This window comes from Garra rufa, chromosome 25, assembly GCF_049309525.1.
Source record: "Garra rufa chromosome 25, GarRuf1.0, whole genome shotgun sequence".
Lineage (NCBI taxonomy): Eukaryota > Metazoa > Chordata > Actinopteri > Cypriniformes > Cyprinidae > Garra > Garra rufa.
Genome location: NC_133385.1, coordinates 1,328,421 through 1,400,509, shown reverse-complemented (window position 1 = coordinate 1,400,509; position 72,089 = coordinate 1,328,421). Strand labels below are relative to the sequence as shown.

At 38.1% G+C, this 72,089-nt stretch overlaps 2 protein-coding genes across 2 annotated transcripts; both read left to right on the top strand.

The window, feature by feature from the left end:
- The first annotated feature begins 40,974 nt into the window (after positions 1-40,974).
- Positions 40,975-48,335, top strand: LOC141301948 (interferon-induced GTP-binding protein Mx2-like). Its single transcript, XM_073832150.1, has 13 exons — positions 40,975-41,166; positions 42,002-42,087; positions 42,310-42,358; positions 42,537-42,691; positions 42,778-42,916; positions 43,020-43,218; positions 43,447-43,525; positions 45,877-45,999; positions 46,858-46,990; positions 47,083-47,226; positions 47,344-47,420; positions 47,532-47,741; positions 47,822-48,335. Exons 1-13 carry the CDS (start codon positions 40,977-40,979, stop codon positions 48,050-48,052), a joined length of 1,815 nt encoding a protein of 604 aa, XP_073688251.1. The 5' UTR covers positions 40,975-40,976; the 3' UTR covers positions 48,053-48,335.
- A 2,641-nt stretch (positions 48,336-50,976) lies between these two features.
- Positions 50,977-71,422, top strand: LOC141302206 (interferon-induced GTP-binding protein Mx2-like). The gene is made up of 17 exons (XM_073832387.1): positions 50,977-51,004; positions 52,180-52,292; positions 53,929-54,007; positions 54,634-54,811; positions 62,375-62,571; positions 63,211-63,285; positions 63,479-63,538; positions 63,844-63,998; positions 64,085-64,223; positions 64,335-64,533; positions 64,792-64,870; positions 64,963-65,085; positions 70,021-70,153; positions 70,445-70,588; positions 70,719-70,795; positions 70,902-71,111; positions 71,192-71,422. Exons 1-17 carry the CDS (start codon positions 50,977-50,979, stop codon positions 71,420-71,422), a joined length of 2,220 nt encoding a protein of 739 aa, XP_073688488.1.
- The last annotated feature ends 667 nt before the right edge of the window (positions 71,423-72,089 follow it).

Genomic DNA, 72,089 nt, shown 5'->3' with positions numbered 1-72,089 from the left:
AAGGCATGTAGCCTACAACTATGAACTCAGTGTTTCCCATCTCAGGGTAAGTCAATTCAGAGTTCAGGTTTAAACTTTAAAGAATTGGTTGAACCCCAGGAGGTTGTTAAAGTGAATCAGAGAAAAATCACCAAAGACTGAATATGATCTGACTCAGCTCCAGGGCTGTCTTTAGGCCCATTTTAGGAAAGGAAAGGAAAGGAGGTGAAGTGAGGAATTTGTGCTCTGCATTTAACCCATCCAAGTGCACACACACAGTAGTGAACACACACACACCGTGAACACACACCCGGAGCAGTGGGCAGCCATTGCTGCGGCGCCCGGGGAGCAGTTGGGGGATCGGTGCCTTGCTCAAGGGACACACCTCAGTCGTGGTATTGAGGGTGGAGAGAGCGCTGTACATTCACAATCTCCACCTACAATCCCTGCCGGACCTGGGACTCAAACCTGCAACCTTTGGGTTACAAGTCCGACTCTCTAACCATTAGGCCACGGCTGCCCCGTATTTTAAGGGGTTTTATCCCTTTAATATTATTTCTGCTGAGCTCCCCTAAAAAATGTGATTAGCTCTGTAATCTGTTCATAAATGTTGTGATCACCTCAGTCCCTTTTAAAACTGGTTAGTGTTATTCAGTGCGTTCTTCAGTCCGCAGCGCTAGCATCAGATGCAGAGGACAATGTGTGTGCATTTATTAATAGATTGCTATGATATCTGCACCTGTGTAGGTCTTTGTCATAAATACAATTTATGCATTAATGTGATGCAGGAGCATCCACTGTAAAGTTTTTGCTGCGTTTAGCCCTTACTGGTTTTCTGAAGTGAAAACAGAATTGAAATGGGCATACATTTCTAATATATTTTGTTTATATCATTTAAATATTTTATTTGGATGTTGCATTAAATTGAAATCATGCCCAGAAATGGATTACATACACAATCACACTGTAAAATCGATTTTCTTGGCTTAACCTAAATTAAATAGCCTAACATTTAAATTTACAAATCATACTAACTAAAAATATGATTAGATACAAAGATCTGGTGGTGGGCTTTCTGAGAGAGTCAAATTGTTTTCTTCATTTGCATTTCTCCACCCTGGTGACGATGAATTCTTGTGAACCATAGAGTGTTTTGTTGAACTCTACGAAAGTGTTACGATATATTTCTCAGGGTGGTGAGGTACTCTAGTTTTTGTGTCTAGTTTCACTTCTGCATCAGTTCCAAATTTGATCCAAAGAGGGAAGAACTACAAGAGCTTGAAGCATTTCGCAATTTTGTATCAGTTTTAAATGTCTTTTGTTTGGCTTTTTACTTTCGGGTCTGGTGGACTACATTAATAAATGGAATAATTTCCCTGGGCTGAATCAGTAAAACATGTACTCAGATTCGTCACTAGTAAGAATCCTGGCTTACTACATCGAGGTCTTAATGCATTACAGTCCTTCACATCTGCTGCAATCTCATAATACCTAAAATATTAAAATCATCTGCGGGTGGAAACCATGTCAACTAGATGAGCCCCAGAGAAGACCTCGTCTCCTAGACGGCCATCGGGCCAAAGACCACAGGAACCCGATGAGTCCTCTGCACAATCTGACTTTGCTGCAAGTGGGTTTCGATCATAAACTGCATTAAGGTGTTTATCAATTGTGTAAATCTCATCAGAGATGAGGATGAGGAAGAGCGATATCCAGACTTTAGAGATTGTGTCATGTCTGAAGAAAGTTCTCTGAATGCTCAGGGACATCTGGGAGGAGATTGAGATCTCTGAGGACCAGAGGCTGCAGCAAACAGACTGTGATCACATGCACATCAAGAAGCTTTTGGACATGATGATCATAAAAGCTGAAGCAGCAGATGTGATTTAATTCATGGCTTCTTGGTCAACAGTTCTGGCCACTGAAATGGGAATTCACTACGCTCAACTGGGGAGAAAAACAATGGATGGGGAAAATGCCATGCCTTTTTTTGTTTTGTTTTTTGCTTGTTTTACCCCCTTTCTGGCCAATTTGATGCTCAGTGTGAATAGAAACAACAGCTAAAGTGCAAACACATGCACTGAATCCTTGTTGAGTCATGAAGCACCCATGGATGGTGAAGAACTCCAAGAAACCAACCACTCATAGTCTTTCTGTCTGAAGAAAAAAAAAAAAAAACATTATTTTTAACATTTGTTTTTGCGTAAACATTTTAAAAAATATATATTAAAATGTGAGTATCTCTCCTTTCTGTGTTTGGGAATAAAAAGATCAGATAAAATTATACTGTTAACTATCCTGTGGTAACGTTAAATAAAACATGATAGAGCCTCACCTTGCTGGTTTTACTTTCATTCATACAATACAATATGCAAATGTAACATGAATCGCCATAACCATTCATAAACACTCTAATTTGTATAATAATAACAACATTTATTGCAACCGCTCCATTGCAGAGCCTTTAAAAAACTTCAACGGCTCTGCTGCATCGTTAGTTCTAACTAGTGACGCGGTGCGCAATGACAGTTGGGTAGTTTTCCCCGTCCACTTCCTGTGAAGTGATGTACCGATGTTCCCTTATTCCCTATGCCGTTCGCAGTGCCCTTTGAACTGAACATGTTCGCTCCCTTCGGTTTGGAATCTCACTTAAGATGGCGGAATACCCTGTGAAGTCCACTTCGCAGTCCACTTACGGTCGAATGGAATGCACCTCGAGTGCCTTTGTTAATGCAACCAAAATTGCTTCGCAACCTCCATTTTCTTCCGACAAGAATTAAAAAAAAATATCGAACGTTTAATCGAACACATTTTTTATTGATATCGATCACGTGTCTATCACGATACATATCGTTATCGTTTTATCGCCCAGCCCTAATTTGAAATACTGCCCATCCCTGCGGGAAATCTTACACTTGATAAGATAGGTTGAAAGTACTTTATGTATTTTTTTAAAGGTATTTGAAATACTGCCCATCCCTGCATATGAGAAGTTTAATACCAAAGAAAAAGTAAAATATGCCTTTTTTGAAGCTGCTGCATATAAAAAAACTGATAGCTGAAGTTTATAAATAAAATTGCTATAAATGTATCATCTCATACATAAGAACGATAGTTAAAAAAAAAAAAAAAAAAAAAAAAAAAAAAACCATCAGGGGGAAGCACTGATAACGACTGACACAAGTTCGCCATCACGAAAAAGCAGAGGAATCTTTATTAGATCTCTTTCATCTTTCTCTCTCTTAGATTCAGAGTCCGTGTCCAAATCGAGGAGGAGCTGTTTCCGAAGGGTGAGGGGCGAACAAAAAAATGGGCGAAGGACAAAGCGGCCCAGGCAGCTCTAGAGGAGCTAAAAAAACGAGGACTGCTGCCGGAGAAGGTAAGAGAAGGACTAAACCACAGAAAGAGCGTGATGACAGAAATAAACCAGAATAAGAGGAGAAACCAGACACACTAGAAAAACGGAAAACACTGTAGAGATGAGAATTAGGATCGTTTTAGTATTTTTGCCTTGTTTTAGTCAAAATGTATCCAAAAATGTTTAAATCAAGATGCAATTACTATATAAAAAAAATGAATTGCATTTTTTTTTTTTACATAAGTAAAATTATCTGCCAGTGGGGGTAAGAAAAAAACCTTGTTTTTGAGTATTTTTTTTTTACCAGATAATTTTGGCAGATAATGTTACTTTAAAGGGGTCGTCAGATGCAAATCTCACTTTTCCATGTAGTTTGAATGTTAATGTGTGTTGTCAGTTTGTGAACACAACAATGATAAAAATCCACCCAGTGGTATTTTTTAATCTTTAAAAGTAATATTCCCTTTTTTAAAATCAGGTCAGTCTCAGCTTCTTGTGGGTGTGACGACACACAGACAGAGGCCCCTCCCACAATAGTTGATTGACATGAGCGTCTTACCTTAGCCCCGCCCTCACTGAGCTGAAACAGTCCGACTCCGATCTCCATTGTGTGACTCAGGTGCAGAGGAAGACTATAATTGAGCGATTGAGGTGTTCTGTTGTTGGATGTAATAATGAACACAGCAGTCCTCATTTACTCCTGACATCTGAGCCGCTGAAGACACAGAGGATAACGTTACTTCTACATATGTGTCTATGTTCGCACGAATCATTCCTGATGCAGCTTCACCCACAGCAGAAGTGAGTGGAAGGGTTTTTTATGCATCTTTGCGAACAGCCTATCTTAAAGGGGTCATCGGATGCCCATTTTCCAAAAGCTCATATAATTCTTTAGGGTCTTAATGAAAAGTCTCTAATATACTTTGGTTAAAAATTCTCCATAGTAGTGTAAAAAAACCACCTTTTTACCTTGTCAAAATCAGCTCTGCAAAAAAACAACTAATTTTATCACATGGACCCTTTAAATGCAAATGAGCTCTGACGGGTGATAAGGAATTATGACGGAATTTTTACGACCCTGTCCGTCAAAATGGTGGGCAATGTAACAATCTAATGTCATGATCTGGGCTGTGGGGCTCCCCTCAGCCACCTGAGGTCGCTGTTTTCCCTTCCCTGCACACACATCCCTAATTGTACACTCCTGTCTAGTCGTTATCACTGATTACACGCACACCTGTTCACAATCACATCTGGTCTATAAGAACACTCATTTCCCACTACTCATCCTGGCTGCATTGTCTTCGTATGTGTGTCTCTGTGTTTCTGGTTCCCCTGATCGTGTTTTCGGTTCTGTTACTTTCTTTTGGTTCTAGTCGTGTCTGTGCCGTGTTGGCCTTTGGTTTTGATTTGTTTGTGTTCTTTTGTGTTTTGTTTAGTGGTGGGCCGTTATCGGCGTTAACGTGCTGCGTTAACGTGAAACTCTTATCGCGCGATAAAAAAAATATCGCCGTTAATCTATTCTCAAATTTGGGTTGGGAGCTGGGTCTAAACTACGCAAACTATGATGACTTTCACCTTGATAGTTTAACGCGGATGTATACCGAAGACGCGTCTCCTCCGCCAAAACACAGACGGGATCACGTCGTCCTCCATTCATAAAAAACGAATCTACTATAGCGAAATGCCACGTAAATTCGTCGTTTTTTGGATTCATAAATCAAATGTTGGTCAGTCACTTAATTCAAATCGCGATATGGACTAGTGTATGTGAAAACTGAAATGCAAAAAGACCGTTTTAATATGAATCCGATATGTTCCGTTTGTCTAGCTGTATGTATGCATTGCGGAGACGAGCTTTTACTACACGCATACTGAAACACACGTGACGCTCCCGGTAATTTTTGGCATTTTCATCTCACATGAACAGATAAACTTAATCTCCCAAACTGCTGTGAGTGTCACTTTTACCGTTTCATTTGAGAAAACTAGCATCATATCATACTGTATGACACAGAAACTTCAAGGCAACCTGTCAAAATAAAAGTACGGTGTAACATGTAATGGGCTGGGTAGGTGTTGACGTTAAAAAAAACACAATCTAATAGGGAGAAAAAATAATTTCATTGTTAGTTAGTTAGTAAACACAAGTACATCTAATTGAACATAATTTATTTTCATCAACAAATTATCATAGAACAGCTTTATGAGCTTTATGATCCATTCTCAAAGACTTTAAGTCATTATTTGGGTAGCACACATATTCTAAATGCCTTCAGCAGAATTCAAATTAACCATTTTAATCTAGATTAATTCCAAAATTTAATCTAGATTAATCTAGATTAAAAAAATTAATCTATGCCCACCCCTAGTTTTGTTTAAATTAAAAATACTTCCCTGCATTTTGGACCCTGACCTTCCTTGCTCAACGTGACAGTCTCTGTCTCTCAGACTGGGTGGACATTCGTTCCTCCCCATGAGCTCCTCCAGCAGATCACAGGCCAGAGAGGAGGCAGCCCTGGCTATCATTATTATTATAGAGGAGAGAGAGCAGAGGACCAACCCTCAGGTACACAAACACTGAATCTCTGAATCTGCTGTCAGAAACACATTTCACACTTAAACTCCATTCCTTTCTCCATTAACACCTGATCTGTGATGTTCACAGCCATCAACCAGCGGCTCCTCACCAAATAAAGACACAGTAAGATTATTATTGTCATTTCATTCAGCAGACTCTTGTTTGCTAAAGTAGAAACAGTGAGTCTGTCTGTAGTTTAGAGTTTGTCCTGTCATATGATTCACTTTCAGATCTGCTGCTGTGCAAATGATTCACTCCAGTTTCTGTCTGTTTAATTTTCAGGAGGAGGTAACACAGGAAAGCCTGTCTTCTCCAGTACGTGATGTAAACGCAGGGGATTTTTCTAGCGGTCATTGGCTATGTGGCTTGTACAGTGCCTACTGTATTTACGTCATCGGGTTGCCCTTTTAAGCATTATTAATGAGCAGTGTAACATTATATATGACAAAAGACTCGTCTAATCCAATCTCCAATCTGAAGCTTCATTCCTTTCCACATTAACACGTCATCTCTGATGTTCACAGCCGTCCTCCACTCCAGACGCTTGTTAGATTCCTAGAGGTAAGATTCCTATTATCATGTTGTCTGCATTGGATTAATAAAGTGCGAGCACATATTGTAACAACACCACAAACAACATACAGTGGTGTGAAAAAGTCTTGGCCCCCTTCCTAATTTTTTTGCATGTTTGTCACACTTTAATGTTTCAGATCATCAAACAAATTTAAATATTAATCAAAGATAACACAACATGCAGTTTTTGAATTAAGTTTTTTTATTATGAAGGGAAAACAAAATCCAAACCCACATGGCCCTGTGTGAAAAAGTGTTTCCCCCTGTAAATGTAATAACTGGTTGGGCCACCCTTAGCAGCAACAACTGCAATCAGGCGTTTGCCATAACTTGCGATGAGTCTGTAACAGCGCTGTACAGGAGATTTGGCCAGTCATCTTGGCAGAATTGTTGTAATTCAGCCACATTGGAGGGTTTTCCAGCATGAACCACCTTTTTAAGGTCATGCCACAGCGTCTCAATAGGATTCAGGTCAGGACTTTGACTAGGACACTCCACAGTCTTCATTTGGTTTTTCTTCAGCCATTCAGAGGTGGATTTGCTGGTGTGTTTTGGATCATTGTCCGGCTGCAGAACCCAAGTTTGCTTCAGCTTGAGGTCACAAACAGATGGCCGGACATTGTCCTTCAGGATTTTTTGGTAGACAGCAGAATTCATGGTTCCAGGTCCAGAAGCAGCGAAAATCTGAAATGCTGTGTTACTTTTACGCCAGATGTAATGGGACACACACACACCTTCCAAAAAGTTCAACTTTTGCCTTGTCAGTCCACAGAGTATTTTCCCAAAAGGTTTGGGGATCATCAAGATGTTTCCTGGCAAAACTGAGACGAGCCTTTATGTTCTTTTTGCTCAGCAACAGTTTTAGTCTTGGAACTCTGCAGGCCAATTTTGCCCAGTCTCTTTCTTATGGTGGAGTCATGAACACCTTAACTGAGGCAAGAGAGGTCTGCAGTTCTTTAGATGTTGTTGTGGGGTCTTTCAATTTTTTTTCTATTTAGTGTAAAATAGATTTATTAAAGGAAATGAGGGTGAAATATTAAAATACCAACAAGAATACACACTACGCTCAATACTGAGCCAAAATGTATGCAGTTAGAGTAAATACAGGAAAAATTATAAGAAACAAAACAAATGGCCAAAAATATCCATAAGATTGCACAAGGTTTAAAAGAGGACAAACACTGCAATCAGCTTCATTTTCTCATGATCTAATCTAGAGTTTCTCTCTCTGTACTAGAGACACGACAGAGGACGACCGAAAATTTTAAAACATTTGTGCAGGTACTCAATGCCTGCACTGAAATCTTTTGCCGTAGAGATGGGGAAAGGTCCCGCTGGTGGGCTAGATGAAATCCAGGGAGGCAGCGGCCCAGATCGCCCTGGATTCAATCCGGAGAATGGAGGAAGAACAGGTGAGAGACGCACTAAAAGCACAGACAGAATCCTAGCATTAAAAATCACAGTTGTAATGGGTTTCAATGAGGACATATTTGTCCTTAAGGTCCTGAGAGGAACACATTTTTTTTGCACCTAGTGTAAAATAGATTAAAGGAAATGAGGGTGAAATATTAAAATTCCAACAAAATGTATGCAGTTAGAGTTAATACAGGCAAAATTATTTTTAAAAAATGGCCAAAAATATGGATAAAGATTGCACAAGGTTTAAAAGAGGACAAACACTGCAATCAGCTTTATTTTCTCATGATCTAATCTAGAGTTTCTCTCTCTGTACTAGAGACACAGAGGACGACCAAAAATTATAAATCATTTGTGCAGGTACTCAAACTAAAATCGTTTGCCGCAGAGATGGGGAAAGGTCCCGCTGGTGGGCGAGATGAAATCCAGGGAGGCAGCGGCCCAGGTTGCCCTGGATTCAATCCGGAGAATGGAGGAAGAACAGGTGAGAGACGCAGTAAAAGCACAGCCAGAGTCTGATGACAGAGAGAGAAACAGGAAGCTCTAGCAACATGGAGATTGAGAATCAGTCGTAGAATTCGAAGAGTCTCCACTCAGACAGAAACTCAGTTTGAGCTCCGCGTTTCTCTCTGCTCCTGTGATGTTCAGCTGATATGATCCCCAGAGTTTGTTTGTTTTGTAGAGCGCTTTTCACAATACAAACCAAAATCACAATACTAATTAGACTTTCAACAAAGTGTGTTGAACAATTTTTTTAAACTCTTGTTTTCTTTCCTCAGGTCTCCGCTCCTGAATGTTTTTAAATCAATGGATTTTTTTTTTTTTTTTTACTTCCCTCCCCTCATGTCCTAATTTATTACCCCTCCTTTACCCTGATTTTAATGCAATTCTATGAATTTTTTTTTTTTATCTCCCTGCCCTGTTTATGTACTGATCTTAATAAAATCATTTAACATCAGATCATACCTCTGTATGTGTGTGTATAAGTAAAGTAAAGAGTGAAATAAGTGTGTGTCCATCATGGAAGAGATGCATGACTACAATCATTCCAGCAGATCTGATAAAGTCCTCAATCACAGCACTGCAATAAATCACTCACATCCATTCATTCATACAGTAAACACACAGATCAAAGACAATTAAAGGCTGAGTTCAGACAAAAATGAAGATAAATTCTCAAAGGATTGTTTCTCCTCAAACGAATGAAAGCTGAGTTGTGTTTTCTGAGTAACAGTGAGAATCTCTCTATTGTTGGTGTTTCTAACAGTAGCCTGGACTCATTCAGACCCATAGAGTCATTGGCTTTAAGACAGAGAACATCAGAACTATTATCTGTGATCAGAGGATGGGGTTTTTACACAGAGATCATGTTCCAGAGATGAATCTGCTGTCAGAAACATTTCACACTAAAACTCCATTCCTTTCCTCATTAACACGTCGTCTGATTTCCACTCTGTTTCTTATTCTTGTTTAAATACTTAACGTGCTGAAAGAAACTACTGTATGGTTTTCTACTTTGGTGCTTTAAAGGCCATTTCACAAACAGACGCTGACAGACAGTGTGTCAGTGTAGTGGTAAGTCATGAGTGCTAAAGTAGCCTTTTTTATTGATTGATTGTTTTTTTTTTTTCCCCTCAAGGCAGACATAATCAAAGCAGCTGCTGAGAAACAGATTATGGATTCGTCGGGGAACCAAGAAACTTCAGGTCTACCCAACAGAAAGAACTGAAACCAGCTTAAAGAGAAAAAGGGCAAAGATGAAGAGCTGAACGCGGTCTTGAGCGAGTCACGATCTCAGCGGGTGAAGCTACTGTCTAAGAAGACCAAAGACCTGCGAGAAAATCATTAATGTCCAATCCCATTGAATGTGAATGCTTTTAATTTAATAAACTTGTTTTCGTAGGTCCGCCTGGTTCTGGTGTTTTTTTTTTCAGTTTTAGTCTTGTTTGACTGAGTGCTTCTGTAGTCCCACATGAAGTCTAAACTAGCCGCAACTTGGTCTCATCTGTCTCTTTTAGGTCATTTTATGCTTGTGGTCTTCAAAGATTAACTGTGAACAGACACACAACCAGCTTTCCTTGATATGGTTTCAAGAGCACAGGGAAACCTTAATTGTAAAATCTCCAGTGTTTTAAATAAAGGCCTCGTAATGATTGTGAAATGATGCAGAAATGTGAGGAGAGCTGCTCAATGATCCGGATCAGTGTTGATCACAGTCACTCTGGAGTCTCTTCTGTTGGAAAATGAGTGTGATGAAAGTCTGAACTTCATCCTAACATCAAGAGACACATCTCTACTGAATCTACAAAAGAAACAAACTCAAGCCCTCAAAAGAAGGGCATCTTTCTGACTCTTTTCTTTCATTAATCTTGTCTTTCTTCAAACACACATTGACTCAATATTGACTCTCATTCCTCATCACACTCTCAGACCCCTTTCTCTTCCAGTCAGAAACAAATGGAGCTTTTCTAACGTCTCTCATTGATGTCAAACACCTGCTGACACTAATTAAACCTCGTTAAGATCAACTCTTTAACTAGCACTTCATTAAGTGATGGAGAAACAGAGCTTTTCCAAAACCTTCAATCAAATGAACCCAAATGATTGAGTGTTTGGAATCGCTTGCAATATCTTCTGATCAAAACACTGGAAATCCAGTAAAAATTTAGACCCAACATTAATATAAATAAATATAAACAACACCACAAACCAATTGGACATGTTTACATGAAATATATTAAATGAAATATTCAAATAAAAATAAATAAGAAGGTTGTAAAAATTCTTGTTTTGTAGTGCTGAACTAAATATCAGTGTTGTATTTGGTAAATGTTTGAAGTTTAATGAATCTGTGTTTGGAAAGCGTCCATCACTAACTTCACTAAAGAGTCAGCAAACCAATCATAAGAACACAAAATCAATCTGCCATAAAGCAGGATTTGGGCCACATATTGATTGACTCACATGTTCAAAAAGCCTCATCAATGGTAAATTACACTAATAGACCATTAAACTAATAGAGTTTAATTTCAAACCTGAGAAGGATACCTAAAAGTGTAACACTGTGATAAACTCCAAGAAGTGTTTTTAATGGAGGAGAGACTTCAGTTCACTGAATCAACTGCTTATTTAATGACTCCACATCCTATAGGCTCATCTTCAACATGTTTGCAAAAGAACACAGTTTCTGAAGAGATGTCATGGTCAATTTTGCGGAAGGAAGGATTCAGTTTCTGGCACTGATTCATTTCCCCACAAATAGAGATTGTGGTCAAAGTCAGAAAGTGTTTGAGTGAGTTCGAGACTGTAATGTGATTGGTTTACAAGACTCAGCTGATCCACGTTGGACCTTGATGGAAACCTCATAGTCTGGGACACTGTACTTGGTCACACCCTTATCTTCTCTGCTTTTTGTCATCTGCATAAATAGCTTGGATTCATATCTGCCTCCTTCAGTAATACCAGTGAATATGCAGAAGCTTATCAGTGGTGACTATGTCAGACTATATCAGACAAACGGTGAACACCGTATCATACACAGCCATATCACCCTGCAGCCCAAGACTGTTTGCTCACTGAAGCTAAGCAGGGCTGAGCCTGGTCAGTACCTGGATGGGAGACCTCCTGGGAAAACTAGGTTGCTGCCAGAAGAGGTGTTAGTGAGGCCAGCAGGGGGTGCTCACCCTGTGGTCTGTGTGAGTCCTAATGCCCCAGTATAGTGATGGGGACACTATACTGTAAAAAGGCACCGTCCTTCGGATGAGACGTTAAACAGAGGTCCTGACTCTCTGTGGTCATTAAAAATCCCATGGCACTTCTCGTAAAGAGTAGGGTTGTAACCCTGGTGTCCTGGCCAAATTCCCTCCACTGGCCCTAGTCAATCATGGCCTCCTAATAATCCCCATTCATTCATTGAATTGGCTCCATAACTCTCTCCTCTCCACCTGTAGCTGGTGTGTGGTGAGCGCACCGGCGCCGTTGTACTGTGGCTGCCGACGCATCATCCAAGTGGATGCTGCACACTGGTAATGGTTGAGGAGAGATCCCCCATATGATTGTAAAGCGCTTTGGGTGTACGGCAATACACAATGAAAGCGCTATATAAATGCTTCATTCATTCATTCATTCATTCAACACTATAAACATCAATGTAGCGATCAGACTTAAAAGAAAATCTCTTCTCACCAAGCAAGATAACGATAATGTGTGTTTGATCAGGTAGAGCTGAAGCGCAAGGTTATGAGATATCGGACAGGGAATTCCTGATATATTTGCATAAATGCAAAAGGCCCACATTCATCTGTGCAGGTTGGGCTTTTTCAGTTTGTAGTTATGGGCTTATTCTTGTGTTTTAGAAGAATCTTTCTGATTTTATCATTCCACGTTGTCTGGTGCAGTCTAGAAAGCTCATCTCTGCAGCATCTGCTTCAACTGTTTGGTGTGGCAATGAAGTCTCTTCTGTCCTCTGAGACACAAGTTTCCTCTGCTGCCGCTGAGACTTTGAAGGTTGGTCTCAGAATGTCTCTCAGCAATGTCATGACTTGTTTGTGAGAAATAACCATCAATTGTGGGATTTTTTTTCTCTCCCTCCACAGCATCATTGATTGCTGAATTTCTGTTTATTTTTAAGAGAATGCCTCAGCAGGGGAAGAACGTCTCATTCCAGAGATGTTTGGGTGAGCTTCTGTGACTATTCATCCTGATTAGAGTTGAAAAATGGTAATGGATTTCATAATGCACTGTACTTTAAATCAGTTGAATCACCTGAAAATATGACTATTGTTGGCTAAAGTGATCTGATAATTGTGATTTGAGGCTTAGAAGATTGCTTTGTTTAGTTGGGACCAATTGTTAATTGCACAATTAATTTTAGGCAGCATCTGATAAGGCAGAGAGATCTGGGTCGGTCATCCATAGGCTGCAAGCTGACCTCTGTGACAGAAATCTTGGTCTTTTCTGCACCATCAAGTTGGATGGCAAAGGAGGGACAGTGGCCCTGGACCAGAAAACCTGAAATCCATCTGGGTGCAAACAGCCTGTCTTGAGAGCAGAAACAGACAGGATTTCCTTTGGGAAATGAAGGCTGACCTGACCAGGGTCTTTCAGATGTTCCCCAGGTCCAGGCTCTTGTTTTCAGACATTCTTCCCCATGTGAGCTGGAGAGATCAGACCAGCAGGAACATCTACGGCATCGAGAGGAGCCAACGGTGGTGAAGGGTTTCCTGTCAGAGAGAAACATGCGCTGCTCATCTTTCTCCTCCCTTTTCTTTCACTCTGTCAGATTCAGCGTGAGGGCCAAAGTGGGAGAGGAAGTGTACCCACCGGGAGTCGGTAACAGTAAAAAAAAAAAAGCCAGGGAGGCAGCAGCCCAGAACGCCCTGGATGCCATCAAGAGGATGGAAGAATAAGAACAGGTGAGAGACGCACTAAAAGCACAGCCAGAGTCTGATGACAGAGAGAGAAACAGGAAGCTCTAGCAACATAGAGATTGAGAATCAGTCGTAGAATTCTCTGCTCCTGTGATGTTCAGCTGATATGATCCCCAGAGTTTGTTTGTTTTGTAGAGCGCTTTTCACAAAACAAACCAAAAATCACAATACTAAAGTTTCTACATTATATTTAGGAGTAGATTATCAGTGCTGACTATGTCAAGGTGATGTCCATATGGCAGATACATACAGTAAAAATCAAGCCGTTAGTTAAAGACTAGTAGAACACTATAAACAGCAATGATGTAGCGATCAAACTTAAAGTAAATCTCTTCTCAGGGGTTCAGTCATCTCAGATCTAGTTGGCAGAAACAGAAAAGCAAATAGAGAGAAATTAAATGTTAAAATAATGCCAATATGTGTTTGATCAGATATAGATGAAGGTTATGAGATATATTATATGAAAGCTTGGCTAAAGAGATGTCTTTAATCAGGATCTAAACAGATGTAGTTGTTCATATGTTCACTGCACATCCTGATGAATGAGACTATAAAACAGAAGTTATGATACAGTTGTTGGGTTTCATTGTCGCTCATTTGAAGATTAAATTCTTTATTTTTAAATCAGACAATACTTGAACTGTCAAATTCACATCATAAGTGTTCAGGTGTGAGATGAAGAGAATTAGCCGTTGAGGAGCATTTCTGATGCTCATGAAGCAGAAACTGGAGGTGAGAGTCGTTACATGAGCCGTACCTGTTCAACAAAGTCTGCAGAAGAAACCGTTTATAAGAATTTGTTCTTTTCTTTCCCCAGGTCTCTCCTCTTGTACTACCTTTAAATCAATGCATTTGAACATGTTTACAGTTTAAATCCCCTTCCCCTCATGTCTTAATTTATTACACCTCCTTTCCCCCTCCATTACCATGATTTTAAATGTTTTATCTCCATATCCTATTTATTGATCTTAATAAAATCATTTTACATCAGATCATATCTCTGTATGTGTGTGCATAAGTGAAGTAAAGAGTGAAATAAGTGTGTGTCCATCATGGAAGAGATGGCTGACTACAATCATTCCAGCAGATCTCAAAAAATCCTCACTCACAGCACTGCAATAAATCACTCACATCCATTCATTCATACAGTAAACACACAGATCAAAGACAATTAAAGGCTTAGTTCAGACAAAAATAAAAAAAATATTTTTCCTCTGTGTGAAAGTGTAGCTTCAAATAAATGAAAGCAAAGAGTGCAGCAAGTATAAAAACACAGAGACACTTACTTTACCCAAATAGATCAATTTGCGCCTGATTTCCAGCAAGCAAGCCACATAGACAAACTCCGTTATATGTATCCACTTAGGAGCGCAGTGTTTCCCCCTGCCATATTATGAGGAACAAAGGCTGAACCCCCTTTTCCTTATCACTGCTCTCTGTAGATATTTACCTTGTATTTGCTATTGTTTTTGTTTTAATTTTTATGCATTATATATATATATATTCATTTATGTATTTATTGTGTATATGTTATACTATATATGATGTATAACTTGTTCACTGTTTATTGCTTTGGCAACATTTGCTATTCCATAGTCATGCCAACAAAGCAATTGAATTAAAAGCATTTTGTGTTCCTAACAGTAACCTGGAATTATTCAGAGCCACAATCACAGACTGGATCTCAGCGGGTGAAGCCACTGCCCAAGAAGACCAAAGACCCACAGGAACATCAGCAACTGAGACTGATATATGAGAGAGCATCAGTGTAATGTTACGTCCTCGGACGTATATTATTCTTTGTATTAATTTTTGAAACGTGGCAGGCGCGTTACGCATTCCGAAGGCCATCACAGTATATTGCATGAACGTGTCAGGTGTAACGAATGCAGAGATCCCGGAAGCGCGTGGTGTCAACGGCACCTGCCAGTAACCTTTAAGGAGGTCAAGCTTGGTTACGTAGCGTGAAGAACCAAGTCGGTCGACACAGTCCTTGACTCTGGGAAGGGGAAAGGAGTCAGCTTTTGTTACACTATTCACCTTACGGAAATCGGTACAAAACCGAAAAGAGCCGTCAGATTTGGGCACAAGAATGCATGGTGAACTCCAAGGGCTTTGACTGGCAACAGCAAAACCATTACGTACCAAGTACTCCACTTAATCTCTCATAACTTGCTGCTTACACGGGTTAACTCTATAAGCATATTGTTTTATAGGCATGCTTTGCCCTACATCGATGTCATGTACAACCATGTTAGTCTGGGAAAGAACGTCGCTGAACAGTGTTGGATACTTATTAATTAAATTAATAATATCACTGCGGTGGTCCTCAGACATATAGTAGAGGTGCATTGGCAGTGTGGCTAAGATAACAGAGTTTGAAAATGTCCCACAAGAGGTATGAGCATCTTGGTCGTTTAACCCATCCACCACTGGTATGTAACCAGAGGGCAGACCAACAGTATTTACAGCAGCCACACTATTAGCTAAAGGGTTAACTTCAGGTTTATTTCTTTCCACATATGCTTTAAGCATATTTACATGGCAAACCCTGCTTTTACGCCATCGATCAGGCGTGAGAATAGTGTAATTAGTGTCACTCAGTTTCTTCTCTATTACGTATGGACCGGCAAATCGAGCATGCATAGGAGAACTGGGCACAGGCAACAACACAAGTATGGACTCTCCAGGCTGAAAGGTATGAGCAACACTCTTTCTGTTGCATCTAGCTTTCATCTTGACTTGGGAGTCGGAAAGATGCTGTTGAGCAACATCCCAATCTCTATGGAGATGCTCAATGAACGTACTCACATACTCCAGGACTGGCACACGGGGAGAGTCTTTGGCAAGGAACTGGTCATGAATTAACTCTAAGGGTCCCCGAACGGTGTGTCCAAACACAAGTTCGGCAGGGCTGAACCCTAGTGACTCCTGTACAGTGCTTCTGACAGCCAATATCAAGAGAGGCAATCCATCCACCCAGCCTTTGCCGGTTTCTACGCAGTAAGTGCACAGCATTGACTTGAGCGTTTGATGGAAGCACTCCAACGCTACTTGCGATTCTGGATGATGGGCAGTTGATAGTTCATGTTGTACCTGTAGTTCTTTCGCTAGCTGTCCAAATAAATTAGAGGTGAAGTTTGTTCCACGATCAGTTTGGATTACTTTTGGCAATCCGAACACGGAGCAGAATTTAACTAGCTTTTTAACACTGCTCTGTTTCCGGGAATTCAACGCTTCCATTTGCCACGCACTCTCCTGCAGCTGGTCCCAATCAAGCTCTGCCAGAAGGAGAGAGAGAGAAAGAGAGCAGGACAGAGAGAGAGACTGCGCACAGTGTAAAGCATGCAATGCAATTAAAAACCTGTTATGAACACAAAAAAATACAAAGAATAATATACATCTGAGGAAGTAACAGTAAATTAGCCTTCAGTAAAGTCTGTCAGCACGTTCTCACTTCTCTGGTTTGTAGTGACTGAAACTCATATGTTCCGATTCAAGTTCATTTTTAATTACAATTAGAACATTTCATTCTGAGAGCAGAGATATATTGATTGAGATTCTTCAAACAATGAAGAATTCAGTAGGAGTAAAAGGAAATGAGTTGGCAGACGAAAATGGAAAGGAAGCAACAAATAAAATAGACATTGATGTGCAGATAAAGAATAGCAAGACTGAAATTAAGTGTTTAATCAAATATGTAAAGAAGAGTTGGCAGAAGTAACGGGAAGAAAGAAAGAACATGGATATTGTTTGATAGCATTCAAAGAGCTGTTGGTGAATATAGAGGAAGAGGAAGAAACAGACATGAGGAAACTATAGTCTCAAGGCTTTGATTTGGTCATACTGCTCTTAATAACAGTTTGAAGAGAATGGGTAGACATGAGACTGGAAAGAGTGAATATTGCAATCAGGAGGAAAATGTAGAACATATTATAGTGAAATGTCCAGGATACAACCAAGAAAGAAAAATACTGATTGCTGATCAAGACAAATACAGAGGAATTTGAAGAAGCAACTAAAGTTTTTTAATGCAGCATTTTAAAGGACACTGGTTTATAGAATTAATAGAATACAGTAAACTCATAGTTTATGATCCTGACACACTCCTAATCACTAGGTGGCAGTAATGCACGTAAAAGTTGTGTCATCTGACAACAGAACATCAATAAAAGAACTACGAGCTAAATCGGAGGGAAAAGGAAAAAAATGGACGCCCACATTATCGCCCAATTGTTTGCACACGGCCAGAAAAAAAAGGATTTGTGGAGCAGATGAAGGATGGTCCGGAGCACAACCCCAGGTAACACATCTAGCTCTGGACAGCTGCTGTTTCTGTAAACTGTTGATCATCAGTAAAGTCAATCTGGCGTTGAGGCTCTTGACTGCACTGCTAGTGTGAGCATCACATCTTTAGTCCTGCGGGATTGATCAGATCACATTGATGTTTATCATTCTCATTTGATCTTCACATCATTTGTTTTCCAGTCAGATAAATGAAGAAACCGTTCATTTGTCACATTATCGACCCCGTTCAACTCCTGTGGTTTTTCATATTTTATTGTTTCCATCACACGTTGTCATAATTGATCAAATGGAAGTAAAGCAGAATGAAGATCAGCCTCTTTTCCACACGAATACTCAATATTAATGACAAACTCAGCGTTTATTGCCTAAAACCATAGTTCTGACTGCTGCTGGGGTAAATGTGTTTATTTAAGAGTAGACTAATGCTATGAGCTCACTCATATTTCTGAAATAAACACATATAATAGTCTGTTTGTTTGGCAAGAGTCTATTAGCAGCAGTGAACCTGGTAATGGTATTTTATTGTTTTTCTTGCATTTGGTGAATTACAGGTCCAATAAAACATTTGCAGTGGGTTTTTATGCATGATTAAGTCGCATTTACACTTGTCCAGCAGGTCACTAGTTTGTGTTGTTTGGAGCTCTTCGAAACCGTGAATAGATTGGAAGCTTTGACCCATCATTAGAACCAATGGGCGTCTCTAGATCCTTTTTACTTTTGTGCATCAATGTAAAACAGTTACAGTATCATATAGGTTCATAGAGGACAAAAAATACATAAACATTTCAAGCTTGGGACTACATAAGGTTGGTCTCATTCTAAAGAACACCCTTGGCAGGTTATTGTAAATAGCTGTTTAAAAAAAAAAAAAAAAAATCTATAAAATTCCTCATAAATGATATTTATAAACTTAAACCTCAATAACTTTTTTGTTTTATTTTTTATATATTATTATAGCTGCATAACTGGTCCAATTGACTCCATATTGAATCCAATAGAATAAAAGCCTATTAACAAATGTTGCATCATGTTATAGTTCAATGGTCCTAGGATAAAAAAGCGAACTTTTAATGGGTTTCACTTTCAATGAGGACATTTTTGTCCGTAAGGTCCTGAGAGGAAATTTTTTTTTTAGTGTAAAATAGATTTATTAAAGGAAATGAGGGTGAAATATTAAAATTCCAACAAAAATACACACCCGAGCCAAAATGTATGCCGTTAAATACAGGCAAAATTATAAGACAAAAATATCCATAAGATTGCAAAAGGTTTAAAAGAGGACAAACACTGTAATCAGCTTCATTTTCTCATGATCTAATCTAGAGTTTCTCTCTCTGTACTAGAGACACAACAGAGAATGACCTCTGCGAATGAGAGAACAAGAGAATGAGTCCAATGCTCCGGAAATGGGGACAGAATTAAATTGTCCCGCTGGTGGACGAGACATTGGTCAGATGGGGCCATGTACACACACACTCTCACACACACACACACACACACACACACACACACACACATACATACATACATACATACATACATGTTGGGTTTACATGTTTTATGGGGACATTCCATGGGCGTAATGGTTTTCATACTGTAAAAACCGTATTTTCTATGGCCCTACACCTAAACCTCACAGGAGATTGTGTATACTTTTACTTCCTCAAAAAAAAACTAATTGTGCATGATTTATAAGCCTGTTTCCTCATGGGGACATAAGAAATGTCCCCACAAGGTCAAAATTTACTGGTATTACTATTCTTGTGGGGACATTTGGTCCCCATAACATGATGAAAACCAGGTACACACACACACACACACACACACACACACACACACACACACACACACACACACACCACAGAATCATCTGGACTCCATCTCATCTGCAGTCTTTTTACTGTCGGCTCAAAGTGGTTTTGCTGGTGTTTGTCGGCTCTGGCCATGTTTCCACTTTCAGGTTTGATCAGGTCTCCAGCAAGCAGCCAGGTTTTTTGGCCTGAAGAAGCATTTAAATCAAATTTTGTTGATGGCTCATCCCGACTCCCTCTCAGTCAAACAAGAGTTTTTACTGACAATAGAGACGTCAGCCAAATGTGGAAAGGGTCAAATATGGTCAAGTGTGTGAAAGCTTGTGCTGTTCCTGTCTGACTCACATCTTTCTCCTCCCTTTTCTTTCTCTCTGTCAGATTCAGCGTGAGGGTACGTGTGAGAGAGGAGATGTACCCACCGGGAGTGGGTAATAGTTAAAAAAAAAAAATGCAAGGGAGGCAGCAGCCCAGGTCGCCCTGGATTCAATCCGGATGTTGGAGGAAGAACAGGTGAGAGACGGCAGACATCTGAGAATGGCTTGATTTGAGCGGAGGCTAATTATTTGACTAAATTAAAAGAAAAAGTGGATCTTTGTCATTCTAGGCTGGTTGTGTACACACAGAAATGGGGAAAGATGTTAAGGTCCCGCTGGTGGGTGAGATGTGGTTTTGTGTCTTTAACTGCAGGCAGAAAGCAAGGGAGAAACAGTTTTCTTATAGTCTTATTGTTATAAATGGATAAAGCCAGTGTTTAAATGTTCAAGGAAACGTGAGCTAAAGGGTTTACAAATAAAACTATAGGATAAAAGGAACTAACTGGATTTGTAAACGTATGTTTTTTGATTAAACTCATATTTGTTTATGGATTGTTGACTGCTTTCTCTGACGAGTATGAACCGATCTTTTTTTCTGCCCACAAAGTAAATTCAGGACTTTGCAGCTACATTTATAATAATAATATAAAAATAAAAATAAAAAGTCTCTCAATACTTGGGTCTCAATAGTTGGCCACAACTCGCCTCCTTTCCTTTCCTTAGAGTTAATTGTGTTTCAAATAGGAATTTTATCCCCACTAGCCCTAACTGTTAGTCCTGCTCACACAGGCCTGACGCTGGAAAAGCAGCTCGTGTCCTCACTGTCATCAAGATCTGGGCTCTCATCTCATGTGTCCCTGTCTCTCAGCTTTACCTTCCAAGTGGTGATGGGGGAGCGGACCTTCACATCAGCTACTGCCTCCAGCATTAAGGAGGCGAAAGACAATGCTGCAGAGATGGCAGTGGCAATCCTCTTAGGGGAGCAGGAGAGGGAGGAGAGAGAGAGGGGAAAGAGAAGAGAGGAGAGAGAGAGGAGCGATAGGAGAGAGAGAGAGAGGGGAGAGGAGAGAGAGAGAGAGACGAGGAGGAGAGGCCTCTGGTACACTCACACACACACAAAAAAAACCTGATCCTGAAGCTTTATATTTACTTTCAGAAACATGTTTAACACTGAAGCTCCATTCCATTTCTGTTTACTTCAGAGAGAAGAAAAACAGAAGAAAGAATAGAGACGAGGAGAGGCCTCTGTTACACTCACACACACACACTCTCTCTCACACATCTCATGGGTCACTGTCTCTCAGGATTACCTTCCAGGTGGCAATTGGGGAGCAGACCTTCCCCCCCGGCTACTGCCTCCTCCATAAAAGAGGCAAAAGAGGATGCCGCTGAGATGACAGTGGCCATGATATTAGGAGAGCAGGAGCGAGAGGAGAGAGAGAGATGAGGAGGACAGGCCTCTGGTACGAGCGCGCGCACACACACACACACACACACACAAACAAAACCCTGATCCTGAAGCTTTATATCTGCTGTCAGAAACATGTTTAACATTGAAACTCCATTCCATTTCTGTTTACAGCAGAAAAACAGAAGGCTAGAGACGAGGAGATTATTTTCAATTATTTGTTCATTGGGGGACCTAATGTCTCATTTCAGTTTGGTGCTGATCTCATGGTTTTACTCAGAGGTTGTAGGTGACTAATATCCTCTTTGTCAGACGCTTACTGCTTGCTCTAAACAAAAAGCATAGTTTACTTAGTCTTTTCCCCCACAATTTGTTAACATCATCAATAGACAGGAATCAGGAGGTCTCAGAAGACTTTCTTACTGCTCCGTTCATTCATGAGCCTCCAGTTTGCTCTACTTTGGCGGTATATTTGTGGTAACAAAAAGTCTCCTCACAATTTACTAGTCATAATGATTTCCGGAGATATCAGAATAAATGAAATGTAACATTTTAATTGTCAGGTAAAAATGTATAATTTTTCACACAATTAGAATCCAATTCAGTTTCAATTTAGACAAATATATAACATAATTCGCTCAAAGATGAATCGTAAGAGTGAGAGATGCATGACAGAGAGAGAAACATGAAGCTCTAGCAACATGGAGATTGAGAATCAGTCGTAGAATTCAAAGAGTCTCCACTCAGACAGAAACTCAGTTTGAGCTCCGCGTTTCTCTCTGCTCCTGTGATGTTCAGCTGATATGATCCCCAGAGTTTGTGTAAGTGAAGTAAAGAGTGAAATAAGTGTGTGTCCATCATGGAAGAGATGGGTGACTACAATCATTCCAGTAGATCTCATAAAGTCCTCAATCACAGCACTGCAATAAATCACTCACATCCATTCATTCATTCATACAGTAAACACACAGATCAAAGACAATTAAAGGCTGAGTTCAGACAAAAATGAAGAAATTCTCAAAAGGATTGTTTCTCCTCAAATGAATGAAAGCTGAGTTGTGTTTTCTGAGTAACAGTGAGAATCTCTCTATTGTTGGTGTTTCTAACAGTAGCCTGGACTCATTCAGACCCATAGAGTCATTGGCTTTAAGACAGAGAACATCAGAACTATTATCTGTGATCAGAGGATGGGGTTTTTACACAGAGATCATGTTCCAGAGATGAATCTGCTGTCAGAAACATTTCACACTAAAACTCCATTCCTTTCCTCATTAACACGTCGTCTGATTTCCACTCTGTTTCTTATTTTTGTTTACATACTTAACGTGCTGAAAGAAACTACTGTATGGTTTTCTACTTTGGTGCTTTAAAGGCCATTTCACAAACAGACGCTGACAGACAGTGTGTCAGTGTAGTGGTAAGTCATGAGTGCTAAAGTAGCCTTTTTTATTGATTGATTGTTTTGTTTTTTTCCTCAAGGCAGACACAATCAAAGCAGCTGCTGAGAAACAGATTATGGAGTCATTGGGGAACCAAGAAACTTCAGGTCTACCCAACAGAAAGAACTGAAACCAGCTTAAAGAGAAAAAAGGGCAAAGATGAAGAGCTGAACGCGGTCTTGAGCGAGTCACGATCTCAGCGGGTGAAGCTACTGTCTAAGAAGACCAAAGACCTGCGAGAACATCATCAATGTCCAATCCCATTGAATGTGAATGCTTTTAATTTAATAAACTTGTTTTCTTAGGTCTGCCTGGTTCTGGTGTTTTTTCAGTTTTAGTCTTGTTTGACTGAGTGCTTCTGTAGTCCCACATGAAGTCTAAACTAGCCTCAACTTGGTCTCATCTGTGTCTTTTAGGTCCTTTATGCCTGTGGTCTTCAAAGATTAACTGTGAACAGATACTCTGACCTCAAGCTTGTGAAACTTTCTATGAACTTTTGAACCCACTGGTTGCTCCTATATGGCATTTATCTTAAGTCTGTTAAACTTTATTTCTGTCATTTGGTGCTTTAAAATGACAACACAGACCAGCTTTCCTTGATATGGTTTCCAGAGCACAGGGAAACCTTAATTGTAAAATCTCCAGTGTTTTAAATAAAGGCCTAATTGTTCAGTAATGATTGTGAAATGATGCTGAAATGTGAGGAGAGCTGCTCAATGATCCGGATCAGTGTTGATCACAGTCACGCTGGAGTCTCTTCTGTTGGAAAATGAGTGATGAAAGTCTGAACTTCATCCAAACATCAAGAGACACATCTCTACTGAATCTACAAAAGAAACAAACTCAAGCCCTCAAAAGAAGAGCATCTTTCTGACTCTTTTCTTTCATTCATCTTGTCTTTCTTCAAACACACATTGACTCAATATTGACTCTCATTCCTCATCACACTCTCAGACTTCTTTCTCTTCCAGTCAGAAACAAATGGAGCTTTTCTAACTTCTCTGATTGATGTCAAACACCTGCTGACACTAATTAAATCTCGTTAAGATCAACTCATTAACTAGCACTTCACTTAGTGACCTCTTCGAAAACCTTCAGTCAATTGAACCCAAATAAATCATTGATTGGAATCGCTGTCGATGCAGTAAAAATGTATCACATACATAAATATAAATAATAACACAAATCAACTGTACATGTACATTAAATATTTTGAATACTTTATAAATAAAAAATTACAAATAAAAATAATAAATATGAAGGTGGTAAAAAGTTTTTTTTTTTTTTTTTTGTAGTGCTGGTCAGTTAAAAACAATTAAATGTCTTTTTTGTTTTTTCTATTCTACACAAAGTATTAAATTCATCAAATCAATTAAACACATCAGTTTAAATCATCAGACACTTGTTCATGTTTCAGCAGATCAACATTTCTCATTCTGAAATGTTTGGAAAGTAAAGGTTGGAAACAGTGTGACGTAACAAAGCTTCGTTTGCTGGAATCATGTGACTTGGCGAGTTTGAAATGAGGAAAGTATAAATTGTTAAATGTTTGAGGTTTCATGAATCTGCATTTGGAAAGCGTCCATCACTAACTTCACTAAAGAGTCAACAAACCAATCATAAGAACACAAAATCAGCAGTGTTTATTCCAAAGGTCGGTGCTTTTTAAACTAGTTTTTTTTTTAAGTCTCGAAGAGACTGTACAACATTCACGTTACATGATTTGACAGATTTTAACGTAGAAAGGGCAACAGCGCATCACATTAAAAGACAGGAACATTAATGTTTTCATAACTGCTGGCTAAATTCCAGAACAAAATCAAAAATAAATCATCTTTGAGAGCAAAGGGGCCCTCTGGTGTTACAAGGGCCCTACGCAGCTGGTGTATGTTGCGTATAGAGAGGAATTGGCTCTAGATGTGATTCACAATATAGTTGAAATCACTTTCACTTTTTTTTTTTAACTGATGAATGATCAAAACTCTAGCTGCATTTCCATTACCCCTTAAATTGTACAAAATGAAATTGTGCATTTACAATACGGCTAATGGAAATGCGTCAATTGCACAAAAACTACCATTTATTGCACAGAAGTTTTTAAGCTTGCATGAGGTGGTTTTTCAGGCAATAGCCCAAAAATCTGTTGCCATTACTTGTTGCAAGAGGAAAACAACTAAATTTTAGTCGCATAACATTGGTTAATGGAAATGCCATCATTTCGCAAGACATTTATAAAATATCACCAAAGTTTTAGGCAAATCTGTGATGGAAACACAGCAAGAACCCCATCAGATACAGACACTGATGAATTTTCATTAGATCTGGAGCATCTGCAGGGACTCAAGCCATTCTCTTTCTCCCTCAGAATATTTTCCGGACCACAACTCGTGTTTTTTTAATCTTCTGAAACGTGATTTATATTCCAAAGTGACTTAATGCTTAATGTGAAATAAGCAAAACGTAAACACCTAAAAGTGGGCACTTCAAGGTCTCTGTAAATATTGTATTCTGTCTGTGTGAGGAGTACGCAGTTTTTCTTCATTTTAGGAGGAGGTTTACTGAGACCGAGATGACAAGCGCATTGTGTTTGATTTCTTTATTTTACAAAAGCACAACATTTTACTGTTATTTGAAGGTGCACGAATTTAAACAGACCGTTTTGAATGATGTCTTGCTTTTATCATATCTAAAGGATCTAAATCACATCTTTCTGATGATATATGTAATCCTCCCATGTGCACGCAACATCAGTTCCAGCAATGCAAACCTGACAATGCTATCTCATCATCTTCACCATCAAACTAAACGAGTCAGTTAAACATTCAAAAAGTATTTGGTGACTCAATTTAACTTGTCTGTTGTGCAATATGTAGGTTTTCCCTGTCAGTGTGAGCATCGCCATGCCATGACTTATTTTATGCTGTTAGTAGATGTTCAGACACGAGAAAGTACAACGCCTTCTTTACTTAATAAATAATAGTTTTACAAACAAATGTAACCATGTCTAACGAGTCTCTCATGGAAACAATTAATGCTGAATCAAAGGTTTGTGAGCCCACTACGAGTTTGTTTTGCTTTAAATTTTCAAGTTTGTTACAACAAGCCTTTAAAATAAATGTTGTTTGTAATGAATGGCACTATCATTTATTTTCATTTTATACATGCACGTCCTGATGAATGAGACAATAAAACAAAAGTTATGATACAGTTGTGGGTTTAATTGTTACTTATTTTAAAATAATTGTAGAAATCATCAAATCTAAATTTTATCAGACAATCATTTGACTGTCAAATTCACATCATGAGTTGTTTTTAATCCATCTTCTAACCTTTGTAATTTTCTGACACGTTCTGAGGAGATGAGGAGCATTTCTGACATTAATGAAGCAGAAATACAAGATGCGAGCAGTTACATTGTGTTCCCCACACAAACGAATCCATAAGTTTACTTGGGTTTCACCAGACCATCTTACCCAAAATCAGATTGATCGTTCCATGCAGGATGTCCGCACAAGAAGAGGAGCCGATGTGGGATCAGACCACCATCTGGTGATTGGAAAGTTTCAACAAAAATTGAGACGATACCAGCAACAAGTCAGGAGACATGGAGTGAGATAAAACTCTTTAAAAAATCTGCGCACCAATTTGATTTACAGAAGAATACAGAGGCTGGTTTGGACTGCTGAGAGTATTATTGGTGCTCCCCTGCTCACTCCATACATCCAGAGTGAGGAAAATGGCTCAGAAAATCACTCTGGATCCCTCACATCCAAGTCATCCCCTTTTTGAACTACAGAGCCCCAAATACCAGGACAACCAGGCACAAGAACAGTTTCTTCCCCCAGGCAATCCACCTTATGAACTGTTAAATGTTGAGGGCTTGATGGCTTGACTTTGACGCATTATAGGCCACAGATTTGATGGGTTAGCCGTACGGTTTGAGAAGGCCTTACACTTTCTATCGCATGATAAAACAGAAATAGGGAAAGCTACAGGTGCACTGGGTTCCCACTTGTTCTATAAACATTTGTGAATGTTGCTGTTATTATACCCGACACATATCACTGAGAGCATGTAGTATTGCGAACATAAATGTGACCCTGGACCACAAAACCAGTCTTAAGTCGCTGGGGTATATTTGTAGCAATAGCCAAAAATACATTGCATGGGTTAAAATTTTAGATTTTTTTTTTTTATGCCAAAAATCATTAAGAAATTAAGTAAAGTTCATGTTCCATGAAGATTTTGTGTCAAATTCCTACTGTAAACATATCAAAATGTAATTTTAGATTAGTAATATGCATTGTTAAGAACCTAATTTGGACAACTTTAAAAGTGATTTTCTCAGTCTTTTAGATTTTTTTGCATCCCCAGATTTCTGATTTCAAATAGATGTATCTCAGACAAATATTGTCATATCCTAACAAACCATACATCAATTTCATATGAGGTATATATCTCATTTTTGTCAAATTTAACCTTATGACTGGTTTTGTGGTCCAGGGTCATAAATCACAGAGGTAACTTGACTCTTGTTGACAGATGAGCACACATATGTACTTATCTGGTGCTGTCTTCTCTTATCAGAGGAATGCTGCTATCAAAGTCTTTGAGTGAGTGCAGTACAGAAATCAATAAAACATCTTTCAAATCTTAAGTTTGTTCTGCCGCCAATGGAGCCTGACTTTCAGAAGCTTTAAAAGCATCAAATTATGCCATGAAGCGTCTGAAAGTGAGGTTCCATTGACTGATGTTGTATTAACAGAAAAACAGAAACCAGCAAGAAAATCTTGACCAAAATCATTTTCGTGTTTTGCAACTTCAAAAAAAAAAAAAAAAAAAAAAAAAAAACAGCCTTGTTGAAGCATGCACCTGTGGTGAAGGTTGCAGAGATCAAAGCCACAACTTTTTGCTTGCCATTTAAGTGGGGTTTTTTTTTTTTTTTTGGTCAGCGGCTTCATCGGAATATAGCAGCAGAATTGGCACAGCTATGTTCAGATGGCAGGATGTGGGTTCACTGCCTGTAAATACATGATTGTTAGAACAAGAAGTTTGAATAAAACTTTGTTTTATGTGTCTTGTATTTATTCATTGCCATCTGTTTCCCTGTTGTTGTCAGTAAATAGAATATGATTGTTTCATTAACTTATGCATTCATTCATTACTTGACTGAAAATTTTGATTTATTCACCTTGGGTGCATTTGGCTAGTGTGTAGCATATAGCATATGACAAAACAAATTGCATTTAGCATGTTTTACAAGAAAATAAAGATGATTTATATATATACACTGTGATTGCTCTTTTAGTGCTCTTAAAGTAAATACTTAATTGAAAAAAGGACCTACTCATTGAGTATGCCATTTCAGACACAGCCAATGTAACACACAAAAGCCTAACAGGAAGTATCAATTTCCTTTTTCAAACACAACCAGTCAAAATGCCACACTTATTCATCAGTGCCTCACATGAACTCCTCACAAAAAACTAATACCAACCAAACATGGTTGTAGAATAGGCCTATAAATACACATCTACACAAGTACAGATGGTTGATGTACTTATTTTCTTTGGTACTGTGTAATACTGTATTCACAACCACAAATGCTTACGAAAAAAAAAAAAAAAAAAAAAAAAAACAGTTTGGTTTAAATCTCACTTTGGTGTTTACCGTGAATTTTCTAAAATCTCTCTGCCAATTAATTTCAATCTTGTATGCAAATGTACATAGGAGCTCATAAAAAAGAACTTTAGGTTTTGAATAACGGTGTGTATATGATTTATCTCAAAATATAATATTGAGGCAAATGTTTGCTTTTGAGATGTGCTTGTGATATTTTGAATGCAGTGCTTTATTTTGCAAGAAATGTGAGACATTTTGCATTTTATGTGTGCAATTATTGGATTTGTTTGTAAAGTTTTGATGATACGATATACCAAATCTCCTAAATAAAGATCCCATGGGTAACACATACAATGAGAACAATATTGGTGCCAAGGTTGAACCCTGGGGAAGACCACATGTAGAATGCTCTACAGACGAGGAGTACTTGCCAATGCGGACTGAAAACCTTCTGTTAGACAGAAAAGTTTGAAACCAGTTAAGTACAGTGCCCCTAATGCCAATGCAATGCTCCAACCGAGACAAAAGGATAACATGATCAACAAAATCAAATGCTGATCTAAGGTATAAAAGCATTAAAGCCATTATATTTTCTGCATCAGTAGTAATTAAAATATTGTTAAAAACTTTTAGAAGGGCAGACTTTGAATTTTAAAACCAGAATGAAACATATCAGAAATACCACTAATGTTCAAATAGTTTTGCAATTGCAAAAGAACTATTTTTTTCAAAAATGTTCGATAAAAACACCTGTTTAAGTACATCAGGTGTTACGGGAAGTGTTCCCGGTTCCGGTTGACCTAATTAATGCAGCCTAACAATCCTTTAACGGATTTGAATTATAGGAATGTGTTAATGATTTTATGTGTAAGCCAGGTTAAAGAGATGTGTCTTTAATCTAGATTTAAACTGACAGAGTGTGTCTGCCTCCCGAACAGTGTTAGGTAGATTGTTCCAGAGTTTAGGCGCTAGATAAGAAAATGATCTGCCGCCCGCAGTTGATTTTGATATTCTAGGTATTATCAAATTGCCAGAATCTTGAGAACACAGCGGACGTGAGGGACTATAATGTGACAAGAGTTCGCACAAGTACTGAGGAGCTGAACCATTGAGGGCTTTATAAGTAATAAGTAACATTTTAAAAACTATACAATGTTTTATAGGGAGCCAGTGCAGTGCTGACAGAACCGGGCTAATATGGTCATACTTTCTGGTTCTAGTAAGAACTCTAGCTGCTGCATTTTGGACCAGCTGGAGTTTGTTTATTAAGCGTGCAGAACAACCACCCAATAAAGCATTACAATAATCTATCCTTGAGGTCATGAACGCATGAATTAATGTTTCTGTATTTTTTCATTGAGAGCTAGGTCATAATTTTGATATATTTTTTAGATGAAAAAAAAAATTGATTTTGAAAATTCTAGAAATGTGGATTTCAAACAAAAGATTGCTATCAAATAGCACACCGGTTCCTGACTGATGACGAAGAATTGACAGAGCAGTCATCTAGTATTAGACAGTGTTTTAGGTTATTACATGCAGAGGTTTTAGGTCCAATAAATGACATCTCTGTTTTCCCAGAATTTAACAGTAAGAAATTACTCACCATACAGTATTTTATATCAGCTATGCATTTCGTTAGTTTTTCAAATTGGTATGTTTCGTCGGGCCACAAAGAAATATAGATTTGAGTATCATCAGCATAACAATGAAAGCTAACACCATGTTTCCTGATGATATCTCCCAAGGGTAACATGTAAAGTGTAAAAAGTAATGGCCCTAGTACTGAGCCTTGAGGTACTCCATACTGCACTTGCGATTGATATGATACCTCGTCATTCACTGCCACGAACTGATGGCGGTCAGATGAGTATGATTTGAACCATGCCAGTGCACTACCATTAATGCCTACATACTTTTCAAGTCTATTTAAAAGAATGTTGTGGTCAATAGTGTCAAACACAGCGCTAAAAATATTATAGGAAACACAGAGAATAGACGGCCTGCCTCACACGCCAGAGCCATCTTGTAGAATAAACACAAATAAAATTTAATGACTGAAGAAACATAAATACAAAAACATACAATTAAGATGACAAATAGCTTAACAGTGTGCTATAGGGTATTTTTACTTGTTAGCTTTGATCATGTTAGATTTTGAAGTTTTGCAACAATGGGTTGAAGGAGTAGCAAAATTTGTTAAAATGTGTAAGAATGATTGTGATTCATTTGCATTTAAATTATACTATAATGAAATATTTGTTTCTATTTCAGAATGCCACCAGCCAGAAAAAAAAAAACATCTTATCAAATGTCTGTGAGATCATTGGTGCAGTCCAATAAAAATGGGAACAGTGACAGAGATGGACTCTGATACAAGTGATGGAAGTTTTAATGTTTTAATGTAGTTCATCAGGTATTGTGAATATAATCTGAATGTATTTTTATAAGAAATGTTGTTGTTGTTTTTTTCCATAAAAATATGATTTATTTAATCGTTAGTGTGATTATTAATGTATATGTTCATAAAGACTATAGAAACATGACATCCTGCAAATGAACCTTCAGATAAACAAATTTGAATTTCAATGTTAAACGCATCATGTTGCATTTCCATTGACAACTTACTAAAATGTCAAAAATGTAAAAACCCATGTATTTCTACATTAGAGGCCTCCTACAACAACAACATTTAAAAAGTGAAAGAATTTGTCCCTGTTTTTTTTTTCCCTCTCTCTAAATTTGGTAAATTTGAGGGTTAAAATATTATATAAAAGTAACATTTTAGTGCAGAGTTCCACACGTTTTAAATAGCTATAATGTGAAGGTGTGAAGTTTTCAGAAGGTTAGAAATATAAACTTGATACTTGTATTTCCTGAGCTAATGAAATTCTACTTAAAGATTTATAATTAGGGTAAAGTGTATTATGTTATTTTCAGGCATGCAATACTTCCTAAGGACAAAAATGTGTACTCAAAATAATAACACCCAAATTATGTATATTATGTTAATAAAATATATTAAAAACAGTCAATATTTTTCTGTTTTATGACAAGCATTTCGTGCAGGTGTACTTTGCACACACTCACAAGCATCCTGTAGGTTGAGGTAGGCTATGTACCACATCCTGTTTCAACAAAAGGAAGTGCAGCATTGCTTCAGTTAGAAATCATGTCTTATTTTTGTTTTTAAAAGAAATGCTTCCTCTGGGTCAGATAATCCAGCGCCATGGTTTTAAATCCCAAAATTAAACTAATGATATACAGATCTATTTTACTGCATAGCCCATCTTTGTTTTTCCTCTATCTTCTTCGGCATCTTGCCTACATGATTTTAAAGTTTCAACCAGTTTGTTTAGCTACAGTGCAATGTATTTATTAAGCATTTCTCTAAAATTACCACATTTATTGTCTAGGTTTAATATTAAGGTTTTATCATGAATATTAAGTTTTGCATCTCAGAACAACATGACGGTGTTTAGTTCCTGAATAAATCAACCGTTAAATGATTCAGTTCAATCGCAAAGACTCACTTATTAACAGCGACTTGCTGCCACCTACTAGCTGTTTTAATTTCAAATTTAAAGCATCTTTTCATTTTTGAAATAATTTCAAATAACAGTTTTCAACGTTTCATGTCTAAAGTATCAAAACATTATGCAGTATGAATAATGAATAATGAAATGAAGTAACACTTCATTTGTAACAGCAGGTTAAATCATTCCACGGCTCTTCTGGGCTTCATTAAACAATTAGTAAATACATCTAATTGGTACCTTACACTGTAAAAAGTTTTCACCAGTTTCAACTTAAAAACGTAAGTTTAGCAGCTGCCTTAAGATTTTAAGTTAAATCAACTTAAGTAATTTAAACTAACAAGTTATATCAACTCATTTTTATTGAAATAAGTTAAAATGACTTGTAGTTTTAAGCTGATTTAACTTAAAAACTTAAAAAGGCAGCTGCTGAACTTCTTGAAAGGTTTTTAAGTTAAATCTAGTGAAAACTTTTTACAGTGTAGACGCAACATCTGCAAAGATTAATTTTGTTGATACTGATTCAATTTGTTTGGTAAAAGCCTAAATGTATTATTATTATAATTGACTGATTGATTAAGTGTAAGAATTTCACTCCAAAGATGATACACATTTTTTTTTTTTTTTAAAGGCTTTATAAAGGTAAAAATCAGTTTAAACTTATTGGAAAAGATTAACTTCTATACACTATCACACTATCTGAAAGAGTAAGTAACAGGTCTAAACTATTTGTTCTGACCAACTAAGGAAAAAAAATTTGTGATTAAATCTAATGATCGATTAGCTCTTATCACATCAAACCATGCAAATTATCATCACTGTTATAATTGGTTCTCAAATTGTGAATGTTTACAACATCAGCATTGCATGATTATGTGCATGTAATGTGTATCAGCATTACTTGTAGATTTCAATTTCTGTAAAGTCTAATCTCTAGTTGTCAATTCGAATTTCATATAAATACATTATTTTAGCCCAAAAAGCAAATTATTCTTCCTTACAACCAGTTCTCTTTAAAATGCAAAATTTGTGTAATCCCACATAGTGCAAATAGCCTGCCTTGTTGGCAGAGGCAATTTACGCAATTTACACTAACTTCACCCACCAATGTGTGATTGGATTAGTCAATACTACAAAAATGGATCTTAATTATCAGCTCTGGTGGTGCAGAGGATAACTTTTTTTGATGCGACCGATGCGGGTTCGAATCCCCCTTCTGGTGAACTTTTTTATCCCTTTTCAAATCTCATATCATATCATATCAGAAAGGCATTTATAAAAAAAAAAAAAAATGAAGGACAAAATTGAAAGGTTGAAAATAAAGTTAGGGTTAGGGTATGTGTAGGGAGGGCTTATTGTTCCAATAAGGCAGTACCATTTAATAAATTGAATTAAAACTAATTTACACTCAGTACGTAATTACTGCATACTGTTTTAATGTACTACAATACTGAGGTGCGACTTCTTGCAATAAGAATTATAAATATTAGAAAATTCTAGTCACTTGTATTTCATAAACCCAATTACAATCCACCATCAAAATGATACATTTTATTATTCCAGCCACTGTGAGAAAAGGCTATAAATGATCTGCCACTTGCAGCATCATCATATGCGATATAGCAATATAGCCATACTAGCTTTTTTTATGTTTACACACGTGATGCAATGAAGCAGCGGCATGCTCAATTTTCCAGTGAAAACCTACCGGCACCACTCAAATTAGAAAACATTAGTCTAAGCTTACTGTTGTGAATCGGGCTAAATAAGGAGATCAAAAGTTCTGGGGATTTGCTTGTAATAAAATTATGACTATCTAGTGCAAGGCTTTTAACATTTCATCTCCTAAGCTCTGGAGCTAACTTCCCTTTGTGCTCTCTACACTCCAAACTGAACTCAAAACTAACTAATTTTACAATATGGTTTTGTTAACTGATTTTCTGCCTAATTTTTCAGTTCCATGCTTGCTTTCATTACTTTAGTACATTAGATGGTCTCTGAATGCTTTACTTGTTTGATCATGTGACTGTATATTAGTATCGTGTTCATGTTTCTATCAACATTATGTAAAGCACCCTTGGGTTTTGAATGGCACTATATAAATAAAACATTATTATTATCATATTACTATATCTTGATGAGCGGTATGAGAGGAAAGGAGTGATTTAGATTGTCTCAAGATACAACTAAAACCTGAAATTGAGACACACATACAGGGTAAGCGTATATATAACTGCATATTCTGGTCCATGGAATTCTTAGTTTATATACTGATGCTGGTGGGGAGAGTAGAAGGCAACATCAGCCTCATAAACTGCAGTTGTATAAAAGTAGTGTCAAGCTGTGATTGGCCAGAGCTAATAGTTATGCATGAATGTCATTATTCTTCCTGGTTCAACCTATGCTGACAGTTTCATTTCTGATGAATTAAACACACTCATCTGCATCTTGAAAGGTCTGAGGGTGAGTACATTTTCAGCTATATTTTGGGTGAACCATTTCTTTAAATTTATTTTATTTCTACCCAGAAATAAAAGGAAATCTTAGAAATGCACATAGAAAAAACAAACAGCCTTTTTTTATTCTCAGTATTTTCTCATTTACCTAACAGACCTGAATTCTTTACCTTTGACTTTGTAGGACAAAATGCTTTTTTCTTGACCTTGAAATCTGTACCAATTCTTTTGGTGGTCTAAAGTTCAGGATGAGATAACAATTATAATTTATTGCAAAATTAATTTTAAAAACAAAAGAAGAAAAAAAGAAAACCAAAATGTTACTTACTGTAAATAATTAATTGATTGATTGATTTTCCAGAGTTGTATTAACTATGGTGTGTCTGTAATAAAACAATTAAATAAATGTATGTATTATATAAATGACAAAATGTTTGTTGTCAGTCATGTTTCTTCAGCTTTTGAAAAAGCTACTTGATAAACTTAGACATAATTATTCTGGCAACCACATGTGCAAGAATCCCAACATTATAACTGGAAAAATATTTATGAATATTAAATATAAATGGTGTTTCATTTCTAATATAAAAAGGTGGTATGTTAACAGCAAAATACATACAGTTTGAATCTAGTAAAAGCCTGAGATCCTTCTCGAAATTTCTGAATTTTCATAAGTTTGTTCATTATTTGTTATTCTTTGTTTCTTTCTTTCTTTCTTGTCAAGATTTTTGGTTCTTTCTGGGACCTTAACATGCTCAAAAACTCATGGCTCACACATTTGAATCTGTGGCCATTAGAGCTAGGCAGAGACTGGTACACAGGCGTGGCTGAGAGCCTCTACAGTTCCCTCAGCAATCCAGTGGTCCATATCTCATGCATTTTTGCACATATACATATCAAACACGGCACTCGTATAGATCTCATCGAGCCAAACAACTTTCACACTGCATATCATAGGCTCTTCCCAACAGGAAGTCAGTTATTCTGGGTTTTGTCTAAAACACATGCTGTGGAATTTGATATACTCCTCCTAGGTTTTTCAGCCGATTGGCATCAAACTTGGTCAACATGATCAACATTGGGGATAGGTCCATAAAGTCCATAATCCAAACACTTTAAAATGTTTTACATATGGACAGTCATTCTAAGGAAACACTATCCACTGGGAATAATTTTCCTGATCAACCAAGATGGCGTTTGCTTTAATGAGCCATCGCTGCTTGCAGCTACATTTCTTCTTCTTCAAAATGAATCACATGTTTGAGTTCCTAAACATGCTTGATAACTCCTGAAACTTTGAACACGCACCAGAAAAGGTGATAATGTACACCTGATATAAGTTTTAGAAGTGGGTGTGGCAAAATGGCTTAATAGCGCCACATACTCACTTTCATTTAAGTGCCTCTCTCACTACGTTTCACACACATGAATGAAAATCTGTACACACCATTACCTAAAAAGGCAGGAAGTTAGTTATTTTTCATTTTCTCAGCAACTTTTGTGCCATTTTTGCCCTTTTCAGTTCCTTCTAGAGATTTAATCAGATCAACACCAAATTTGTTCAGTCAGTTTTTGTTGAAGGGCATGTCCATGGCAACAAATTTCAATTGTTTGCCATGAAAAAGGAAGTTGTTATAACTCAGGCATACAATGTCTGATCTGCCCCAAACTTCACATGTTTGCGAAGACCCCTGACCTAAAGAGACCTTCATGCCCATATTCAGTTATAGTCATAGCACCACCTGCTGGCAACAGGAAGTTACATGTTTTATGCTGTAACAAACTCCTCCTAGAGATTTAATGACATCAACGTTATATTTGTTGTAACTCAGCCATATAATATCCGATCTGCTACAAACTAAACAGATTTCATTAAGAATCCTGTCCTGAACTCAGTTATTATCACAGTGCCACCTGCTGGCACAGGAAATATTATTAACTTAATTAACTTAAACATGCAATGTGCCTCAAACTCAATCAAACATACCATGTTCAATCTGCACCAAACTTCACTACATCCCAATATTCAGTTAGTGATAGCACCTCCAGCTGGCAGCAAGAAGTTTGGCACGTACACATGACTTTGATATATTAGTCCTATATTAACAATTCTAAAAGCATATTGCACACTTTTTGCAGTTTTCCTAAAGCCACCAGGTGCAGTGAGCCTGTGTTTACTGGCATTCGCATTCTTATATTTACTGGCATTTGTATAATAGATGTGATACACTATAAATTCAGTCTAACATACTGACATAGTTTCTTTTTTTCTTTTCTTTTTTTTTCAGCACCACCACAATCACTCTGTTTGGGTAAAACCTAAAGAGCACAATTTATAAGAGACATCAAAAAGCAAGGACATTATCAAGGGCATATTCTTCGAACTTTTTGTTTTTTTCTTTCTCACATTCAGCGAAATGTCCAGTTCAGGTTTCTCATCTCCATATCAAAGTGATGAAGATAGTGATAGTTCTCAGAAAGGTTCTCATGAAAGGTTAGTATTTTTATTATTATTATTATTTATTTATTTTATTTTTATTTTTGCTTAAGATAAAATCGCAGTAGTAAGATGTTCATTTATTTTTAAATATGCTTTTAGAAGCTTGGCTTATTTCTAGCTATATGAAATTTTCATTCATATATATATATAAGATCAGGCAACTGCCATATCAGATTATAATAGTATATTTGTAATAGTAGTAATTAAAATAGAAGTGTCACGCTTACGTGCTGGAATAAACGCACAACGAAGAAGGTAATTGTAATCCTTCTTTTTTTTTTTTTTATAAATCCACAAGTATTGATAAATGAAACATCCATACACATAGGGTAATGAAATACAATAGCTGACAAATGGGAGAGGGGAGGAACTAACAAGGAACAAACAGGTGAACTTAATAAGAGAATCAAGGGGAGAAGAAACTAGGTAGATGGAGCCAATGGAGGGAGGAGCCATGGTGGAGGAAGGGCTGAAGACTCCAGGGGGTAACCGCTAGAAGGCCATGGTGGAGCCGAAGAGGAAGGAGAAGCCTGACAGAGCCAGAGGAACATAGTGAAGAGTGGAGTCTGATGGAGCTGGTTGGCTGACCATGGTGGAGAGGGATTTAGAAGCTATGGTGGAGCCACTGGGTCGATGGGCCAAGGCAGAGTTCGATCTTGGAGGTTGGAGGCATGACAGTCTGTGATTTCAGGAATGGTGTATGTGGCCCACACACACCAAAAGGCAACACCCATTACAGGGAGTTCCACGGACAGGGTCTTAGGTGGTCTACCAGACTGGTTTTAGCTGGTCAGCAGGTTTTGGCCACTTTCTCAGCCTGGCTAGGTTGGTCTTAGCTGGTCAGGCTAGGAGAACAGCTAAAACCAGCTCCTTCCAGCTTAAACCAGCCAACAAGCCTAGGCTGGTTTTATCAGTTTTTCTCAGCAGGGACACAAAATAAATAAAGTAAGAAACACTGACCAAAACAAACCAACAAAAAATTATGAGGTAAATAACTCTGCCAATACGCTTTCACTTTTTAAGGTTGGCTATTCTGTCACGTGCTGGAATGAAGACAGACAATGCACAACAAAAAAGGTAATCTTATTTTTTTTTTTAAATATATTCACAAACATAGGGTAACCAAATACAATAGCCGACAAACGCCAGAACAGAGAGGGGAACTTAATGTGACAAACAGATGAACTGAATGAGGCAATTAGGTGGAGAAGAAATTAGTTCAAAGAACAATCTAAAGCCCAAAACACACTGCACGATTTTTGGCTGTCCGAGACGAAAGACTGCAGGGCTCTAGACTCATTCTACCCACTGGGCGCTTTTTTTAAAGGATTAATCAATGCATGATGATATTATCAGCATATAAGTATAAGGTAATGAAAGTGAGTAACATTCAACCTGTTCTTTTTCATGAGTAGTTTTATTTATGATTTGAATTTTGTGAGTCTGTCTTATAAGTCAGGCTTCGAATGCTTTTACTTTTGCTTTTGAATTCGCAATCTTGTCCTGTTTTACAAAAAAATAACAAAATTAAAAATTACATCTATACACCCATCACTATTTAAGACCAAAGCAAAATATGGATGCATTTCATTAAAGCACAACAACAATAAAACATTAGGCTACAATAACATACTAGCTTATACAACGTTTATTATTCAAAACGAATCAGATGAGGCATTGCATTCACCACATGCTGTATTCTAATACCAACTAATGAACTACAGAACTTTAGCAAACAAATTAAATAAAATAAAAAATTAAAAGAAAGCCTCTATAAAGTGACATGAGGTAAACAGCAAAGATAACACGCTTTACAAAAATGAAACCGAAAAGTAAATCTACGGCCTGTCGGTGACAGTGCTTGCATGTTGGCTAAACATCTGATGCATATGGTACACTTAACTGGAAACACTTCAAGAATTTCAAAGTCGTCATCTGATTAGTTGAATTTGATCAGATTTCCGGGAGATGTGAGTGTTGCATTTATTTTCAGTCGCAGGCTGATTTACTCTGTGTTTTTCTAAGAGGTGCTAATGCAGACCCCATTGTTGTTATACGCTTTTGTAATTTTTGTGAACAAATTACTGACTTACTGCTTTGTTCTCCCCTTCTTCTTTGACTTTCAATGCTGGTTATTTCAATGACTGACTTGTTGCACGCTGGTCTGTTGTTGTGGGGACATTTCCACGCCCTGAACGTGACGCTGAATGAAACTAAATGTAAATGGTTGTTTAATATGTCGGTCAAATGGCCTTAAGGGCAGGCCTTGGCCAGTGAAAGCTGCCATGGATTCCAGACCTTCAGTCCTCAGTCTACCCAAGACTAGTGTATTAGAGAAATAAAGAAGAAGAGCTGCTGTAGCGTCAAGTTTTCACCACTTTGAAGAAACTGTTTTTTCTCAGCCCCATGCCCAAACGTCTTTGTTTGGAAACAGTGGTTGCAATTTATTGTTTAACTTTGTTCCTAAGCAGTATAACCCCAATTTGGTCCTGTGAGCTGCACATTTTACTGAGGACAGCTTCCACAATATGAGGGAGTACAGTTTTGCCAAAAAAGACAGAGCAGTTCCCACTTTTTCTGTAGTAGTCAATAATTAAGTAATCAACCAAAACAACTCAACAATTTTATTCGCTTTCTCTACTGTACACAGAAACAGCACAATTGAGTTATTCATTCTAGACACCGCCAATGCACACTTCATACCCAACGACATTGCCGACCACTAACCTAAACTCCTCCACGCTCCCCGCAGACTCCACCTTTTCTCTGTGGTGCCACGCGACTGAGTCACCATCCTTCCTAGTACAAAGACGGGTTTTGGCACAAACTATGAAGAAAAAAAAACAGCGGGTGACAAAAAACATACAATCACCACACTGCTCACTCAACAAACGCCCACACATAGAGACTTCTCTCTAACACTTTACAATATAGTTATATTTGTTAACATGAACTATATTAGTTAACATAAACAATAATTATGTGTAACTTATTAATGGTAATTAATATTAAGTTCTAAATGTATTAGTACAATATTAAAATTTAATTAAAAGTTTAATCTTAACATTATTTGATGTACTGCATTAACATGAACATAAATATACTGGTCATACTTGGTATTACAGTCATCATCTGTCAAGTGAGTTTTCTGATAGATTTATTTTTTTGGTGGCCCCTGAGCTTGATAAATTTATGAAACTAAGCATGTTTCCAGATATCCAAAATCAGTGTGCAGATTAGTATGTTCGGTATCTTAGCATCATGTTGAAAACGTTTGGTGTGAATTGAATGATTTTTGAAAGAGTGGTATGCATTAATTCACAGCCTGAATAAAAAAAAAAAAATCCACATTTAAACCAAAAAAGCCAACTTCCTGTTGGTTGTAGCTAATGGCTGTAAATGTATGTACCAAGTTAGTGTCTGTAGCTTAAACTATAGAGTGCCTACTCCATGTCCATTTATGAGCTTTGCCATTGTCTAACTAATACTGATGTTTGTGCCAATTTTCATTAAATTCTAAGCATATTACCTGCCTCAAAAACACATGAAACGAATATTAAAGTTTGACATATTGCTATGGCAACAGTATTTAAGATATCCCTAATTCATTCACAGTTTTACATCTACTTTGTTTTGACATTATTCTAATAAAGTCTGACGTACTGCATACTGACCTCATAATGACCTCATCTATGTGATTGGACTCCTTCACCAAGTAAAACAAACTACCTCCTCCCTTGAACAGACTACTGAAGTTCAAAATCAGGCAATGTATGATGAAGTTATAACACACTTTCCGTTTCTCTGTTCTCACTGTAAGTTTGTTGCCTTGCCACAGGCAACCCATTCAAGATATTAAAAGTCCCTTAGCAATTTTGCATCTTCAACATCTTGAGATCATGTTAAAAACGTTTGGTGGTGATTGGATGAAAAACCTAGGAGGAGTATATCAAAATTTCAGTTTCTCAGTTTTTACCTTAAATTTGTTGCCTTGCTAAAGCTAAACCATTCAAGATATCAAAAATCCCTTAGCAATTTTGCATCTTCCACATCTTGAGATCATGTTAAAAAAGTTTGGTGGTGATTGGATGAAAAACCTAGGAGGAGTATATCAACATTTCCCAGTTGTTTTACAGTGTAGTTTTAAGATCTGTCTAATGTGATGTAATGAAAAAGGCTAACTTTCATTGCTCAGTGAGACACAATCTGTGTTTTTTTACATATGTTTGTTTATCTTTGCAGTCAGAAAATGAGTGGAGAGGTTCACAGTCATTTAGACAAAAGCATTCGTCCATACATTGATCTGATTGACACTCTGCGGTCAGTTGGCATTCATAAGGACTTGGCGTTACCGACTATCGTTGTGCTTGGAGACCAGAGTTCTGGAAAAAGCTCTGTGTTGGAAGCACTGTCTGGAGTTGCGTTACCAAGAGGGAGTGGTAAGGACTAATTTAACTCTTCTTTGCTATTGGATATTCATACACATTCAGTGACCACTTAATACACACCTCTCTAACATTGCTCTATTGATTTGTCTTAGATAAGTTGACAAAGCCCAGACTAAAAACATGTGGGGCCCTGGGACTATTTTTCTACCACAGGAATAATTAGCATTAAAAAAAAAACTCCAATACACAAAGATACAATCGGTATGCATGCTAAATATTCTAGACTACAACAGAATTAAAACATAAATGCATTAATGTCAGATAGGAGGTAGAATCTAGCAGGTTTCCAGAAACTGCAACAACAGAACAGCTGGGGTTAGGACATTTTAATAAAGGATAGAAACAAATAATAACAGATAATTGTGAGAATACTGCAAATACTCACTCAGGGTCGACACAATGGCGAATCCAGGGGTAATCCACAAAACAGGCGAGAGTTCCAGGGCAAGCAGCGAAACAGACGAGACGAGAAAAACCAGGCAAAAATAAATACAAAGATTACGCTCGCCATTGTAACGACCCACGCCTGTTTATTGGACTGCTCTGTAACAATGAAAATCAACTGCAGTTCTTGAATCCTGAGTTAACTGTAGAATTGGTACGATTATAATTCAGGCAAAAGCCATGCTCTTCATTACCAAGGTTTTATGGTTTCTATATCAACAACAAAACTCATAATAATAATAATAATAATAATAATAATAACAATAATAACAACAACAACATAATATCTTGCTCACCAAGGGGTGTTACGACTCTAGATAGATTGATTGATTGATTGATTGATTCTGTCGGTTGATTGCTAACTCAACTGTGTTTGCTGTAGGAATTGTGACTAGATGTCCATTAGAGCTGAGGCTGAAGAAGGTACCAGCAATCAAATGGAAGGCTGTTTTAACTTACAGTAAAAAAGCAGATGAATTTTCAAATCTTTTTGCAGGTAAGTAGTGCTGCTTGCAGTGTTTTTTTTTTTTTTGTTTGTTTGTTTTTTTTGGTTTTTCTGGAATGGTTTCCTTTATCAGGATTAAAATTAGTGCATTTACAACTGGATTAAAACCATGTTTTGTGGCAGGTCCTATTAAACCCAGCAAACCAGATAGTGGAAAGGTTGCACAGTCAACTCACAATGAGAAGAAAATTGAATTTGCAGATCCTTCATTAGTTGAAAGACATGTTGCAGCAGGTTAGTAAGACTGAGTAAGAGTTTTCAGTTTTGAGTAAAATATACATTTAATTAGTCTCAAACATTTAGCCTCTTTGCAATGGCTTGTCTTTATTCTCACTGCTTTAAAGGCCTTATTTCCAGTGAACATTAGTTAATAAGCAGTAAAAAAGTTAATTATGGAGTTTGTGCTTTACAGCCCAGAATGATCTGGCAGGAAAAGGGGTCGGAATATGTGATGAGCTCATCACTTTAGAGATCATGTCACCAGATGTGTGTGACCTCACTCTGATTGATCTGCCTGGAATTGCCAGAGTCCCAGTAGAAGGACAACCAGAGGATATTGGAAAACAGGTGGGTCATATAATCTGATCTCGCACACCACATTCATTATCAAACTAGTATAAATACAGGTTTTAAACCATGTTTATGTCTTGTAGATAAAACGTCTGATCTTGAAATATATAAGGAAACTTCAGACTATAAACCTGGTAGTGGTCCCTTGTAACACTGACATTGCAACAACAGAAGCCTTAAAAATGGCTCAAGAAGTAGATCCTGAGGGCAGAAGAACTTTGGGTAATGAAGCAGATGATCTGCACAGCATCTTATATCTCACCAAATTTCCTACAACACATTTGTCAGCTGTACATTTTATAAAACTATTTTTTCATTCTCACAGCCATTTTGACCAAGCCAGACCTCATAGACAAGGGAACCGAGAAGAACATTCTGGATATTGTCCAGAACAAAGTGATTCCTCTACGCAAAGGTTACATCATGGTGAAGTGTAGAGGACAACAGCAGATCAATGATGAAATTCCTATAGAGAAAGCAGCAGAAATGGAGAGAGAATTCTTCCAAACCCATGACTATTTCAGGTTACATCTTAAAAATAATATTATTTATTTATTTTGCATGTATTCATTTAAAATCGTTTTGATGTCTTAAAGCTGTCCTGATAATATAATGAAAAAAAAATGAATTACAAAAATTAAATTAATGAAAATAAAACCTTAAGGAGTAACCTTAAGGCATAATCTTATATTTGTAATCTGTAAATTGATTGATTGATTGATTGATTTCAAAAAGTGCCTTTTTTTCTACAGATGCCTCTTGGAAGAGGATAAAGTGACTACTAAATGTCTTGCCATCAAACTGACTCGGGAACTTGTTGATCATATCAAAGTAAGTGTCACAGAGAGAGTCAGACTGAGACGTGCGGATCCAATTGCAGCATTTATTTAGAAATGTCGACAGGCAGGAGTAATCACCAGAAAACAGGAACAACGTAGGTAATCCGGGAAACAGTTCAATACTCAAGCAATGGTCGCAATGGCAGGAAGCAGGAATCGTCAACGGGGTACACAGTCCAGAGTCATACACAGATAATCCAACACAGAGAGAAACGCTTAGAATAACGACCATATGGAACGATAAGACTTCGCAAGGTGGCTGTGTGTGTGAGTGGCTTAAATGCAGTCAGAGTGATGAGGTGCAGCTGTGAGAACTAATCAGAGCACTGAGAAACAAGGGCCAGGTGAATGCAGTGATTAGTGCAGTGGCTTATGGGGAATGAAGTGTGGTGCAAGAGTTTATGATGACAGGGAAGACCAGATACGTGACAGAGCCCCTCCACAAGGAGCGGCTTCCAGACGCTCTAACCACCTTATACAACCTTGAGGGTGGTGGAGCGGAGGCAGAACAGGGGGAGGGATGGAGGGCCAGGTCCATGTAGGGGTACTGGAACCACGAAATGAGGCGGAGCCGACGGAGGGAGAAGCCATGGTGGAGGAAGGGTTGGCTCCTGCATGGGGCCGACCGACGGAGGTGGAGCCGGTGGAGCCCGAGGCGGAACCGGAGAGTCGATGGTCCTGGGCGACACAGAGGATCCGGAGGGCCACGGCGGAACCCAAGGCTCTGGCGACCCCGGCGGAGATGGAGGTCCGGAGGTACGCAGCGGAGCCGGAGTGACAGAGGATCGAGGCTGTGCCCACGGGAGGGAGGAGGTCCACAGAGCCGGCAGGACGGAGTGACGAGGCGCAGCCGGAGGAGTAGAGTCCAGAGGCGAAGGTGGGGCGACGACTGACCGGGGCAGAGCCGGAGAGACGATGGAGCCCGGAGGAGCTGGTGGGCCGACGGCCGACAACGGAGACGAGGGAGCACAGAGCCGGGGTGGAGCCGCAGGGTCGGAGGGCCGAGGTGGAGTCCAGGACTCTGAGACTGGAGGTGATGGTGAGGGGTGCTTCAGTCTGGACACCGATGGAGACTGGCAGTCCCACAGCAAGTCCTCTGCACCGAAGGTGGGATGTGGGTGAGCAGAGGGACTGTCAGGAGACAGAGGTGGCGGGACTGGAGCAGCAGGGAGGGTGGGTGGGAACAGTCCATGCATGAGCTCCGTGACCAGAACCGGGCAGACAGGAATCTCAGGACGACTGGATGGAACCAGCGGAGTCTCTGGAAGGCTGGGCTGAACCAGCGGAGTCTCTGGAAGGCAGGGCTGAACCAGTGGAGTGTCTGGAAGGCTGGGCGGAACCAGCGGAGTCTCTAGAAGGCAGGGCTGAACCAGCGGAGTGTCTGGAAGGCTGGGCGGAACCAGCGGAGTCTCTGGAAGGCTGGGCGGAACCAGCGGAGTCTCTGGAAGGCAGGGCTGAACCAGCGGAGTCTCTGGAAGGCTGGGCGGAACCAGCGGAGTCTCTGGAAGGCTGGGCTGAACCAGCGGAGTCTCTGGAAGGCTGGGCTGAACCAGCGGAGTCTCTGGAAGGCTGGGCGGAACCAGCGGAGTCTCTGGAAGGCTGGGCGGAACCAGCGGAGGCTCTGGAAGGCTGGGCGGAACCAGCGGAGGCTCTGGAAGGCTGGGCGGAACCAGCGGAGGCTCTGGAAGGCTGGGCGGAACCAGCGGAGGCTCTGGAAGGCTGTCTTGAGGAGTGGGCTCTGGACGTCGCTCTTGTGAAGCGGGCTCTGGACGACGCTCTTGTGAAGCGGGCTCTGGACGACGCTCTTGAGGAGCGGGCTCTGGAGAACTGGACGACCCCAGCGGAGATTCAGGAGGGCTGGGCGTTTCCAGCGGAGACTCTGGAAGAGCAGGCTCTGAGCGAGCGGTCACTGGAGGGCGCTCTGGCGGCGCAGTCACTGGAGGGCGCTCTGGCGGCGGAGACTGTGATTTGACGGTAGCCATCTTAGGTGCAGACTCAGGTTTGGCGGCCATCTTGTGCTGTGGCTCTACCTCACCCACCGTAAATGGAGAACCACACAACAAAAGAGCCAGATCCATGTAATAGTGCAGAGTCCAGTCTGGTTCAAAATTTGGCATGTGGGAAGCCAATGGCTCTGAGAGTCCTCCACGAAAAAAAAATCATTAGGCAAATCTCATCCATAGACGACAGTCCACACATGAAGGGCAGGAAGACACACACGAACATAACCTTGAGATCGGACTGTAAACTCTCAACAGAAACCAGTTTATATAGGGTAGATCACTTTCCGGCAGGATGAACTGAGACTCTATAATTAAACTGTATCTTGCTTGTCTTTGTCAGAGTTCCCTGCCACTTCTTCAGGAGAAGATAAAAGAACAGTTGTGGAGCGTGAAGAATGCACTTAAAAGCTGTGAGGCTGGACCACCAGAAGACCTTAATGGAGCCAAGGAATTCCTCATTGAAGTAAGACCTCAAGACATTAAGTCTTCTTGCTTCTGAGAATTACCATTAGTGTCTAATCTTCTGGAATCCTATAGGAGCAAATACACCAGAACATTATATGAAAACAATATGCATTTTCTGATAAATTTATTTTGTCCAAGAAATATGCCCCTTAAAGCATGGATAAATTCAGAGTTCAGAGAAATATGGTCAAAGTTGGGAAAAAGTCACATCAAAAGAGATATAATTCAGATTGTGAGAAAAGCCAAACCAGTTAAAGCCTTACAATTCTGCCAAAGAAAAGGTCTTAACTGTGATATTATATGTGATATTTATATATACACGTGTGTGTGTGTGTGTGTGTGTGTGTGTGTGTGCGTGCGTGCGTGTGTGTGTGTGAGTGTGTGTGTGTGTGTGTGTGTGTGTGTGTGTGTGTGTGTGTGTGTGTGTGTGTGTGTGTGTGTGTGTGTGTGTTTTACAAGCGTGGCTCATTCTGATTCGTTACATGTCAGTGAACAGCCCCTGAAAATGCTTTCTGTTCAGATAATAACTCTTTTACTGTTCTAACAAGTCCTGTATAATGATAATGTAACTGTCATGGTGTAAGAAAGGTGCAACATAAAGGCAAAATACAATGACAAGTCTTTATTATAATCCACAATAAGCAAATCCACACATGAAGGGCAGGAAGACACACACGAACATAACCTTGAGATCGGACTGTAAACTCTCAACAGAAACCAGTTTATATAGGGTAGATCATGATACACAGACAGGTGAAGGTGATGACTTAGGATCAGAAACTAAATATGGGCACAAGAGACCAACACAAACAGTCCAATGAGGGTGTCACAGTAACATTTTTTTTTTCCCTCACAGACCTTAAATGGATTCAATGAGAAAATCAAGACCCTATCATCAGGAGAACAGAAGAATGGGAAAAGTTTGATTTTGCAGATTCGTGCTGAATTCAGGAAGTGGAATGATTATCTTGACAGTACAAAGGCAGCCTGTGAGTATATTTTCACATTTAAGAAGCACAGAGTTATAATGAAAATGAAAAGGTCAGTTCATCTCACAAGAAAACAATATTGTTTCTAAAAGTTAACTATTCAAAAGCGTTGAGTGAGAATTACAGAGGGAGGGAACTGCCTGGCTTCAGCAACTACATCATTTTTGAGACGATTCTGCAGGACCATGTGGCCAAACTTAAGGATCGAGCCATTGATTTACTCAATGCCGTTAAAGGTATTTGTGTTTAAAGACATTCTGATCAACGTGAAGAGCCTGCATTATAAAACCAAAAAAATTGATCATGCTAGGTTTAGCATATCTGAATTGTGGCTATTTGTATTTCTTCTGAAGATATAATCATAAAGCAATTCACTGACGTGGTGAGTGACTGTTTCCAGAACTATCATGTCCTTCAAAACATCACCAAGGTAAATTATACCCTTCAATTTCTCCTCAAGTATTGCAAAGAGGATTGAGTTTTATTCCAGTTTGATCAAGTTTTTGTTTTTTTCTTTGTACTTCTTTACTTGATTCTGTAGGACAAAATCAATGACATTCAGCTTAACCAACAAGAAAAGGCAGAGCAGAGGATCTCAGAGCAGTTTCAAATGGAAAACAGGATCTTCACTCAAGATCCCATTTTCTTGAAGGTCTTGAGTGGAATAACAAACCAGACCTTTTCAGAAAAGGAGTTACCTGTCTTTGACAAACAATGCAAGTACAGTCAAATGCTGGAGGCATATTATGAGGTAGATCTTCGTTTTCAGTGACAAACATTGCACTGTGTTTGTGGTGTGAGGATATACCATCTCTAATTGTTTTCTTTCAGATTGTGGTGCAGAGACTGGCTGACCAACTGCCCTTGATGATCAGCTTCTACGTGTTAGATGAGACTGCTCGGCTTCTGTCTATTGACATTTTGAAATTATTGGACAAGCAAAATGTGCGCGAGCTCCTGTTTGAGGCCTCTGATGTCAGCAGAAGGCGCAGCGAGCTAAGAGCTCGTCTGACTCGACTGACTTCTGCTAAAGAAGCAATTACCAATTTTTTGAAAGACTAGATATATCTGAAAATAAATCAAATGTATCTGATGTTAATCTTGTAATGTCCATCTATTTCCCATGCTTGCTTTATCATTGCAGGATTGGACAATTTAACCCATAAAACTTTCTTCAGCTTGTTAAGATTTTTTGATTGTTATAATATATGCATATATTAACCTGCATCTTAGGCGCCTATTTGTTTGATTCCAAGTAGTTCACCAAGGCAGCACTTTGTATCCAAGTCACATCTATGGGCTAAAGTAGGGCAGACACCTACATTTAGTTTAGTAAATCATCTGGAAGTATCAGTGCTTTGACTACAGTGTATTTTCTTGTGATCTGTTGAAAATTAAAATCACTTTTTCCCTTATTGATTGAACCGTGTGTGTGTGTGTGTGTGTGTGTGTGTGTGTGTGTGTGTGTGTGTGTGTGTGTGTGTGTGTGTGTGTGTGTGTGTGTGTGTGTTGGAGTTATATTAAAATAATCCTGACATTCCCAAGCTTTACAGCGGAATAGACAAGTGTTTCTCTCCATCAGTCCAAAACAAGTCGATCCATAATAAAAAAAAAGTGTCTCACATGGGACTCAGTAAAGGCCTCATTAAGCAATCAATGGGTTTTGTAAGAAAAATATCCATATTTAAAACGTAGGAATCACATTAATCTAGTTGGCTGCTTTGGGAAGGGGCGTGGCAGCTGTTAGCTGTTCGCCAATTGCAACCCAGTGGGACTACTAACCAATCACAACACATTTGGTTTTTCGGAAGGTAGAACCCAGAACTAATCGAGCCGTTTGTGCCAACCTGGGGAGAAAGCCAATGTAATAATGTAAATTATCTGAAAATCATGCGTTTTTCAAACCACTAAGCATGAGAGCATGTTCTAGTGCACCCCAAAAACAAAATAAAGACTTTATACAAGAGCATAATAGGACCCCTTTAAATGGTAAGCTATTTATTCCCACCAAAATCAGGCTTATGAAATAAATGGTCTTACCAATCAGAACTATGATTTCCTATTATCCCTTCCACAATCAAAGCTCAAGTGACTCACAAGGCCCCATTTTAACAATCTAAGCACATGGACTAAAGCGCATGGCGCAGGTGCATTAAGGATGTGTCTGAATACAATTTTGCTAGTTTAACGATGGGAAATCATGGTTGGCGTACCAGGCACATGGTACAAAATGGGTGTAACTATTCTCTTAAAGGTGCAATTGATATCAGTGTCAATTGAATTCGATGTTGATATTTGAAAGCACCAAAACAAACCTCGCCCATATTTTGATATTTCCACCCCACACATACAGATGTGGCCTTTACGAATGCATTCTTAATTTAATGATTTTTTTTTCCAAGGCAGCCTGCAATTTGCCATGTGTGATCACTAAACTCCCTGCAGGTGCTTTTTCAGATTTTTAAAAAACATTATTGTGCTTCACACAATATCCACCAGGTGGCGCAAGGCACAACATTCTAATTATGTTAAAGTTAAAGTTAAATATTATGTTACAAGTTACAATGAATGATGAAATACACCATAGGGCATCAGTATAAATAACCGGTTTCAAATATTGACGTTTATTGGTAATTTCAACTAAAAAAAATTCAGTTTCTTCACAAAACTTACCCTGGAAATCCAGAGGTCTCGCCAGAGCACAATTTGAATTGTCTCTGCAAGACACTCTGGCCTCGAGCAATGATGCATGTTACTGCAATACGTAAGCAATTCTGGGAACCAATCAAATCGGTGTATCTGATGTAGGCGGAGCTAAGCTGATGACGACAGCGCTGCGACCTCCGGAATCATTAGTAAACATTGAAAGAGATCTATTCTACAGATGAAAACCAGTTGTTTGAAACAGCTTTGGCCGCTACAATGACCGAGTTAGACTTAGCTTTTCATTTAAAAGAGGAACAGAAAACCGCGCTCGAATCGTTCCTTTGCCAGAAGGACGTTTTTGCTGTTTTGCCGACTAGATACTGCAAGAGTTTAATCTATCAGTTAGCTCCGCTGGTAGTTAAGCACGAAGAGGAACAGATCTGAAGCGGGCAATGCCAGATAGCATTCGGCAGTCTCGAGTCCTGGCTGTTAAAACAGAAGTGGCGATAAATGTTATCGAACAAGGTCTACCGGGACAACCTGATGGGGATTGTGGTGGATGAGGTTCATCTCATTTACAAATGGTAAGAGTCACTTGGAAAACTTACTGTAGCGAGAAACTGAACTATTCAATAGTAATACAGTAGCCTAACTTGACCAGGACGATATGTCTCGCTGCTGAATGAAACGCTAGCGTCTATCCACATATTAGTTGATATAATGAATAGTTTGATCGGACCTAATTGTTTTATGAGGTTGATTCGGCTGTCGTAATTAATAGTTATTAATCTTGTCACATTGTTTATGTTATAACATTGAAATCCACTCTTATATGTTCACCGTCGCTCTGGATACGTCACACCATGTATTGTTGTGATTTATCGTGGCATTATCCAATTGCGTTCAGTGAGAGTTTCAAATGCACGCTTGGTGCCGCCCCTTGAGTTAGGCCCTTTTCATTACTCGATCCCAGACCCTTAATCTTAATAGATTAGGGTCTGGATTTTTCCAGGCTTCACAAAACTGGCATCTGCCCATTAACAATAAAGGCGGAAATTCCTTTCCTTTAATAATGCAGTTGGAAATTCCTGTCGTGAGCAGGTGCTGCAAACTCTCATTGTCTCAAACAGTTAATCGTGGCATGAAAAGCCATGGAATTCACAATTGTGTGTAATGTTTGCTTTTGTTCAGAATGACCCTTCCGGCCAAAACCCTACTGGACTGATGCTGAATGTTTAACCTGTTGCTCGAGTCCAAGGTCTGTCAAAAGACATTGTGTACAGGTGTGCCACAAAATTTGAATGTCGAGGGAAAGTCCAAAAGGTGCACAAGTGATAGGGATGACGGTAGCCTTGAGAGAATTGTCAAGCAAGAGCGGTTCAGAAATCCGGGGGAGCTTCATAAGGAGTGGACTGAGGCTGGTGTCAGTGCATCAAGAAGCACCACATACAGACGTCTGCATGACATGAGCGACAGCTGGAGAAGTCCATGCTAAGGAGAACAAGTACTGGTGTGTTGCCCAGTGCTCCTAAGTCCTGTTTTCAGATGAAAGCTAATTTTGCATTTGATTTGGAAATCAAGGTCCCAGAGTCTGGAGGAAGACCAGAGAGGCACAAAAGTCAAGCTGTTTAAAGTCCAGTGTGAAGTTTCCACAGTCAGTGATGGTTTGGGGAGCATGTCATCTGCTGGTGCACTGTAAAAAGTTTTCACCAGTTTCAACTTAAAAACATAAGTTTAGCAGCTGCCTTAAGATTTTAAGTTAAATCAGCTTAAGTCATTTATACTCACAAGTTATATCAACTCATTTTTATTGTAATAAGTTAAGATGACTTGTAGTTTTAAGATGGTTTAACTTAAAAACTTAAGTTGAATCTGGTGAAAACTTTTTACAGTGTGTGGGTCCATTGTCTTTTATCAAGTCCACAGTCAACGCAGCTGTCTACCAGGAAATTTTAGTGCACTTCATGCTTCCTGCTGCTGACAAGCTTTTTGGAGATGATGATTTTATTTTGCAGCAGGATTTGGCCAAAACTACCAGTACCTGGTTTAATAGCCATGGAATAACTGTAAAAAGGAAGATGAGAGAACAGAGACCCTGAAATGCAGACGAGCTGAAGGCCAATATCAAAGCATCTTGGGCTCCATAACACCTCAACTGTGTCAAAGACTGATCGCCGCCTTGATGCTGGAATTAGTGCTAAAGGAGGCCCAACAAAGTACTGAGGACATAATACAGTACTTTAACACACTTTTCAAAAGGCCAACATGTGTTTAACATCCTTTTTTTATTGGTCACATTAAATATTCTAATTTTGTGAAATACTGGATTTTTTTTTTTTTTTTTTTAGCTTTAATCCATAATCATCGAAATTGAAACAAATTAAGGCTTGAAATATTTCACTTTGTGTGTAGTGAACTAATATACAAGTTTCACTACTTGGGTAACACACTGCCATCTAGTGGTGAAGTTTGGAACAGCAGTACCCAAAATACACTTGGTCATGATATTACCAATCACAGCTTTTCTCTTCATCAATTCACAGTGAGTGTCCAGTTTGGAGAAGAGGTTTTCCATAAGGAGAGTGGACCTAATAAAAAGGCTGCAAGGGAGGCAGTAGCCCAGATGGCTCTGGAGGAGCTGGAGAGAAGGAGAATGGTTAGAAAACAGGCGAGAGGTGCACTGAAAACACAGAGAGAATAGGAAACTCTAGAAAGATGTGAAACACTGTGTATTATTTATCTTTTATTTTACCAGGAAGGATCCACTCAGTTAAAAAATAATAATATTTTTTTTTTTTGCAAACACTTTATGATCAGTCAAAACAATAACTAGTCATTAATCAAAGAGCATGGTTGACTCATTCCAGACGGTAGTAATTGTTAAAGTGATTTATATTCATTCTGTAAGCATGGAGCTAAAAGGAAAAGGCTGGTTGTCAATGCTCTAAATGACTGCAGAATTTTAATGATTTTAAAAAGAAAGAGATCTTGATTGACACCTAATTTTCTTTAAAACAATGTGTGCATTTGGGGTTTTCAGATTGAAGCTTGAATTGGATTCATGTGAAATTCTGCCAAATAATGAACAATGTTTGCTCGGTGTCAGTGTGATTTAAAAACTGTTAATCTTTTGGTCCTTAAGGAAGGATATTTAATCTAAAAAAAAAAAAAAAACTAATAGCAGCTATTGAACACCTATATCTAAATAATTAACAAAAAAAAACAATGTGTGCAGGACTCTGGTTTAAAGTGCACTGTGAAATATTTAGGAATATAAGGGATGACCGATGCATTGCAGATTAAGAGGGACATTTGCCAACCTGGTGTTCGGAATAAACAGTGAACTTTAAAAATTACCCAAAGCAATGTGAGCCGTCAACACTGAAGCACAACTTGTAGATTTATAGAGTAAAAAGCTTGACCGCTTCATTTTGCCTTATAATTGTGGTTTGCGTTATTAAAACTGAAATTAAATTGTCTTTGGTCTGCGCTCTGGAAGTGTTCTGTTAATTCTGCTCAACTTGAATCATACTAAAATTAAAACCGAAACTAAACTAAAACTTAAGCTAGAATTGTGTTTACAAAACAGCCTTAACTAAACTAAAATTAGACCAAGACAAAGTAATTATTAAACTAATAAAAACGAAACTATATTTTATATCGATCATTGAAAACGAAAAAATTAAATTAAATTAAAAATAAATAAAATAACCCACAAATGTCTTCCTTTGGTTCGTGAGGAGGAGGAGGATCCACCAAATGAGGTTCTGGCACAAATAAAATATAATAATCAGAAAATATGCCTGTGTCAGTTAACAGGATCTCCGGTCTTTCATATGCATGTTGGTGTTTAATTGTGAGGGGTTTTAATGATGCATGCAGGCACTGAATTAAACCACCCGCCGGTAAATTAAGATACAAACAAGTACAAATGTATTTCTTCATGACAACATAAGCTGTCCATAAAACAAACAAACAAAAAAGCCCTGCAAATTAATCTAACATATTTTGACCAAGTAACCACTTACAATACGGACACTTCATATTTAATGGTGTTTTATTTATTTGTTTATTCATTTTTATTGTGTTTTATCTGTTATTCTTTCAATTAAACATTTGCAGTCAGTTTTAAAAGCTGTTTTATTCATGTTTTAGTCTGAGATTGTGTTGCATTTACACACTTTTAACCAGCAGGCGTCACCAGCGTGTGCTTGATTCGAGCGCTTGAATCATTTTGCGAATCGGTTCAATTGATTCGAAGCTTTGAAAGGATTCGTTTCTCTCATTATTAGGTGACGCAACTTCCGAAATTGGCCTTAAAGGAGAGTCGTTCACAGGTGTTTCTCATCTTCTTGTCGTCTGGACACAAAGGTAAGCAGTGGCTCAAAATATCTGTGGAAAAGCTTTCTACCTCGATGCTGTACCACAGTATTTCATCTAATTTAATCTTAATCAACAAGAAAATTGTATTTGTTCTCTAAATGTTTAAAAATCCTCGATTGCAAATGCTGAAAGGGGTGCATATGCACACATGAGAATTTATGAAACGCATTATTAGACCGTTTTCTGAAGCTGATGTTAATGAAATTTGATATTCATCCCATTATAAACTGATAAAGCATGATGCTGCTGTGAATCACAAACACTGCGGTTATTTAAACAAAGATGTGCTGTAATACTGACAATAGTGACTTCAGCAAAGGTACAAAGGGGCAAATAATAAACCTAATTTAAATTAAGTCTAAATTTACCAACAAACAATTTTCTTTTGCTTTTTTTTTTTTTTTTTTTGAGAATTAAAACCATCTAAACGCCATATAATTTTTTGCAAAAATGAATTTGTGTGCTCTTATTTTTCTTTGCCTTTGATTTGTATCCAGTGATTGGTTAAATGTCTTTCCCTCAAATTCTTATGTTTTTGTCTTTTAGTTTTTATGTCTTTTTATAATACTTTAATTTCAGTTGACAATGTATAAAGTGTTAAAATTTTAATGCAGTATTTAAAGGACACTGGTTTATAGAATTAACACCAATAAAAGAACTACAAGCTAAATCGGAGGGAAAAGGAAATAAAAATGGACGCCCACGTTATCGCCCAATTATTTGCACCCGGCCAGAAAAAAAGGAAGTGGAGTTTGTTGAGGAGGTGAAAGAGGGTCCGAAGCACAACCCCAGGTAACACATCTAGCTCTGAGCTGAAGTTTCTCCGGACAGCTGCTGTTTCTGTAAACTGTTGATCATCAGTAAAGTCAATCTCAAACCTCTAGCACTCGCGGATTGATCAGATCACATTCATGTTTATCATTACTTGACTAGTTTTCATTCTCAACTGATTAAACAGAAGTTATGCTGTGGTTGTAGGGTTTAAGTGTTCCTCGTTTGAAGACGACTGTAGAACTCATCAAATCTTGTTTTAATTGGACCATGAGTTGTTTTTAATGTTGTAATTGTGATTATTTTCAGATGTGAGATGTTACATCAACAAAGAGTGCAGAAGAAATTTGAGACTTTGCCCTTTTCTTTCCCCAGATGTCCCCTCCTGTGTTTTTAAATCAATGGATTTTTAACCTTTTTTTTTTTTAATACCCTGTTTTTATCACGCTTCCCTTTCCCCCATGTCTTAATTTATTACCCCTCCTTTCCCCTTTCACCCTCATTGTTGATTTTAATTAATTTATATGAATTGTTTTTATCTCCCTGCCCTGTTTATTGATTTTAATAAAATAATTTTACATATAAATTGTGTGTCTGTGTCATGGAAGTGATCGATCACTATCATTTCAGCTGAGGTTCCACCTTTATTTTTTTATTTTTTTTTTTTAGAGTGACACCCATCGTGTGCATTGTGTGTGAGCATGATTATTTTGCATTGTGGATGTTTAAGTGGAACCACTTCATGTTGAACCTGGCTTGATTATATATATAATTTTATTTTTTTTAAGCAAGGTCTCCAGAGAGTGTGACTCTTTCTCACACAAAACCAGGTCTCATCACAATTAAATGAGTTAATCACTAAAAAGTTACAGGAAACTGTTTGCTCAAGGTTTGAGTTAAACTCTGCAGAACAATGGTGCTCCAAATCCCTTTCTTAAGATGAAAACATGGTAACCATAAATGAACATTGCTACACTAACCATGGTTAATTTGATATTTTAAGAATTTGTTTTTGAAACTAGGCTACTGTCTTAAGTTTCATGTTTTGTAGGCCTACTGTTTAATAAAACAAATCAAAGAAAAAAAAGTAATGCACGCTCAAGTCTGATTTACACAGCTAAGATGACTGCAGTAATGTTTGCAATTCAGTGGGTGAAGAACATGAGTGCTCACAATGTGCTAATCTGACGGAAACATATATAATCTATGGTAAATCTACATTAAGACAATATGAATTATTAGCAATTCTTTAATCAACCTATAGGTTACAAAATCAAGAATCAAAAATGTACTTTGGACGGCTGCGGTCTAATGTAGGGCTGGAAGGAAACAAGAAGCAGATGCTTTAGTCAAGAAGACCTCAGACAGTCCAGTAATAGGATTTAATATCCGATTAAACAAATTTAAAGGTTAATTAAGAGCTATAATAGGACTGTAGTGAGAAAGGTGGGATATGAAGAGACGCTTGTACCATTCAGAAAGGGAAGTAGACCATAAGACACAGATTTGTGGAAATAGAAGGGAAGATATGGTCATTTCTCATCATACTGCACTCAACTGTTTTTTACATATCATTGGGAAACATGACTCTGGTTTATTGTAGAAATCCAGAGACAGTGGAGCACCTTCTGATACCATGCATTAGATATAATAATGAAAGATTAATGCTAGAAAAGCAACTCATTAGTTAAAAATGGTTTGTCACTTTCAAATTTACTAAGAAACACAAGTTTCAAGATTTTATTTGAATTCTTAAAGGCCACAAATCTATCATTGAAAGAACAGAGTTCAGAAGAATTTTTACTCTACAATTATGATTTAACTCCGTCTAAGTGTGCAGAAAGGAGGAATCATATTCCAAATCACATTTTTCCTGACATCTTGACCCTGTCAAAAGTCATTTTCATCTTATTTGCTGACTGAGGATTGATAAAAGCAGTATGACTTGCTTTCTGTTTACTTTCTTTTTTTTGGAGAGCAAAGGAGGTTGTAGAAATTATTTAATGGCTTACAGTTTTTTTATGAAGTATTTTTTTCTTACATTCAAATATGCAAAAAAACATCAAAATAACATCAAAATACTCATAAATACAAGGCATATATAATATATATTGCCTCTGTACTGTATTGTGTAACAATATAAACTGAGTTTGCGAATAACCAGATTTTTTTTTTTTTCGCTATTTGTACATCTTCGTTCTTTAAATCTTTAAATCATACCAAATTATTTTTAACCTCTAAAATTCTCCAAAAGGGATGTTGGCAGTCAGTCATGGGGGATAAAAACTGTCTTCTCTTAGGATAGTTTTTCTGTCCGTTTCTTTTCTGAAAATGGTTGTATGCAGTTTTCCTTTATTATCCATAAATATTTTTAAATCCAAGAAATTAATTTGAGTAAATGTACATTAGTAGTATTCAAATATGAACGAAAAGCCAACAGATCTACCTCAGAGCCAGACCATCATTTAGCACTTTCAAAATTGCAGTCACCTATTGTTATTGTTCTAAGTGTAACAGAGGTCAGCTGGTAAGAGCTGTGCAGGTAAACCTCCCTCCTCTGATCTCAAGAAGACGCGCAGCTCACCGCATCATTCACCAGGACGCAAAAAACACACAAGATCTTCAATCAAGACTGCAGTAAGGTTGGACTTGTTTATTCGATTTGCTCATTAATCTGCAGTTTGCTAATTAATTTGTAATTGGTTTTATAAGATCAGGGTAATTTAGGAGTGATGCACAGAAATGGAAATGGAAAAACAAAACTAAACACAGGGCGGTAAAATATCTGTAAATTGGATTTTCTTTGGAATAGCAAATCAAATCATAAGATCTATCATACTTGTGTTTTATTGCTATTACAATATATGAATATTACTACTACTGTTATTAGATTTAAGCACCACTCATATCCTCAGGCTCCAGCAGTAATTTCTTCGGGAACAGATTTTCCGCGATGTAGGTATTATATACAGAGAACCGCTTTCTATAAACAGTAACGACTTTATCATTATGAGTCCTTTGTTAAGAAATTTGACAATAAAGAAAAAAATGTATGTGTTATGTTATTGTCACAGCACCATGAACTGTTTTGCACTGTTTTCTGTTGCTTGTTGGTTGTCATGGTTGTTCGTTCCATCGGGAGCACCGGGAGAATTCCCGGTGGCCTGGCAGCCAATTTTGGCCCTACATTTTTTTTTTTTTATACACTGTTGTTGATGTTTCTGTTGCCCGTCATATGTACTAAAGCAGGCACGTGCACAGGTAGGGCTCAACCTGTGCTGAGCACATGCACTTTTTGTAATTACACTCGGAAGTGCCCTAATTTTGGGGGAGTTTTTTTTTTATTTTATTTTTTTTTTATTTTTTTTATAAATCAATGCTGTTGGTAACCCTTTACGTCTGTTTGTCTCTTAAAAAAATATTAAACCAATTAAAGGCATTAAAAAGCGCATCTCTTAGAATCGCTCAAACTGTCAGTCAAACTTCACAACTCCGCCCCCTAAATAAACAGTAGTATGTCTATAAAGGTTCATATAATGCATCACCACACCTGTGTGATGTTGATGTAATGTGATGTCTCGTTTTAATGATGGACAAATTTCACAAAAACCCGCGGTGTAATCGTTAACTGCATTTGAGTTTGACACAAAGCAACAAAGTTATTCTTGTCAGCTAGGTAAAATATACGAAATTTCTACTTTGATTTTATGGCTATCTGCTGAAAAGTTATTAATACTAATTAAATATAATATAAGAATATTATTGTGTGTTTTTTTTTTTTTTTTTTTTTTGTGGTGGAGGGGTTCGTGGCAAGGTTAATTTAGTTTTGCTTTTTTTAAATTAATTAGTTTTGATATTGTTTTCAAATTTGCAATAAAATTTAGTTTTTATTTGTTTCATTAACAGTTTTGTTAGTTTTAGTTTAGTTTCTATTTTGTGAACACATTTCTATTTAGTTTTTATATAGTTTAGTTTGAGTTTGAGTTTTTTTCAAACAGAGATCACGATTTCCTCCCAATTCTAAACTAAGCAAACTAAAATATCAATTGCTGCAGTATATGTAAAAGTGTTTAATTAATTTGAATGAATTATTAGTCATTTAATGCATAATATTTGTATTTAAATATAATATATTTAATACACCAATTTATAATAGCTATTACATTTATGAAAAAGTGGTTTGAAATGAATAAATGACTTGCTCACAAATACATTACTGGATGAATCTGCGTTTTTGAATCAGTCTCGATGATCGCTTGTGTTACATAAAAAATGCCTAAAACTGATGGAGTAGCCTAGATTTAGAGCAGAAACGATTATTTATTTTTGATAATTATTATTTTAGTTCAGTTATAGTTTTTCAATAAAAGTTGTTAGTTTAATTTCGTTCTAGTTTTTCATTTTTTTTTTAACTTTTTATTTTATTTTAGTTTACGAAAATGATTTCTGATCAATAGTTTTAGTCTTAGTTATATATATATATATATATATATATATATATATATATATATATATTTTTTTTTTTTTTTTTTTTTTTTTTTTTTTACGAAAATAACCTTGGTTTGTGCACGGCCCTGTACTAAAGTGATAATTTCCGAATTCGCCGATCAAAAATAAAACTCTATTTAAAACGATTTACCTCGCGCACGCTTCATGCATCGATCCGCGCGTCCGCCAAAACGATGCAAGACTTCAGAACGGAATGGAATGGACTATTATAGCTATACAATTAATATATATAAAATAATATTATTTTGTCATATTCGTGATTCCTGAATTTATATATGAAAACTTCGTTTGTATAAGAAAATTTGTTAACCTAGCCTATTAAGTTGATTTAATATTCTTGATAATTTTTAGAAGAGAATCACTAACATACTTTAGAGTACATTATTTGATGTACTGCACTAACATGAGCATGAATATTTTTTTTAACTATCCATAAAAAAAGAGTCAAAACTGCTGTAAAATATATTGTTCATTGTTAGTTCATGTTAGTTAATGCATTAATTAATTAATGATCTACAACCATTTTTAAAAATTATTTTAATGATCTATAACCATTTGTGAAATAATTATATAAAGCTATATTAGCAGTAGAAAAAAGTCTGACTCTCTAACCATTAGGCCACAACTGCCCACAGTAAAGTACATATAACTTATTTAAAAGATTTCTTTTCATATCATTGAGAGAGGGTAGGATATGTAAAACACTTCATGATTTTTCTTTTGAATATTCCTTTTTTTTATTAGTATTATTATTTTAATGCTCTGTAAGCAGTTCTTCAGTAATTATGCAAAAGCATACTGACAGTACAGTACATATTAACTGATTATATTAATTTATTTTTCTTTCTGTTTCACTGAGAATAAGGCGGAAAGGATTAGGGTTAAAAGATTTCTTATACTATACCACTCTGATACAGTCATCATCTGTCAAGTGAGTTCTCTTTAATTTTTTGGTGGCCCCTGAGCATGATAAATTTATGAAACTAAGCATGTTTCCAGATAACCAAAATTAGTTTGCAATTTAGTATCTTCGGTATCTTGGCATCATGTTAAAAATTTTGGTGTAAATTGAATAGTTTTTGCAGGAGTTGTCACAACTCAGGCAGGAACAGACGAACACCGACGTAGTAAAAAACGAACATTTAATAAATCCAATGGGAACAGGCAGAAACAGGAACACGGAGTGGAAACAACAGGATAACATTAAAGACCGACAAGAATACAGGGGAAAGCACACACCTTATATACACAGACTGATTACACATTCAGGTGGAGACAATGAAGGAGGAACCAAACACACACTGAACTGCGGGGGAGAATGGGAGAAACCAACATGAAAGTCCGGGGGTGTGACAGGAGTAGTATGCGTTAATTCACAGCCTGAATTAAAAAAAAAATCCACATTCAAACCAAAATAGCCAACTTCCTGTTGGTCGTAGCTAATGGCTGTAAATTAGAAAGTTGTTCAGCTTGATTAGAATAATATATGTACCAAGTTGGTGTCTGTAGCTATTTTGTCAAAATGTGGTGCTATAGAGTGCCTCCTCCATGTCCATTTATGAGCTTTGCCATTGTCTAACTCAGTGTTTTTCAACCTTTTTTGAGCCAAGGTACATTTTTAATAAAAAAAAATCACAAGGCACACCAACAATTGAAACTGTAAAAAAATGAAACTCTGTAGCCTATATTAACAAAATACAGCCATTCTTATCGAAGTGTCTTGAACAGGAATCAAATAAACACAAAGAAAAAAGTACTTTATGATCTTTCATATTTCTTCTTCTTTCAAATAAAAAGTGCAATTAACAATCTACAGTCATTCTTATCAAAGTGTCTTGACTAGGAATCAAATAAACAGGCATTTAGCTATCTACTGCCAGTGCCACCTACTGATATGGAAGAGTATGACATGATTACTCTGCCGGTGTCACTAGACAGCACAGACACTCGACAATGGCACATTATTCGCAGACAATAACTTCTTAGTTTTCAAAAAATGTTTTAGACCAATTAGGTGAAATTGAATAATTTCCCACGGCACACCTGACGATCTCTCACGGCACACTAGTGTACCGCGGCACAGTGGTTGAAAAACACTGGTCTAACTAATACTGATGTTTGTGCCAATTGTCATGAAATTCTAAGCATGTTACCTGCCTCACAAACACATGAAACAAATATTAAAGTTTGACATTTTGCCATGGCGACAGTATTTAAGATATCCCTAATTCATTCACAGTTTTACATCTGCTTTGTTTTGACATTATTCTAATAAAGTTTGACGTATACTGACCTCATAATGACCTCATCTATGTGATTGGACTCCTTCACCAAGTAGTCCCTGATCAAAATCTGCCAATGTATGATGAAGTTATAACACACTTTCCGTCTCTCTGTTCTCACTGTAAGTTTGTTGCCTTTAAACCTTTTAAGATAATAAAAATCCCTTAGCAATTTTGCATCTTCAACATCTTGAGATCATGTTAAAAAAGTTTGGTGGTGATTGGATGAAAAACCTAGGACGAGTATATCAAAATTTCAGTTTCTCTGTTTTTACCATAAATGTGTTGCCTTGCCAAAGCTAAACCTTTCAGGATATCAAAAATCCCTTAGCAATTTTGCATCTTCAACATCTTGAGATCATGTGAAATGAAGATGTTGAAGAAGTTTGGTGGTGATTGGATGAAAAACCTAGGAGGAGTATATCAAAATTTCCCAGTTGTCAGTTAAAAAAAAAAATCAGTTTTAAAATCAGTCTAATGTGATGTAATGAAAAGGCTATCTTTCATTGCTCAGTGAATGATCCACATGATACAGGTTAATGTTTAAGAGTTTTATGCTGCTTTTATTGCTGAGCATTACAACTTCTCAACCAGGTGGGAAGAGCATGATGCAGCACAAGCAAGATATCAAATCAGTCAAATATAAATTTAAAATACAATGAACAAATATAAGAGAAACTATGTGTGAAAGGTCAAACACTGAACGAAATACAGTACAATCTGTGTTTTTTTGTTGTTGTTGTTGTTTTTTTTTTTTTTTTTTTTTTTTTTTTACATATGTTTATCTTTGCAGTCAGAAAATGAGTGGAGAGGTTCACAGTCATTTAGAAAAAAGCATTCGTCCATACATTGATCTGATTGACACTCTGCGGTCAGTTGGCATTCATAAGGACTTGGCTTTACCGACTATCGTTGTGTTCGGAGACCAGAGTTCTGGAAAAAGCTCTGTGTTGGAAGCACTGTCTGGAGTTGCGTTACCAAGAGGGAGTGGTAAGGACTTATTTAACTCTTCTTTGCTGTTGAATATTCATACACATTCAGTGACCACTTAATACACATCTCTCTAACACTGCTCTATTGATTTGTCTGAGATCATTTTACAAAGCCCTGACTAAGCCCAGACTAAAAACATGCAGGGCTCTGGGAACGGCGAACGTAATCCAGGGGGCAAGGCAAATGGGTAATCCACAAAACAGGTGAGACTTTCAGGGCAGGCAGCGAAAAAGACAAGATGAGAAAACCAGGCAAAAATAAATACAAAGATTATGTTCGCCATTGTATCAACCCTCGCCTGTTTATTGGACTGCTCTTGTGTCTCCGTAACAATGAAAATCTGCTGCAGTTTTGAATCCAGAGTTAACTGTAGAAAGATTATAATTTAGGCAAAAGCCATGCTCTTCATTACCAAGGTTTTAGGGTTTCTGTATCAACAACAAAACTCATAATAATAATAACAATAATAACAACATAATATCTTGCTCACCAAGGGGTGTTAAGACTCTAGATAGACAGACAGATAGACAGACAGACAGACAGACAGACAGACAGACAGACTGATTGATTGATTGATTGATTGATTGATTGATTGATTCTGTTGGTTGATTGCTAACTCAACTGTGTTTGCTGTAGGAATTGTGACCAGATGTCCATTAGAGCTGAGGCTGAAGAAGGTACCAGCAATCAAATGGAAGGCTGTTTTAACTTACAGTAAAAAAACAGATGAATCTTTGAATCTTTTTGCAGGTTAGTAGTGCTGCTTGCAGTATTTTGTTTTCTGGAAAGGTTTCTTTTAGCAGGATTGAAATTATTGCATTTACAACTGGATTAAAACCATGTTTTGTGGCAGGTGTTATTAAACCCAGCAAACTAGATAGTGGAAAGGTTGCACAGTCAACTCACAATGAGAAGAAAATTGAATTTGCAGATCCTTCATTAGCTGAAAGACATGTTGCAGCAGGTTAGTAAGACAGCTGAAAAATGTTATTGTGTGTTATTAGAATATAACAAAAAGATAAAATTCTCAAGTCACAATCAGTAACAGTGTATATATATATATATATTATTTTTTTTTGTCTTATGAAAATAGATTTGTCTTATAGTCTTGGATGCTGATTTGTCAATTAGTCAAACTATCGATGTTTTAGTGCTGAATTAAATATACATATAAATATGTCTTTATTTGCAATGCTTTAAAGGCCTTTTTCCAGTGAACATTAGTTAATTGGCAGTAAAAAAGTTAATTATGGAGTTTGTGCTTTACAGCCCAGAATGATCTGGCAGGAAAAGGGGTCGGAATATGTGATGAGCTCATCACTTTAGAGATCATGTCACCAGATGTGTGTGACCTCACTCTGATTGATCTGCCTGGGATTGCCAGAGTCCCAGTAGAAGGACAACCAGAGGATATTGGAAAACAGGTGGGTTGTGTAATCTGATCTCGCACACCACATTTATTATTAAACTAGTATAAATACAGTTTTTAAACCATGTTTATGTCTTGTAGATAAAACGTCTGATCTTGAAATATATTAGGAGACTTGAGACTATAAACCTGGTAGTGGTCCCTTGTAACACTGACATTGCAACAACAGAAGCCTTAAAAATGGCTCAAGAAGTAGATCCTGAGGGCAGAAGAACTTTGGGTAATGAAGCAGATGATCTGCACAGCATCTTATATCTCACCAAATTTCCTACAACACATTTGTCAGCTACTGTACTTTTTATAAAACTATTTTTTTTTTTCATTATTACAGCCATTTTGACCAAGCCAGACCTCATAGACAAGGGAACCGAGAAGAACATTCTGGATATAGTCCAGAACAAAGTCATTCATCTCCGCAAAGGTTACATCATGGTGAAGTGTAGAGGACAACAGCAGATCAATGATGAAATTCCTATAGAGAAAGCAGCAGAAATGGAGAGAGAATTCTTCCAAACCCATGACTATTTCAGGTTACAGCTTAAAAACAATATTATTTATTTAGTTAGTTTGCATGTATTAATTTAAAATCATGTTGATGTTTTTGTTTTGTTTTGTTTTTTCGGCCTAAATTGTGCTACAGCTGTCCTGATAATATAATGAAAAAATGCATTACAAAAATGTAATTAATGAAAATATAACTTTAAGGAGTTACCTTAAGGCATAATCTTATATTTGTAATCTGTAAATTGATTGATTGATTTCAAAAAGTGCATTTTCTTTTTCTACAGATGCCTCTTGGAAGAGGATAAAGTGACTACTAAATGTCTTGCCATCGAACTGACTCGGGAACTTGTTGGTCATATCAAAGTATATAAATGTCATAAATTTAGTGAACTGCACTTTCTGGCAGGATGAACTGAGATACTATAATTAAACTGTATCGTGCTTGTCTTTGTCAGAGCTCACTGCCACTTCTTCAGGAGAAGATAAAAGACCAGTTGTGGAGCGTGAAGAATGCACTTAAAAGCTGTGAGGCTGGACCACCAGAAGACCTAAATGGAGCCAAGGAATTCCTCATTGAAGTAGGACTTCAAGACATCAAGTCTTCTTACTTCTGAGAATTACCATTAGTGTCTAATCTTCTAGAATCCTATAAGAGCAAATGCACTAAAACATTAATTTAAAAAAAAAATGCATCTTCTGGTAAATTTATTTTGTTCAAGAAATCAGCCCTTTAAAATGGATAAACTCAGAATTCAGAGAAAAAAAGGTCAAGAGTTGAAAAACATCACATCAAAAGAGATAAGAGATATAGTTCAGATTGTGATAAAAGTCAAAACCAGTTAAAACCTCACAATTCTGAGAAAGAAAAGGTCTTAACTGTGAGATATATATGCGTGTGTGTGTGTGTTCTCTGTGAACAGCCCCTGAAAATGCTTTCTGATCAGATAATATGTCTTTTATCTGTTTAACAATAATGTAACTGTCACGGTCATGTGTAAGGAAGGCGTGACACAAATGCGAAATATAATGACAAGGCTTTAATATAAACCACAATAAGTAAATCAAGACATGAAGGGCAGGATGACACACACATGAACATAACCTTGAGATTGGAGTTTAAGCACTCAACTTGGTGATTAACTAATGACTTGATGAGGACAGAAACAGCAACAACCAAATATGGGCACAAGAGGGAGAAACCAACACAAACAGTCCATTAGGGTGTGACATTTCACTCCCCTCCCAGAAGGCGCAACCTCACACCGTAGAAAAAAAAGGGATGGGCACAGAAAGTTTGTATAGGAAGAGGCTTTGGCATAGGACAGATACCCAGGAGGAGGACAAGTAACAGAGTCCAAGGAGGTGATGATAGAGGGAGCAGCCAGGCAGGAGACAGAAAGGCCCCAGAGCAGGAAGAGCCAGGCGAGATCCAGACCACAGCCATGATTGGGGCCAACGGTGGAGCCGACGGAGCGAGGAGCCATGGTGGAGGAAGGATGGTATTGGATGGTACCATGACTCCAGGAGGTGGTGGAGCCAGAGGCGGAGACAGAGAGTCGATGAGCCAGGCGACAGAGAGGATCCAGAGGGGCCAAGGCTGAGCTCAAGGCTCTGGTGTCTGAGGTGGAGATCCGGTGGTCCACGGCAGAGCCGGAGCAACAGAGGTCTGAGGTGGAACTGGAGGAAGGGAGTAGCCCAACGGAGCCAGTGGGATGGAGCGAGGAGGTGCAGCCAGAAGAGCGGAGTCCTGAGGTGATGGCAGGTCGATGACCAACCAAGGCAGAGCCGGAGGGACGAGGGAGCCCGGTGGAGCTGGTGGGCCGATGGGCAACGGTGGAGACGAGGGAGCTAGGAGCCAGGGTGGAGATGCTGGGTCGGAAGACTGAAACGGAGTCCAGGACTCAGAGACTGGAGGCGGAGATGGGGGATCCCCCAGCCACAAACCCAATGAAGACTGGCAGACCTGCGGCGAACCCATTGCACAGATGGTGGGCTGAGGGTGAGCAGAGGGGCTGCCAGGAGGCAGCGGTGACAGAGCAGAGGAAGCAGGGAATAATGGAGGAAGCAGGAGAGGGAGGATGGGTGGGAGGATCCAGGCAAACAGGTATCAGTCACTTTTATTGTCACATCACCACAGCAGTGCCTAGGTGAGTGAAATTCTTGGGAGCATGCTCCAAACAGTGCAGAGACAATTAACATTTAGACAGTTATATACTACAGGTTTATACAGAGTGACAATGTGCAATATATACATACATACAATTAGACATATTTACAGTTAGCAATACAAGTTGAGCTGTATTGTCAAGAGATGTGCAAAAGAGGTATTTTTACATGAAATTGTGCAGAAGTGAGATTGGGGAGAACAGCACATTAAGTGCAATGTGTGCATAAAGTCCAGTGACAAAGTGCAGTGCGTGGCATACGATATAGTGGGAGTATGCTGTTAGGTGTATTAATTCTGATTGTTCATTAGCCTGATAGCCGTAGGGAAAAAGCTATCCCTCAGTCGGCTAGTGCAGGATAGGATGCTGAGGAGGTGTCTTCCTGAGGGTAGCAGAGAGAGCAGTCTGTGGGACCGGTGGCTGGAGTCACTGATGATCATCCGGGCTTTCCTTATATACCGCCTGGTGTATATGTCCTGGAGGGAGGGAAGTTCACTTCCAACATTGTGGCGGGCAGTTCGCACAACCCTTTGCAGAGCTTTGAGGTTGCCAGCGATGCTGTTACCAAACCAGGCAGTGATGCAGCCAGTCAGGATGCTCTCCAGAGTGCAGGTGTCGAATGTTCTGAGGATGCTGGGGCTTGTCCAAACTTCCTCAGCCATCTTAAGAAGAAGAGGTGTTGATATGGTGTTGGTGTTGATATTAGGCTGAATATTGTGCCTTCTTTGCATGATCCTTCCATCATTCCTGATTGCTCTAGCGTTTTAAATCAGTTTGATCCTGTAACTTTGCCTTATTTGCAAGATATTGTAGGTCAGCTTAAACCATCTGGATCTGCCCTTGATGTTCTTCCACCAAAGTTTTTTAAAGAGATTTTTGAGGTAATTGGATCAAATGTCCAAACGATCATGAATAATAGCCTTGTAAATGGGGTTGTACCAGAGGAGATGAAGCATGCCATTATTCACCCACTTCTTAAAAAGCCCAATTTAGACCCAACATTATTATCAAATTTTAGGCCAATCTCTACCCTTTCTTTCATGTCCAAGATCCTAGAGAAAATAGTTCTTCATCAACTGCAGAGCTTTCTAAATGGAAATAATATTTTGGAAGCATTTCAGTCAGGTTTTAGAAAACACCATTCTACAGAAACAGCACTGGTAAAGGTTTTAAATGATATTTTATTAACTGTGGACTCTGGCAAGTCGGCAGTGCTAGTGCTGTTAGATCTGAGTGCTGCATTTGACACAGTTGACCATGCAGTTCTCCTTTCAAGACTGGAGTATTGTGCAGGCATTCAGGGAGATGCTCTTAAATGGTTTCAGTCTTATTTCACTAATAGAAGCTTCTGTGTCAATATTGGAGAATTTACGTCAGGCTCTGCCCCTTTAACTTGTGGTGTTCCACAAGGCTCTATTTTGGCTCCGATTTTATTCTCACTGTATATGCTTCCACTAGGGTCAATTTTTAGGAAATACAATATTTCTTTTCATTGTTATGCGGACGATACCCAGATTTACATGCCCCTTGAATCTGATAAGAGGAGTATTGATACTCTTCTGGCTTGTCTTGCCGACGTGAAAGCCTGGATGTCTGCAAATTTTCTTCATCTTAATGAAAATAAAACGGAGATTATAGTTTTTGAATCTTCCAAAGCATTTAGCTCCTCTGGTTTAGATTTTGGTTCACTGTTTCCACTTGTCAAACCATTAGTGAAGAATTTGGGTGTGTTCTTCGATAGCTCCCTTAAATTTGACAAACAGATCAGTTCTGTGGTTAAAAACAGTTTTTTCCATCTCAGAGTCCTAGCCAAGGTTAAACCATTTCTTTCTTTTAAGGACTTTGAAAAAGCTATTCATGCTTTTGTTTCAACAAGATTAGACTATTGTAACTCCCTTTATATGGGCATTAACCAGTCATCTCTGAACCGTCTTCAGATGGTACAGAATGCCGCTGCTAGGCTTCTTACAGGTGTTCGAAAACGCGAACACATTACTCCTGTTTTAATTTCTCTGCACTGGCTTCCAGTACGTCTCAGGATTGATTTTAAAGTGTTGTTACTGGTTTTTAAATGTCTGAATGGATTAGCACCTGTATATCTCTCTGAGTTACTCTCACTTCATAATCCAGTAAAGTCTCTGAGGTCATCCAACCTGAGACAACTAAATGTTCCGAGGGCCAGGTTGAAACTCAGCGGCGATCGTGCCTTTGCTGTCGCTGCACCAAAACTCTGGAATAGTCTACCTGTTAATATTAGAACTGCTACCACGGTACCTGAGTTTAAGGGAAAGCTAAAAACATATCTTTTCTCTCTGGCATTTCAGTAATCTCACATGTGTATTTAGTGATCTTAAGTGTGTAACTTATTATGTTAGAATTTGCTTTTATTAATTTATGTAATTTTATTGTATTACTGATTGATACTTTGTTCAGCACCTTGGTCAACAATTGTTGTTTTAATGGTGCTATATAAATAAAGCTGACATGTGTCTTCTTTAGCACTGCATCTGTGTGAGCGGACCATGTGAGATCCTCACTGATGTGAACACTGAGGAACATAAAGAACACTCCACTTTTTTGGAAATAGGCTCATTCTCCAACTCCCCCCCCCCCCCCCCCGAGTTAATAAGTTGAGTTTTACCATTTTGAAATCCATTCAGCGGTTCTCCTGTTCTCGCTATATTACTTTTAGCATAGCTTAGAATAGAATATTGAATCCTATGGGTCCAATATAGCATCAGGTTAAAAAATGACCAATGAGTCTCGATATGGGAGCTGGGAACTAATTTCAGGCGCTGCGTACTGCGCCTGCTGCTTCCATATTACGGCTGCAACCTTCCTTGACTATTACACCGGAATGGGAGTGTAGTTCCTAATCTTATCGGCCTAGAAAATTGCAGGTTTACATTTTCCGCCGGTCTTAGTACACGATATTACTAAATAGGACAAATATTGAAACTCGTTGGTCATTTTTGAACGCGATGCTGTATTGGTCTCATAGGATTCAATGATCTATGCTGAGCTATGCTAAAAGTGATATCGCCAGAACATGAGAATGGCAGAACGGATTTCAAAATGGTAAAACTGAACTCATTAACTCGGGGGAAGTTGGAGAATGAGCCTATTTCCAAAAAAGTGGAGTGTTCCTTTAAAGCTGTTAACCCGCTCCACAGGTGTCTCATTGATGATGAGGCTGATGATGTCCTGTTCCACATCTATATCCTCATGGAAACAGATAAAGTCTTGTTTCAAATATAGTGGTCCCAGATCCAGTCTCAGCTCACCCTCAGTGGACATGCTGTAGGCGGGGCTAACTTCCAAATCCCATCAATTTTATTTTTCTCACAGACCTTAAATGGATTCAATGACAAAATCAAGACCCTATCAACAGGAGAGCAGAAGAATGGGAATAGTTTGATTTTCCAGATTCGTGTTGAATTCAGGAAGTGGAATGATTATCTTAACAGTACAAAGCCAAACTGTGAGTATATTTTCACATTTAAGAAACACAGCCCTGCTGAAAAAAAAACAGCTAAAACCAGCCTAGGCTGGTTGGCAGGTCTTAGCTAGTTTAAGCTGGAAGTAGCTAGTTTTAGCTGGTCTCCCGGCTTGACCAGGCTGGAAAAGTGGCCAAAACCCCTCTAAAACCAGCCTGCTGACCAGCTAAAACCAGCCTAGGCTGATTTTAGCTGTTTTATTTTCACCAGGGAGAGTTCTACTGAAAATGAAAAGGTCAGTTAATTTAACAAGAAGTCCATATTGTTTCCAAAAGTTAACCATTCAAAAGAGTTGAGTGAGAATTACAGAGGGAGGGAACTGCCTGGCTTCAGCAACTACATCATTTTTGAGAAGATTCTGCAGGACCATGTGGCCAAATTTAAGGATCGAGCCATTGATTTACTCAATGCCGTAAAAGGTATTTGTGTTTAAAGACCTTCTGATCAACGTGAGGAGCCTACATTATAAAACCAAAAGATTAGATCAAAAACTGAATGTCAAATAGGTTTGGCATATCTGAATTGTGGCTATTTGTATTTCCTCTGAAGATATAATCATTAAGCAATTCACTGACGTGGTGAGTGAGTGTTGCCAGAACTATCATGTCCTTCAAAACATCATCAAGGTAAATAATACCCTTCAATGTTTCTAAAATAATGCAAAGATGATTGATTTTTAGTCCAGTTTGATCAAGTTTTCATTCCTTTGTACTTCTTCACTTGATTCTGTAGGACAAAATCAATGACATTCAGCTTAACCAACAAGAAAAGGCAGAGCAGAGGATCTCAGAGCAGTTTCAAATGGAAAACGGGATCTTCACTCAAGATCCCATTTTCCTGACGGTCTTGAGTGGATTAACAAACCAGATCTTTTCAGAAAAGGAATTACCTGTCTTTGACAAACCATGCAAGTACAGTCAAATGCTGGAGTCATATTATGAGGTAGATGTTCGTTTTCAGTGACAAACATTGCACTGTGTTTGTGGTGTGAGGATATAACATCTCTAATTGTTTTCTTTCAGATTGTGGTGCAGAGATTGGCTGACCAACTGCCCTTGATGATCATCTTTTACATCTTGCATGAGACTGCTCGGCTTCTGTCTATTGACATTTTCAAATTATTGGAAAAGCAAAATGTGTGCGAGCTCCTAACTGAGGCCTCTGATGTCAGCAGAAGGCGCAGCGAGCTAAGAGCTCGTCTGACTCGACTGACTTCTGCTAAAGAAGCAATTACTGGTTTTTTGGGTGACTAGATGAAATATCTGAAAATACATCAAATGTATCTGATGTTAAAGGAACACTCCACTTTTTTGGAAATAGGCTCATTCTTCAACTCCCCCCGAGTTAATAAGTTGAGTTTTACCGTTTTGAAATCCATTCAGCCGTTCTCCTGTTCTGGCGATATCACTTTTAGCATAGCTTAGCATAGATCATTGAATCCTATGAGACCGATAGCATCACGTTAAAAAATGACCAACGAGTTTCCATATTTGTCCTGTTTAAAACTTGACTCTTCTGCAGTTATATCGTGTACTAATACCGGCGGAAAATGTAAAGCTGTGATTTTCTAGGCCGATAGGATTAGGAATTACACTCCCATCCCGTCACAATAGTCAAGGAAGTTTGCTGATGTAATATGGACGCAGCAGGCACAGTAATATTCAGCACCTGAAGTTCAGTCACAATTTCAGAAAAGCCGGTCACATTGACAGTTACCCAGCTGGGAACTAATTTCAGGTGCTGCGTGATATTACTGCACCTACTGCGTCCATATTACGGCAGTAAACTTCCTTAACTATTGTGACGGGATGGGAGTGTAATTCCTCATCCTATCGGCCTAGAAACTCACAGCTTTACATTTCCCGCCGGTCTTAGTAGGCGAAATAACTACAGAAGAGTCAAGTTTTAAATAGGACAAAT

Excerpts from the sequence above, each read along its gene's own strand:
- LOC141302206 (XM_073832387.1), top strand. The coding sequence starts at position 50,977 with ATGACGGTAGCCTTGAGAGAATTGTCAA. Across the intron at positions 65,086-70,020 it reads CCAAGGAATTCCTCATTGAA|ACCTTAAATGGATTCAATGA; the intron begins GTAGGACTTCAA and ends TTTTTCTCACAG. Across the intron at positions 70,154-70,444 it reads TAACAGTACAAAGCCAAACT|TTAACCATTCAAAAGAGTTG; the intron begins GTGAGTATATTT and ends TGTTTCCAAAAG.
- LOC141301948 (XM_073832150.1), top strand. The coding sequence starts at position 40,977 with ATGAGTGGAGAGGTTCACAGTCATTTAGACAAAAGCATTCGTCCATAC. Across the intron at positions 43,219-43,446 it reads CAAACCCATGACTATTTCAG|ATGCCTCTTGGAAGAGGATA; the intron begins GTTACATCTTAA and ends TTTTTTCTACAG. Across the intron at positions 47,421-47,531 it reads TCCTTCAAAACATCACCAAG|GACAAAATCAATGACATTCA; the intron begins GTAAATTATACC and ends TTGATTCTGTAG.